This window comes from Castor canadensis, chromosome 8 (genome assembly GCF_047511655.1).
Source record: "Castor canadensis chromosome 8, mCasCan1.hap1v2, whole genome shotgun sequence".
NCBI classification, from domain to species: domain Eukaryota; kingdom Metazoa; phylum Chordata; class Mammalia; order Rodentia; family Castoridae; genus Castor; species Castor canadensis.
The window spans coordinates 19,683,270-19,743,336 of record NC_133393.1 but is presented as its reverse complement, the minus strand read 5'-3'; the positions used below and the strand labels follow the sequence as shown (position 1 = coordinate 19,743,336).

General features: G+C 48.0%; 1 protein-coding gene across 1 annotated transcript; it reads left to right on the top strand.

The window, feature by feature from the left end:
* The first annotated feature begins 23,027 nt into the window (after positions 1-23,027).
* Positions 23,028-30,023, top strand: Mapk13 (mitogen-activated protein kinase 13). Its single transcript, XM_020168933.2, has 12 exons — positions 23,028-23,232; positions 23,921-24,050; positions 25,196-25,254; positions 27,115-27,223; positions 27,387-27,416; positions 27,865-27,912; positions 28,014-28,128; positions 28,214-28,285; positions 28,901-28,980; positions 29,168-29,246; positions 29,329-29,505; positions 29,701-30,023. Exons 1-12 carry the CDS (start codon positions 23,114-23,116, stop codon positions 29,781-29,783), a joined length of 1,101 nt encoding a protein of 366 aa, XP_020024522.1. The 5' UTR covers positions 23,028-23,113; the 3' UTR covers positions 29,784-30,023.
* The last annotated feature ends 30,044 nt before the right edge of the window (positions 30,024-60,067 follow it).

Below are 60,067 nucleotides of genomic sequence, written 5' to 3'. Positions count from 1 at the left end.
TTGATTGAGTAACAAGGCCACCTGCACAGAGCAGCGAGGCGTGCAGGGTTGAATGTGTGAGGTACATGAGGAGGGATGGTAAGTGGCAATCAGTAGTTTATGCTCACCCTGTTTTCATTGATAGATAATACAGGTATACCTTACCTGGAATGCTCGGGTCAGAATCTTTCAGCTTTCAGAGTGTGTTGATTTTAGTCTTTACTGGTTGACAATCCCTATTTAGAAAGTTTGAAATCTGCAACGCTTTGAGTGCTGACGGGAGCCCTGATATGATGAAGCATTTCAGGTTTTTGGATTAGGAAGAACCTAAGGGACACACGAAACTGTTACCAGCTATCTCTGTCAAGTAGGATTGTGGGCTGTGGTGTTTTGTGCTGCTTCTAGAATGTTTAACTTTCTTATTTTAATACTGAATATTGTCTCGTTTCGTTTTTGGCTGTACTGGTTTTTGAACTCAGGACATTGCTTTTGGAAGACAGGTGCTTTTCCACTTGAGCTACTCCCCTGGTTTTGGTTTGTTTTTGTTTTTTTCTTTTTTCCTTTTTTGTAATCAGAAAAAACTTTTTATAATGGGAAAGATTTTTAAAATCTGTGATCTGGTGAACCATTCCCCAACTTTGGTTTTGCTTGGGCTAGAGCCAAGCTTTTCAAGACAGGAAAACACTTCCTGGTGATGGATCTCTCCCGGCTCTCTCTCGGGCTTTTGGCAGGCCGAGCTTTACCACCGCTGTGGCTGTGTCACCGATCTCTCCCAGCAGGAGGGTTGGCGATTTCTTCCCCACTACAGTGTGCATTTTTAAGGATCTGAAGCAGGGATTCTCAACTCTAGCACCGTTGATATCTTGGGCCAGATAATCCTTCACGTGGGGTCTACTCTGAACATTGCTCTACTTGGCAACAGCACTTGTGCCCCTTCCCCAATTGTAACAGCTGTGGATGTCTCCTGAGTTGCCAAGTGTCCCACAGATGGCAAAATTCTCCCCTGCAGAAGACCACTAAAGTTTCTCCCTCTCTGTCTTTTTTGGCAGCACTGGGGTTTGAACTCAGGGCCTCCTACTTACTAGGCAGCTCTTTTACTGTTTGAGCCACTCCACCAACCCTTTTTTGTAATGGGTTTTTTGAGATAGGGTCTCATAAACTGTTTGCCCAGGGCTGACTTCAAACCTCGATCCTCCTAATCTCTGCCTCCCAAGTAGCTAGGATTATAGGCATGAGCCACTGGTGCCTCTTTTCTTGAAATATAATTAAAGGTCAGCACCTACCAACCTGTTGTACCTTAAAGAAGTGGCTCAGTGTCTCAGAAGGAAAGCACAAATTTTAAAGGCTCAAGTATATCTTGAGGAAGAGAGGAAGATGTTAGGCATTTCAGAAGAAAGAACATTTAGTACCATGAAGACCATTTTATTTCTCAAAATACATAAAATGGTGGTGGACGTGATGTGAGCTAAGTTGTCCTTTGTTCAGATGCTCTTTGGCCATTATCCACAACAGAAAATCTAGTACTTAAATCAGAGAGTAACTATAGGTCTTCTTAGTGAGGCGGGTAGAGGAGGAGAGTATCTACTGGGTTTTGAAGTCCCAGATCTGCGTTCAAAGTTCAGCTCGACCTCTGGTCAGGTCCATGACCTTGGGATAAATTGGTAGCTCTCAGGTGGTTAGAAAGATGAAATGACATGAGTCTCAGTGTGTCTGGTCTGGTGTGGACACTTGGGGTGCTGGTTGGTTTGCTTCTCTCTTGAGTTGACACTGGCTTGGGGCCATCCTATTGGCCTAAGTCTGGAGTGCTTTGCAGCTGGGGACCAGGAGCCTCTGAACCCGACTGGGAGGAGGTTTTCTGGCACCTAGATGGGGCAGAGGCAACTTCTGGAAGCCAGAGGCTGTGGTCTGAGGAGTCTCTGGCCAGCAGGACTCTGTTGTGTTGTAAACCCACTTGCAGTTTCTAGGAGTTAAATGAGGAAATAACCTGAACCCCAATTTTGCAACTGAAACATAAAATGATGCCACCACCTTAAGTGTCAGTTGTGGCAAAAGATAAAAGATGTAATACCACCGACCCAACCTAGCTCCTTGACAAAGACCAGCTCTCAACTCTCATCAGCTCCGGCACCCTATGCATCATTAGTATTTCATAGCACCGCCATGATCCTAAAGTGAAGGTCGTAGACGTTTCACACGCATAATTTCCAAGAAAACATAGTGCCTAATATAAATGATGAATACAGGAAGAACAAACGCATCTCGATATGTAAATGCTCAACCACGATGGCGTAAAAGGCACTGTGACGCACTCAGATTCTTGCGCCTGTCCATCAACTCGCCTTGATTGCGGCAGCTGTAAATGCCGAGAGATGTGGTTGTGTCCCCTTGGCCACTTAATGACCATTGCAGACTGCTGTCCGTCATCTGATTTTCGGCAGTCGGTGAACAACTGTTGGTGAAATTGTAAACAATTAAAATGTTTGATTTGCTCAGCTGTGAGCCTGGAAACTTTTAAGCATATTAATGGGCAAGAAAAAGATTTTGTTTTGTATGTGCGGTCAAGTTACAGTATGGGCTTGGATAATCATAAGTAAGTTTTCCACCTACTTGGACATCCAGCCGGATGTTTCTGACATGAAGCAATTCTTGTTGAAACTGACTCTGCACAGTGGCCTCTGCGTATTAATTATCAGTAAGACCCCTGATCATTGTCACAACCAAAACTGATCCCAAGGTGCACCCATTGATGTGAGGAAGTCTTTTCTATCAAAGTGTGTCGCCATCCTAGCAGCTTGCAGTTCTTGTTAACTGAGCTCCCTTTTCGTGCTAAATTACTACCTACCCCACCCCCAAATTCCAAGTGTAGCATTAGCCAATCACGAGCAGACTGTGCACCCGAACTGGACCAATCGGAGTAAAGGGGGCGGGGCCCCATTGCACCATAAACGCGGACCTACGGACTGCCCTGTGCTTGCCTGCCCGTGTGCCTGCGCACCCTCCTGCGGAAGTAAATTTTGCCTTGCTGACATTCTCCATTCCTGTGTCTTCACTGTGACTCTGGTGGTCCTCGAGGGGCTTATTTCTAACAATCTGGGGGCTTCTCTAGGATAATTCCACCCAGGAAAGGTGCTCGGAAGCCCCTTCTCCTGAGGGAGATGCGTCCCTCCGCCTCATTGCAGTTGCCCCAGGTATCAGGAGACCAGCGCTGTTGGACTGGAAATTCATTCCAGGCCTGAATTAGCTCAGCAAGGCAGGAAGAAAGGGCCTTAGTAAGCACCACAGCGAGCAAGCAGTTCTGTGCACAGACCAAGGAAGGTAAGAAACGCCACTGACTGGCAAAGTACTCCTTGGTGGTTGGGGAGGATCTCGGAGGTTGTGTGACAGTGAATGAAACATGTCTGAGACACAGAGCCGCAGTGCCACAGATAGCCAGGCGACTACATAGGCTTAACGACAGTCCTTGTGGACCTAATTGGGGGCTTATACCGACCTGCTTATTGCTAAGTAGTGCCATCAACAGGATATTTTCCTGCGAGGGAACCGTTAGAGACAGACAAAGCACGTGGGGTACTGTGCAAGGCACCTCCAGGAAGTTAGGGACGTTGAGAATCTACCTGGCATTCTCACCAACCAGGTAGATCGGGACAGGAATACCGCAAACAAAAAGAGCTCTAAAAAAGATGAAACTAAAAGTAAAATTCCATCAGACAGTCTTCTAGGACAGATGTTAAAATAGTGACTCAATAACCGTCGGACCAAAGGCAAAATGAAGCAGTAAATGATCCAAAAAGGGTTTTTTGGTTTTTTTGTTTTTTGCATTACTGGGGCTTGAACTCAGGGCCTTCACCTTGAGCCACTCCACCAGCCCTTTTTTTGTGATGGGTTTTTATGAGATAGTGCTTCGTGAACCATTTGCCTGGGCTGGCTTTGTACCTGGATCCTCCTGATCTCTGCCTCCTGAGTAGCTAGGATTACAGGCGTGAGCCACCGGTGCCCAGCTTAAATGATTAAATATTGCTGCTTTTTCTGGACACAGGGATGCATTCTTAAACCGGCCACGTTCTCGCCGAAACCTGGATCAGATGAGGACTGGGTCTGCCCATTACTTACTGGATAAGTTAATGACAAGTGTCCGGGGAGTTGGGAAGAAATTGAGTATGCTGTTTTGTTGGAGACAGGGATCTGTGATTCTCTTTCCCTTAAAATTAGAAAAGGGAGACAAAACGGAGTCAAAGGAAACCTCCAAGTGGGACCCTCTTTCTTGTTTACCTCCCGCTTATAATCCGGAGGCTTCAGCTTTTCAGGCAGAATCCCAAGATCAGGATGGAGACTCCAGTCAGGAGTTTCCTGAGGCCCAGCCAGAGCTCCATTCTGAGCCCCCAAGTAACTACTCATCAGCTTCAGTCTCAACTTCAGGTCATGCTTTGTCATTTTCGGGATTCAGAAGGGAATTCTAACAATGTCAGAGGGATATTCAGAATCTCCCCTTTCCCCCATCAACCAAAATGTAGTCACAGAACTTTTATCCACTCAGAGAGGTCCCAACTGGAGGTGAGAACTGGTTTTGTTGATGCCCTGCTGACTAGCACAGAAGTCTAAAATTTAAAGATATAATTAAAGCCCCTTTTAGAAGACCCACATGGAGTTGCGGATCAACTTGACCGGTTCCTAGACCTGTGAATTTACACCTGGGTGGAACTCATGTCTATTTTGGGGACTTTATTTTCCGGGGAGGAGACAGCTATGATCAGGAGGGCTGTCATGGCTGCATGGGAAAGAAAGCACCCACCAAGCCCCAAGGTTTAGCTCACAGACAGGAAATTTCCCCTCAAGGACCCTTGTTAGAATAATAATGACCCAGAAGGGATATGGGGATTTGAAAAGTATCATTAATGGAATCAGAGAATGCATCCCCTGTTCCCAAAATCTAGCCAAAGGCTTTGATGTACAACAAGAAAGGATGAGGGACCTGCTGACTTTCTTCACAGGCTAAAGACCAAATGAGAAAATATTCAGGTTTAAATTTAGATGACCCCCTGGGACAGGGAATGCTAAAACTTCACTTTATGACCAACAGTTGTACAGACATTGCAAAGAAATTACAAAAGGTATGAAAACTGGAAGGAGAAAAGCTTGGAGGAATTATTAAGAGAGGCCCAAAAGGTTTATGTGAGATGAGATGAGGAAAAAGAAAAACAAAAATCTAAGATCATATTGTCTATAATCGGGCAGATTACTCAGGAGAAACATACTTTTCAGAGACTTGGGCCGAGACCTGCTCAGAAACCCCAGAAGGGAAGGCCAAACTCACAGGCTTCAGGGGGAAAGAAAGAGGACAGGTGCTACCGGTGTGGGAACTCAGGACATTTCAAATGAGAATGTCCTGAGGGAAGGAAGAGAAGATGGTTCCCCTTATGGCCTTAGAGGAAGAATGGGGGGTCAGGGGCTCTTTTATGTGGATGGATCCTACCAGGAGCCCTTGATAAATTTAAAGGTAGGACCCAAAGAAAAAGAAATCACCTTTTTGGTTGGCTCTGGAGCAGCCAGGTCATTTCCTACAATGCACCGCCCCCCCCACGCCTGTCCCTCTCCTCAGGGCGGCTCCCAGTTTCTGGAGTAAAGGGAGAGGAATTTCATGCCCCTCTCTTGGAACACACCCGGTGAAATTCCAAGATCGGGTTGCATGGGTTAATCTCCTTTTCGTACCTGAGGCTGGGATCAACCTTCTAAGAAGAGACTTAATGTCTGATATAAGTTGTGGGGGGAAAAAAATTAAGATTTCATTAAATTTGATGACAGCACAAATTGAGGACCAAATTCTCCAAAGTCTGGACCAGGGATTTGAACAGGGGAGAGCTACAATACATATTGACCCCTGAGAGACAATACAAAGGAAGCAATGCCCCATACCCCTGGAAGGGAGGCTGGGCCTGACACCTATAATCGAGGGGCCATTAAAAGATGGCCTTTTGAAACCCTGCACGTCCCCTTTTAATACCCTGATCCTGCCAGTCAGGAAGTCAGATGGATCTTATCACCTGGTACAGGATCTCCGGGCCCTTAACTAGGTGGTTCAAGGCAAACACCCCGTCATCCTAAACCCCTATACTGTCCTCAGTTAAATACCTCCAGATCATCAATGGTTTAGCGTTGTAGATTGAAAGGATGCATCTGGGCCTGCCCCAGTGGAGGATAGCAGGGACATCTTTGCCTTTGAATGGGAGGACCCTCAGACAGGGAGAAAGCAACAATACAGATGGACAGACCTTCCACAAGGTTTCACCGACACCCCTAACCTATTCGTCCAGGTCTTAGAACAAGGGCTGGAGGAATCTGCCCTTCCCCCCAGATGAACTTACTACAATATGTGGACGATCTTCTGTTACCTGGACTTACCAAGAAAGAGGTGACAGATACTACAATCAGTCTCCTAAACTTCTTAGGCTGCCAAGGATTAAGAGGGTCAAAAACTAAGTTACAACTTGCTGAAGAAGAGGTCAAGTATTTGGGACATTTGATTGGCAAGGGAAAATGCAGATTAGGTCCTGAGAGAAGAGAGGGGATTACTGGTATGCCTCTACCAGAGACCAAGAGAGAAGTTTGAGAATTTCTGCGTTTCATTGCATATTGCAGACGGTGGGTAGAACCCTATGCACTCAGGACTAAAAGCCTTTATTCCAAACTTTTGGAAGAGGAACCTGATCCTTTATGTTGGGAGCCAGAGAAAGTCCAGATAATAGAAAACCTTAAACAGTCCTTAACCAACAGTCTCTGCATTGGCTCTACCTTCCCTAGAGAAGCCTTTCCGTTTATTTGTTGCTGTAGATAGGGGAACAGTCCTTGGAGTCCTCACTCAGGGGCAAGGGGAAAGAAACAACCTGTGGCCTATTTATCCAAACTCCTTGACCCTGTAACTGGAGGATGACCAGAACATATTCAAGCAGTTGCCACTATGGCCCTATTGACTGAAGAAAGTTGAAAATTAACTTTTAGAGGGTCCCTGATAGCACACCCCACCAGGTCAGAACTATTCTTCAGTGAAAGGTAGGAAGGTGGCTGGCTGACTCCAGAATATTAAAATATGAAGCCATCCTACTGGAAAGGGATGACTTGGACCTCGCCACCAGAAACTATTTAAGCCCAGCAGAAATTCTGGGAAAGCCCAGGACCATATGGGACACTGCTGTCTGGATCTTATCGAATACCAGACTAAAATCAGACCCCATCTCAGGGAAACTCCCTTCCTGGATGGATTAGGCTGTGTGTGGATGGTTCCTCTAGAGTTATTCAAGGAAAAAGACATAATGGATATTCGATTATAGATGAAGTCAAATTAAAAGTGATTAAATCAGGGAGGTTACCCAATAATTGGTCTGCTCAGACCTGTGAACTATTCGCACTCAATCAAGCACTAAAATTCTTAAAAAACAAAGGAACGATCTATACTGACTCTAAGTACGCATTCAGGATGGCACATACTTTTGGAAAAATATGGGCTGAAAGAGAATTGATTAATAGTAAAGGAAAGGAGCTAATTATCAGATTGTTGGAGAATCTTGTGTTTCCTGAAGAGATTGCAATAGTCCCTGTCCCAAGACAGGGCCAACAAGGCGTTGAGGCTGATGAAGCTGCAAAGGAGGTTGCCATCCGCCCAGAGACACCACTGCTGCACCTCACTGCTGTTGTCCAGACCCTGTCCCTAACCCCTGTTTTCACTCCCAAGGAGAGAGCTCAACTCGGGAAGCTGGTTACCTTCCAGACCTTGGAAGGGAAATGGCTCCTCTCAAATGGGAGGGAAGTACTCTCCAGACCCATCTGAGGGAGATATTAACCCAATTACACCAAGGAAGTCATTGAGGGGTCCAGGCTATGTGTGATGTCATCCTCAGAGTTTCTTTGTGTCCAGAAATCTATACTCTAGCAAAACAGATCACTGAAGGCTATCTAACCTGTAGGAAGGTTAACAAACAGGCCTTAAGGGGGCAATCTTTAGGGGGAAGAAATACAGGCGTGACACCTTTTCAAAGTGCTCAGGTGGACTACACTGAATTACCTGAGTGGGCAGTCTAAAGTATTTACTAGTTATGGTGGACCATCTAACTACTTGGGTCAAGCCTTTGCCTCTATCTAGTGCCACCGCCAATGGAGTAGTTAAAATTCTTTTAGACAATATAATTCCTCGGTTTGGATTTACTGAAGATATAGATTCACATCGTGGGAGTCACTTTACAGCTAATGTAATCAGAGAATTGGTCAGGGCATTAGCTATCAGCTGGGAATGGGAATGTCATACTCCATGGCACCCATCCTCCTCAGGAAGAGTTGAAAGAATGAATCAGACTTTAAAAAGGCAGCTGACTAAGCCTGTTCTTGAGACCAGACTACCCTGAGCCAAATGCCTACCTCCAGCCTTCCTCAGGATTAGGACATCCCCCCAGGAGGATATAGGAATCTCTCCTTATGAAATGTAATATGGGTTACCCTATTTGGGCCAGACCTCTGGCCTCCCCTCCTTTGAAACCAAAGATCAGTTTCTCCAAAATTATGTGCTCGGTCTTTCTTCAGCTCTATCATCCCTTAGGCAACAGAGTCTGCTGGCCCAGACTCTGTTGCTCGAATTTCCGGTGCACCCACACTGATCCGTCCTGATCTGGACTTGGAGTGGAGAGAAGCTTGGGTCATCCTGGGAGGGATCTTATCAGGTGCTACTCACTAGGGAGACGGCAGTACATACCGCTGAGAAAGGATGGGCACCCTAAACCCAAACAAAACAAGCTCCCAAGAGGGAACAATGAACCATGTCTTCATGTCCTGGCGACACAAAAGTCCCTTAAAGAGACTGCAACAGGGCTGTTATTCTTTTCCATTTGGGAAACTGTCTGACTACTATTGGCATCACTCAGACCTCTTCCCCTCTATCTATTGAATTTGATGCATGCGTTGTAATACCCTGTGGGGATCTTCAGAATCAGTGTTATATCTAGACGAGGGCTAAGACTATATGTGTGCAGACACCACCAGCCCCGGTTACAAAAAGTGTAGTTATGCAGGTGGTTACCATCCATGTCATGCATAGGTCATGACAGGATGGATGACTACACCTGGGAAATGTATCTCACCAGTCCATTACTACCCCCCGAGAATGGAGAAAGGATAATTGGGGAAAGAAATCAAGGAACAAAATCCAACTTAAGAAAGTTACTCCGCCTCCCAGTTGACAGCCCCTCCAATACAACCCCTGTAGTCTGATCATAAATGATCCCTGTTCTGTGACCACGGAGCCATCTGTTTTAAGGCGCTATGGGTTAGGAGCTAATCTTATTGGGACACTGATATAGGTTCGTCTCTCTTAGAATTACTCAAAGAACCTTATACCACAGTGCCCCCTAGTGCCCTGTCCCCAACACTGCTCCCCCAGCTCTGTCATAATCAGACTGGGAATAACTGTAGTGGAGGTCAAAGACCTAAGACAGGCTATAGCTATTAAAACTGGTTATGGGAAAACGAATGCCTAGCTGGAATGGATTAAATATTCTGTTCACACTTTAAATAAGATTGATTGCTACACATATGCAACAGGAAGACCAGAACCACAGGTTGTCTCCATCCCCTTGGGATGAGCCACTGAGCCTGCTGGTATGGCATGCATGGTTGCCCTCTCCAGGAAAGGACAGCCTGGGGTAATGGGTCTTGCAGGACCTTGCCACTACTGTTTCCCATGATAAATGACCGTGAGAGGCTAAAGACGCCTTGGTCAGTCAGACTCTAACCTTGCCTCTTGCCTTTCTAGGTGTGTGTGGGGATGGGCTAGTTTCTGTGAAATGCATCCGGGTGCAGTGAAGGCTGATCTTTTGAAGAGATGAACAATAAGTTTGCTCTAACTGTAGCCAGAACAGATGTCTGGTGGTATTGCAGCGGAACTTTACATGAGACTCTTCTGGTCAGATGGAGTGGGACTTGCACTCTAGTCCAATTGGCTGTCCCTTTCATCCTGGCATTTCAGAAACCTAACCCTTCCCTAACCAAGGAAAGACAAAAACGAGATTTGTTTCCCCTGGAGGGTCGTCTGACTCCCATGTCTGCATGGATGCCATTGGGGTCCCATGAAAAGTCCCTGATGACTTCAAAGCAAGGAACCAGATAGCAGCAGGATTTGAATCAGCACTATTCTGGTATCCACTATTAATAAAAATATGGACTGGATTAACTATATGTATTATAACCTGCAGAGATTTGTCAACCATACTACAAATGCAGTGAGGGGAACTGCAGAACAACTAGGCCCGCCAGTAAGACGGCATGGGAAAGCTGAACAGCTCTAGACATGATTCTGGCAGAAAGCGGGGGGGGCATGTGTCCTGATTGGGGGCGAATGCTGTACGTTCATCTCCAACAACACAGCTCCAGATGGGACCATTACCAAGGCTCCCCAAGGCCTGAGAGCCCTGTCAAATGAACTGGCTAAGAACTCGGGGATAAATGACACCCTTACTAACTGGCTAGAGCAATGGTTTGGGAAATGGAAGGCAGCGATGACCTCACTCTTGTTGTATTTGTTGTAGTATTTGGGGCAATGGCTTTAATTGGGTGTTGTGTTATACCCTGTATACAGGGACCAATTCTTAGACTCATAGAAACTGCACTAACTAGACAAACTCCCATATCATACCAATTATTGTTGAGTACAGCTGAAATAGAGTCAAATAATGTTAAATGAGTTTGAAGAAAAGAATGGAAAATAAAAAGAGGGGGAAACTGCGAGGAAAACAGTCTTGTCTATCAAAATGTGTCACCATCCTAGCTGTTTGCAGCTCTGGGTTCTTGTTCACTGAGCTCCCTTTTCGTGCTAAATTACTACCTACCCCACCCCCAAATTCCAAGTGTAGCATTAGCCAATCACGAGCAGACTGTGCACCCGAACTGGACCAATCGGAGTAAAGGGGGCGGGGCCCCATTGCACCATAAACGCGGACCTACGGACTGCCCTGTGCTTGCCTGCCCGTGTGCCTGCGCACCCTCCTGCGGAAGTAAATTTTGCCTTGCTGACATTCTCCATTCCTGTGTCTTCACTGTGACTCTGGTGGTCCTCGGGGGGCTTATTTCTAACGTTGGGAAGTGACAATTGGCCAAAGGACTGCAGGATATACGTGTAGAGCCCTAAGAAGTGACCCCACATGGAAGGGCAGCCCTGACTTGCTATCCTGCGCTTTCTCTTTCCCTTCCCTCACCAGGGTAGTTTGTGCCGGGCTCCTGCTTCGTGTTAGCTAGTTTTGTCCTTGTAACATCGCTTTGTTTCTTCTCATCCAGAGTCACATCACAGCTGGGCCGGGGTAACAGACCATCCTGGTGTCCGTGCTGACAGTCTAAGTTCTGAGATCTTGACAGCGCTCACATCAGCCATGCCTCTCGGGTTTTAAAGGACAATCTTCCCCCAGCAGCATCTCCTAAGGACTTGCCGGCCACTGCTGGCCCCAGGAGGAGGAGTCCATGGCAGCCACAGCTGGGCACTCTGTTGGCGCCATGTCTCATCCAGCACACACTGGGCCTCTCTCCCAGCCAGTCCCAGCCCGGTCTCCCTTGCTTCCTTACTCCTTAGAGAAGCCACCGTTCCATCCTTCCAGCCAAAAGGCAAAAGCCAGCACTCCCCTCACCCCAAAACACAAGCGAGCTTCTCTCTCCAGCTTCATATCACTTTTCTCCTCTGTGGCCACCACATCGTCCAGCCTGCTCTCCTGGCCTTTGCGCGTGACCTAGAGCCCCCTTCCCTCTCCCGTCCTCTGGCCTCCCTTACCTGTTCTTGCGCTCAGCTCTGGATACGGTGTGCCTTCCGTGTCCTTCCATACTCTTCTGGATGGATGTGTGGTGGCTCTGGTCACACCTGTGACTGCCTGCTGCTTGCACCAGTTACTCAAATGGAAAAAGCAGGTTCCTGTTAAGAGCACAGGCTGTGGAACCAGCCTGCCTGAGTTCAAATCCCAGCCACTTGGCACAATCTTTGGGTGAGTTGCTTCGTCTTGGGGCCTGCCTTATCGGGGTGCTGTGAGGACTAAGAGTTAGGGCACGTGAAGCCCTTGGCATACAGGAAGGGGTGAATAAATACGAGCTCAAGGCTGTGCGTCCTCAGAGCATGCATTGTGTCTGGTTCACCGCTGCGTCCCTTTCCCTCCATGGTGCTGGGCACACGGGAGCCATTCGCTCTTTATTGACGAGTGGGTAGATGACTGTCATCTTTCAATAATCCCATCTCCTGCTTCCTGTTTTCTTTTCCTTTCCAGGGCTGGGGAGCAAGCCCAGGATGAGCACTCTACCACTGAGCTACATCCAGCCCCTATTTCCTGTTTTCCCACTAAAAATTTTTAGAAGTCAATCCATCTAAAGAAAAATTCAGCCAGGCGCTGGTGCCTCATGCCTGTAATCCTAGCCACAATGGGGCAGAGATCAGGAGGCTCGAAGTTTAAAGCCAGCCTGGGCAAATAGTTCTGCGAGACCCTAGCTTGAAAAACCCTTCACAAAAAATAGGGCTGGTGGAGTGATTCAAGGTGAAGGTCCCGAGTTCAAGCCCCAGTACTGCAAAAAAAAAAAAAAAAGAAGAAGAAAAATTCCAATACATAGGGATATCAGTCCTGCCCAAGAAATAGTGCTGATTGACAGAAGAGGTGACAATGAGGCGTGAACTTGAATATACCTTGCTCCAGTTGAATGGGGGGCCATTTGGTGAATTAGCACGAGAATCAAAAGACTGTTGAGGGGACCTGATAGCCACGATCCAGAAAACTCCTACTGTTTTCCCATCGTACAGCATTGTGAAAGGAAACTTATCAAGGGGACAGTTGGAGGTCACGATGGCATATAGTAACCCTCGGTGAACCATCCTACAAATACCTGTTAGATGCCTTCCATGTGTCAGACACGGGAGATACAGGGGGAAAAAAAAGTCAACTCCCCACCCTCACGGAGTTGACCTTAAATGGGGCAAGAAAGGCATGACCAATGACTGGACCACCTCCTGGAGCCTGTTTCTGGCCTTTGGTCACCGCCCTGGCTCTCAGCTGACGGGCAGTGGGTGAGGCCTGTGTTTCTTCTTGGGTGTTACCAAGACCTGATCGACTGGCTCTACCATCTGTTTCCAGTGTGAGGTATGAGGTCATCAGCCACCACCATGAGAAGTGGTGTCCCTGGGCCATTGTTCAAGCGTGACAGAGCTGATTGTCATGCATGGAAAACGGCCACCCACAGCTCTGCCCAGTGTGATAAAAGCAGTGACTATCTGATAATGACTGCTGCCCAAGTGCTGTGGGAGTGTCCCCGTCTGCCTCATGCTGCCCCTGCCCATCCTGTCCCCAGCCTCTGCTCCAGCCCGTTTCCGGTGCATCTGTGACTGACTGTGACTACTGTGACAGCACACACACACGTGGCTTTTCCTAACAACCATTCCTTCAGGACACACTAAGACATGTACTCACTGGAGCTAAGTAGCAGCCGTTATCTCTCTACCTGGAAATAGTAACTGTGGACAGCCTGGAGTAACTCCGGGAAAATAGTCAAAGTATGTACAAAGCGTTATTCAGTGATTTGTGTCAATAAATGGTTTACAACAACTGGATGGCTCTCTCCCACATTACCCACAGTCATTTCACATGGAGGAAGATTTAAGTGGAGAACAGACTTTGAAGCACGTCACAAAACCCAGAATTCGTAAAGAAAAGCCGGGTGGATTTGACAACACTAACTGTAAAGCTGTCACACACTGGAAGCAGTTTACAGGATTTGTGAGGTCAGAGGCTGCGTGTAGTGTATGACCTCATAGTTCTACTTCTAGGCCATTGTCCTGGAGAGAGCTTTCTCATAGGTTCGCAAGAAGCAGAGCACAGACTTTCCACTCGGCACCATTTGTAACAGCAGGGAAAAATAGGGGCGCAAACCTCAAAGTCCACCAAAAGGAATTCATATACTGCATTCATATAGTGAAGTACTACACAGCACAGAAAAATGAATTGGAATTTTTTTTTTTTTTCTCCCTCACCCCCTTTTGTCTGTGTTACCAGGAAACAGTTTTTGGTTGTCACACTTGGGGGAGCTGTGAGCAACTGTCATTTAGTAGGTAAAGGCCAGGGCTATTGTTCAACATCCAGCAGCACACAGGATGGCGCCTCACAACAAGGAACCGTCTGGGCTGAAAAGTCAGTGCTGCGGGGCTGAGGAGCCTGAGCTGGGTAACTCTCCTAGGGCAGAGCTTGTGGAACGATGGAAGCTGTGACTTCCTCATGCATCTGTGTACAGCACATCTGAAAAGCCGCTATGGGAACACTGCACACCAGCTGGAGGGCAGGGGCCAGCTGGGGAGGTGAGCCGGGAGCTGGGAGGGGCACAAAAAAGCTTCAGTGGCCAAAAGCAGATGGTGCAGGTTCTAATCCCAGGTCTACCACTTAACTGCTGTGCAACCTTGGCAAGTTGCTTAATCATTCTGGGCCTCAATTACATCTGTAAAGTGGCTTTTTTTTCCCAGTGCTGGGACTGGAACCCAGGGCCTCACGTGTGCTCAGCAAGCACTCTATATTCACCGTAATTAGAGGATTGAGTGAGTTCACAGACGTGGAGCAAGTTGAAGTCTGTGGCTCACAGTGAGGACACACACAATTTTGCTGCGCTATCATAGTGATTATCAGCACCCATGATGTTTTATTTATTTATTTATTGAGGCAGCACTGGGGTTTGAACTCAGGGCCTCACATGTGCTAGGCAGGCGCTCTACCACTTGAGCCACACCTCCAGCCATTTTTGTTTTGTCTTAGTTAATTTTCAGACAGGGTCTTGTGCTTTTTGCCTGGACCAGCCTCAGACCTCAATCTTCCTACCTCTGCTTCCCACATGACTGAGATTACAGGTGTGAGCTACCAAGCCCGGCTACAATGTTTTATATTTTAAATGGCAGAAGTGAATACAGTGCCTCACAGAGGACCTTCAGTCCTCCTGCCCCCGGCGTCAGCCAAGGGACCGCAACGCTTATTGTATAAGTGTGTCTAAGGCCAGCCCAAACACCCTCCGAGTGTGGGACACCCCCTTCCATTTAGTTCATTAAATTCACGGCCACGGAATTACCAAGATAAATGAGGCGCCCACTTTCCCACCTTGGTGACATGGCTCACAGGTTCTGTAGGCCTGCACCAGTTTACACCTCCACCTGCCGGTGACAGTGTTATTTTCCACTTCCCTTTGCCTCCCTCTCCCTTTGTTGAGGGACAAAGTGACAGGAGCAAACAGCCACGCCAAGGCATGGCAACAGAGCTGATTAAGGCCAGAGAGGGCTGGAATATCAGATCCTCCTCGCAGGCAAGGCAGTGCCCAGGTGGGGGCAGGCCTGTCCAATAGGCTAGGTTAGGACTTTGTCCTGGAAGTACCGGGAGCTGCAGGATGGGGAGTGACAGGAGGACAGGCCGCCCCAATCAGGAAGACCGATGATGTTGGCCACACCTGAGCTATGCAGCTTCCAACTGCCCCCGCTGGTGTCCCCTTCTTCCAGGGAACCCAGAGGAGGTGTTAGGAAGGGTGGCCTCTGGCTGTGTGGGGGAGCGAGGTTGGGTAGGGCAAGGGAGGCGTGCTCACAGGGCACCCCAGTCATCCTCTGTCCCTGTTGCCACACCTCGGCTTGGCTGACAGTCGTGTTGCTCGTTGTGACTCGAGTTGGGTGTTTTTGTTGTTTTTTGAGTCAGGGTCTTGCTGTGTGGCCCAGGCTGACCTCAAACTCGTGATCCTTCCACCTCAGCCGCCCGAGTGCTGGGATTACAGGTGTGCACCACCACACCTGGCTTTGAGCTGCACTTTTGTGTGTCTCTTCTCAGCTGTGTGTCCAGTGACATCAGGTGTGACATTGGCCATGGTGGGGTATTTACACCAGGGTCATTGACAAACACTGTGCCTCAGTGCTCCCCATCCCAGGGCCCTCTGGCTGTTTCCTTTAGGGAAGAAGGGACATTCAGTCTTTAGATGTGAAGAGGGGGAGAAAGGGACATTCTTGCTTGGGAAAACCTGATGGGATCTTCAGGAAAGTGAGTACAGCCGAATAATGGGGATTGATCTGACTGACTAGGCTGTCTCAGCTCGATTCCCAGTCTTTGCACTTCCTCCTGTGTAGCCTTGGGCTGGTCACTTTGGTATCTCTGAGCCTCCTGCTATTCATGCCTCTCGTAGGACTCTTAGCAGGGCTGAATGAATTACTTATACATAAAGCTCTTAGAACAACTTTTGGCAAGTGATTAGTGCTCTGTCAATGTTTGTAAATCCATAGGATCGAAAGCTTACGTATCCAGAGAGGCAGTCTGACTTACCTAGGGCCACACAGCAAAATGAGCAAGGAGTGGAGCTAGACTCAGAGGACAGCCTGTGAGATGGCAGGTAAACCTGCTTGTCCTGTTTGGTTTCTTTGACCCTGACAACGGTCCACAAGGCTGCTGGGGATGATTCTTGTGTCCTGGCATAGATATTTACATAGAAGGTGTGGGACAGCCAGACAGTGGCCTCAGCCCTGGAAATGAGGTGACCTGCATGGGCATGGCAGACTCCAGGCAGGATGGTGACCCCATTACCACAGTTTGGCAGGTCACTGATCTGGGACAGCCCCAGGCACGAAGATGGATTGGGCCTTCAGACCAGCTGTGGACAGGACAAGTGCACGGTGGGACCCCCTGCTCAGAAAGCTCTTACCATGATGCCATCAAGCAGTCCCTATGTGCCAGCACCAGGCTGGGTCTTGGAACTTGGCAATGAACAAAATAGACGGCGCCTGTACCCTCCTTTCTAGCAGAGGGGGACAGATGACCAAGTGCATCTGAAGAGAGAGAAGGAGCAGGGTGCCGGTGGCTCATGCCTGTAATCCTAGCTACTTGGGAGACAGAGATTAGGATCGTGGTTTGAAAGCCAGCCCGAGCAAACAGTTCACAAGAACCTGTCTTGAAAAAACCCAACACAAAAGAGGGCTGGCAGAGTAGCTCAAGTGCTAGAGCGCCTGCCTAGCAAATATGAGGCCCTGAGTTCAAACCCCAGTGCTGCATCATGAGCTTCAGGTGTAAGTGGTGGCATGAAACTCAGCTCAGTCTCCCAGGCCTCAGCTACCTCTGTGCTGGCCCACAAAGGTACAAACACACACAGCCCCCCCCCTCCCCCGGGTACGAACAGGGCATTGAGCTGAAGTTCACTCTAGGACACCTCATGGAAGAGGTGAATTTAGTGTTGAACTTGGAAGAAGGGAGGGAGTGGAGGAAAGTAGGCAAGCTCAAAGTGACAGGATCTGCTTTGTCCAGATCTTCACGAGGAGCCGCCTTGGGCAGAGAGAGGTCCACTTTGGAGGGAAAGTTTGGTGTGAATTCCCGCTGAGAACATCGGTCCCCAAATTCAGGTTGGAGACCTGGTTCTTTTATTACCACACACTGATCAAGGCCTTGCCTCAGGAAGCAAAAGAAGAACAGAGCAAAGCCCCCCCCCCAAAAAAAATCCCAGAACAGACTATACCAACCACACAGTGATCACATCCCAGACAGCCCTCAAACGGATTGGATCCTGTACTGATCCTCCTCGAATCCACCATTTGGTCTCCCTCACTCCTTTTTTTTGGTGATACCAGGGGTTGAACTCAGGGCTTTACACTTGCTAGGCAGGTGCTCTACCACTGGAGCCAGCCCTTTTTCATATTGGATATTTTTGAGGTAAGGTCTTGCTTTTTTGCCCAGGCTGACCTCAAACTGTGACCCTCCTGATCTCTGCCTCCTGAGTAACTAGGATTACAGGCGTGAGCCACTGGTGCCTGCTCATTCACAGGGTATTTACTGAGCAGCCACTGTGGCCAGGCAGTGTTCTGGGGGTCAACAGTGACTATGGAATGGTGGAGACGGAGAGGGAACAATACAGATTAACCAAGATGAGGTCACAGTTAGGGCAGAGATCAAATAGGGCAGAAGGCCCCATCCCAGGAATGCCTCACCAGACCTGCCAGCCATGTCTTCACTGGACCAGGCAGAGGCTGTCCTGTGGGCTGGGTGCGGGGAGATGCGTATGCCAGGGGGAGTGGACCAAGGTACAGCAGGGTTAGTCTGACAAGAGAGGTCCCTACCTCTCAGCAGAGCTGTCTCTACCCCCATCATCCACCAGGAGGCGCCATAAGCAAGGGCGGGAGAGGAGGCCGCAGAGAGGCTAGGAAGCTCCTACGGATGCAGGCTCCTGTGAGGAGGGGGAGGCTGCAGTTTTGTTCTTGAGATCAGTGCTGTGCTCGGCCCTCAGCAAGCTGACTAGCCCTAACCCCCAAGAAGAGGATGCTGGGGTGCAGCTTGGGGCAGGGTACCTCCTCCAGTTTCCAGAGGCCAGTAAGGCATCCCAGGGTGGTGCTGGGACACCCTGAGGGACTTCCCAGAGGCTGCTGCAGAAGGGATGAGGGTGCCGAGGGGTGCAGCTGGAGGCCTGGCAGGAGGTAGGGCACATCTGCAGGGTCGAGTGCAGAGAGCAGAAAAACTGTGAGTGGGCTGTGGATTCCTCCCCATCCTTTGGAAGGTGGTCACCTGCTCTTTCCCCAGACATCCCCACTGCTTGTCCCTCATGCATTTGGGGTTGTTCAGATGTCACCTCAGAGAGACCTCCCTGGCCACCCCATTTTAAAATTTGTATTATTATTTGGGAGGAGGCAGTACTGGGGTTTGAACTCAGGGCCTCATGCTTGCTAGGCAGGTGCTCTACCATTTAAATCACTCTGCCAGCCCTTTTTTGGTTTGGGTATTTTTGAGACAGGCTCTTGCAAACTATTTGCCCAGCTAGGGTTGGCCAGAGAGAGCACTGGGTGGAACCGGGCCTACTGATAGTCCCCTGGAGAAGGAGCGTCTATCCAGTGCCTACTGTGTGTCAGGCACTGAATACAGCACTTGTCACATCATCCCTTCTAGTCTTGTTTTTTTGCTTTTGTTTTTTTTTTAATTGTTTTTACATTTCCTTACATGTGTATGCATTATTTGGGCCACCTCCCCCCTTCCCCCCACTAAGGCAGAACCTGTTCTGCCCTCTTAGTCTCCGATTTTGTTGAAGAAAAAACATGTAATCTTCTAGTCTTGTCATACCCTGTGAAGCGGTGCTGTAACCCACTCCCACTTTCCAGATGAGGAGACTGAGCTTGGAGGAGCTGACTGTCTGAGGGCACACAGACTGACAAGTCGCAAAGCAGCCACACATGTACTCTTTCTTCTGCATTGCCCTGCCTTCTGCAAATTTACATGTTTTGGCACTTTGAAGGCCCCAAAGGCATACAGGACTCCCCCAGAGCTGGGGCTAGAGTTCCCAGACTCTATGTCTATTGCACCCTCATGGGACCCTGGCGTGTCATGGTTTCCCTTTGGGGAGTTCTCATGGTGGATGTGGTGAGGATGTGCTCCCATTGGGACAGAGGCAGCAGGGCGACTGAGTTGCTGCTGTGTACCTGGGGCAGATGGGGTCTGTGGACTTTTTGTCTCTAGAAACTTCCTTCAGTGCCAAATCATGCCCTGCCTTGCATGGGTTCTCAGCCAGATGAGGAGACAGCACCAAAATGACAGCCACTTCCCTGGACTTTGGTGGCACCAGGAAGTCCTGCTGGTGGTTAAATGACTTGGAGCCAGACACCAGGTCTGACAAACATGTCCACCACCGTCTCAGGCACGTGTGACCTGGTGCAAAGTACTTAAGCTCTCTGGAGCTTGGTCCCTGTGCACTAGGGGAACAGCATTGGCACACATTAAAGCAGCCCTGACACATGAGTGCTGCCGGGTCCTCTCAGCCAGCTGTGTGGCCCAGAGCTGGCCTGGCACGGCACAGGGCTGGTGTGTTTCTGTTGAACACAGACATCAACGGAAGACAAGGCCATCTGTCACCAGGATGGATTGAGACAAAACCCAGACTGCTCCATAATCATATCTGAACTCACAAAACTTATCGTCCAAACACAAAAATGACCAAACACCGGTCTTCATGGCTAAACTGAGCAAAGGCGGCTTCGTTACCAGTTACAGCTTCTGCCTGGTCCCAGGCTGCCTTCCTTCCTGACACCATTAAGGTATCCAGGCACAGAATCACCTCCTCCTCCTGGCAGCATTCAATCCAGGACAAAGCCGGCTTCCTTAAACTGTCCCCCGAATTACCCCGCACAACCCAAAGCTTAGCAGAAGTCCTTCTGACGCACTCGCTCCGAGAGCCCCATGGCACGCGCGCTCATCACAGCAAGGAGCAAGGAACTCAACTTCTTCCGTGGGTGATTCAGGTCATGTGTGGCTGGAGGCATCGAACATCGCTGCCCGACTGGTTGTGTGAAGGACACGCTCACGCTGGGCTTGGGCTGATGCTTTCCTAAGACTGACTACACAGATGGCTCCTCCTGACGAGGGTTCAACTTAGGATTTTTCTACTTTATTATGAGGCAAAAGTGATTCATACTCAGAATTTTGATCTTTTCCCAGGCTAGATGTAGTCCGATCCTCTCTCTTGATGCTGGACAGTGACAGTGGCCGCCTCTCCCAGTCAGCCCCCAGGTCATGGAGGGAACAGCCGACACTACAGCCCTGTGCTAAGATTTGACGCTCTGGAGGTTGGGGGTCTCACGTGCCTTATTCACTTATGGTTTTTTCCTCTTAAGACGGTTTGCCTGGATGTAACCCCATCAGAGCGCCTGTACTCGTCATACTTTAACGTCACCCCCATTTTACAAGGACACTGGGAGCTCTGGATGGGAAAGGACCTTGGCCCAAGATTACACAGAGGGAGTGACAGCTGGCATGGAAATTCAGCAGAAACCAACAAGACAGCACTGAGTCAGTTTCTGGGGAGGAGAAGAGAGATGGGGTCTTGGACCTCAAGCAGAAGAGCCGGGGTACTCAGGATATCCTCAGTGACCCCTTCCTCCCCATCCTCTCTCTTCCTCCTCCTTTCCCCCTGCAACTTCCCAGACTGGATCCCAAGGCTGCCCAGGTGCTGAGTAAACACAGCCCCGGCAAGGCCCAAGGTGGCAGTCATGTCAGAGTTTAAGGCCTGAATCACTTCCTGGCCCTTGCTCAAGAGGCATCCAGAGCCACAGCTGGACTGGCCAGCTGTGTGGGAAGATGGCACCCACTTGAGCAGTGAGGGCTTCTCTGGTGTTTCACACCTTCCTGGCCTCACCTCTGCCACACAGACTCCAGCCCCAACCTGAGTCTGCCCAAACCCCACCCCTTTCCCCAGAAAGGGTTTCTTCCTTAATCCAGAAGAAAACCTGAGTCTTGAGGACAGCTCCCTCTGGCCTTCACCCAGCCCTAGGACTTGGCTTTTAGGAACCTGCCCCAATTTCACAATCAGGGTGCTTTGCACTGGTGCCACCAACCCCCAAGGGTTGTATGTGCATATCCCAGGCATGTCACCCCTTTCCTTCTCTTCCCATGGAGTCCCAGGGTCCTCGTGGAGGATACCACAAGGGGAAGGGCGAGGAGTATGTCAAGACACCCAGGGCAGCTTATAGTGATGGGGACGTGGTTCAGCCACGAGACACCTCCTTCTGACGTGGACAAGGCAGATCACTAAACGCTCAGTCCATTTCCTTCAAGGGGCAGTGCCTTTTCGCTCAGACACTGCAAGGCCTAGGAGCCAAGGGCATGGGCTTCGTCCCCCAGCTCCGCCCCTTTCCAGCCATATGACTGTGGCTGGAAGCAAATGACGTCACCCATAGGAACCTCAGGTCCCTCACCTCTGAGTGCAGTGATAGGTCACACTGACTCACAGCTTCTCGCCAGGATTAAGTGAGCTGTATATGTCCAACACTTGCAATAATGACTGGCGCGTGACAAACACAAACATGCAGTCAATGAATATTGTCACTTCAAATGAGCACTCTTCTTCTCTTTCTCCATACACTTCCTGATATCCTACAGTGTTTAAGAGACAAGCAAGACAGATTTCCTGCCCGTAGTACCTGTTAGGCATTTCTGTGGAATCCCAGCACCAGCCCCCAACCTCCAAGTCCACCTGATGCTGTAGACTATGTGGGAGCTGCTGCCCCACAAGGTTTGGGAGCTTCAGACTACCACGGCAGCCCCCCAGCTTGCTGAAGGCCACTAGCAAGTGTCTTTCCTTGTTAAGACACCCTTGCTCTTCTGACACATGAAGCAAGTGGTCCTCCACCCCTTTCACAGGCCCATCTTCAGGCCAAAGAGCGTTGGACAGGTCCACTGAGCATCTAAAGCACTTGTGGCCGTTTTCTGCCCCTCACTCTGTTCCTCTGGAAGCAGAATCTCCTTGGGGCCACACGAGCCACCAATCACAGGTGGCAGATGGCCCTGGCTTGTCATTTGCCTTTCTAGGGGATTAGGAATCCAGCAAAAACTGTATTCAAAACTGGAACGATGAGCCAGGTATGGTGGTTCACAGTTGTAATCTCAGCACTCAGGAGGCTGAGGTAGGAGGATCTCAAGTTCAAGGTCAGCCTGAGCTATATGGCAGAACCCTGTCTCAACAAACCTAAAAATTTGAACCTTCGTGAACATATGGCATTACAAAACTAGTGCTACTCATTTTAGATGTGGGAATGATGTGATTTTATTAACTCCTTATCTTTAAAGACTCAAAAGGATTTCGGATGAAAATGATTTGATGTCTGGTTTTGTTTCATAGTAACAAGGGAAGAGGAATAAAATTGACTAGAACAGATGCAGTTGCTCAAGCTGGGGAACTGGTTATGGGCTCATTAGCGGTGGGGTTTTGGTTCTGGAATTGTCTTCAAAACTCCTGGGGGTCCTTCCTCTAGAGCCTCGGCCGAGAGGGAGCTAGGAGGCCATGCCCTCCGTTCTCCTCCTTAGGTCTCCCCAGCCCCGCCGCCCCTCTTCCTGCAGGGCACCCCGAGTTTGCCTAGGGACCCCTGCAGCTGGTGGCCCGCCTGCCGCGGCCCCAGTGTGGGTGCTGGGTGGGACTGTGGGCGCAGGCGGCGGGGCGGGCCGGGGCGTGGCGGCCCTGCGCACCTGGGCGAGCCGCAGGTGGGACGCGTCGCCGGTGCCCCCGCCCCGGCGCGGGGGAGGAGCGGGCGCGCGGGGCGGGCGACAGTGGCGCTGGGAGCCCGCGGGCAGCGACCGCAGCCGCCGCGCCGGGCCGCCGAGATTGGGTGCCCGGGATGAGCTTCACCCGGAAAAAAGGCTTCTACAAGCAGGACGTCAACAAGACCGTGTGGGAGCTGCCCAAGACCTACGTGTGCCTGACGCACGTCGGCAGCGGAGCGTATGGCGCCGTATGGTGAGACCCCTCCCCGGATCGCGGTCGCTGGGGGGCGCGGGGGGCCTTGGGGGCACTCAGGCACCTCCCAGCAAGCCAGGGCTGGCGTCTGGCACCCCTCTGTCCTCTGCCATCTGTCCCCTGGCCAGCGACACCCTGCCCGAGGACAGGGGCCCAGGAGACAGGGGCCCAGCGCCCTCCCGGGGACTTTTCCTGGGTGACTGGGAGGAGGCAACTGGCCAGACAGGGAAGTAGAGACAGCCTCAGGCAGCTGGCCAGGCGGGCTCCTGCCACCCCAGGTGCAGGCTCACTTTTCTCACTGGGTGGCTGTGCTGGGTCCCTGCAGGCTGACTTAGAACTGGATCTGGTTCTGCAGACTGTAACTCTAAAAGGGACCCCAGCATTGACAAGGCCAATGGCACTATTGCAGATGAGGACAGTGAGGCCCCAACAAGGGGGAAGGAAGTTGCCAAATTGCATAGAGTGTGAGACTCCTGTCCTGCTGTGGATCTGAGGGTGTGAAAATGCTTCTGTCCCTCTCTGGGATTCTGCCATCTTTGCCCCCCTGCTTCCTGCAGGAACACCAAATTCCAGGCGGTGGACATCAGTTCCTTCTAGCCTGGCCTGCTGGCCAAATGGGGGTGCAGGGGTGAGGCTGGCCTGGGAGATGCCCAGGAGGAAAGTGGCTGACCTGCCTGTGCCCCTGCAGCTCTGCGATCGACAAGCGGTCGGGGGAGAAGGTGGCCATCAAGAAACTGAGCCGGCCCTTCCAGTCTGAGATCTTCGCCAAGCGGGCCTGCCGGGAGCTAATGCTGCTGAAACACATGCAGCATGAGAACGTAGGCTGGCCACTGAGGCAGCGGAGTGCTGGGGTCCGGGGGTGGCAGGGTGGTGTCCAGGTGGGTGGCTCCACAGGGGCCTGGCTAGGGCCCCAGAGTGCACAGAGCTCCTGGCATGACCGGGAAAATGGGAATCTTCCTGTTCCACCAATCCAGGCTTCTTGCCTGGCCTCGTTAGTAAAATGGGGGTGGGGGTGTGTGCCAGGACCTGCCCTGCTCACTTCCCAGAAAGGGTGCAAAGGGTATTTTTGGCAGAATAAGTTTTGTGAGATGCAAATGTACAGAGAACTTTGTAATTTATTCTGTGTCTAAGGGCTCCTGCCCAGCTGGAACTAGACTCCTGTGTGACCCTGATAACAACCGAAACTTAGCACTCTTAGAACAATTGAAACAGTGCCAGGTATTAGCTACATAAGTTTAGGTAACCCTGTCCCTAACACATGAAATAAATACGGAGTGCCCCATGTCACTGATGGGGAAACTGAAGCACAGAAAGGCTCCCAGGTTATGTGGTTAGTTAGTGGCAGAGCTGGGGTTTGAATCTAAGTACCCAGGCACCAGGCCAGAGGGTATGACCATTAGACTGTCCTGTCTCATAGAAACAGCCAGAAAAACTAGTGACCCAGCTCTGGGCCTGGCAACAAGTCTTCACTCCAGGATATTTAGATTGGAGGGCATTTAGTGATTTCAAAGTGTTGTGCCCATTTTAAGCCCCCATCACTTTTCAGCAAACCCTCCCCTGTGGCCTCCTCCAGCTAGGGGTGATCTTGCCTCTGGCTGTGTCAGGCAAGGACAGACTGCACCCAAGGTCAAAGGCAGGGAGCCTGCTGGCTGGAACGCCCCCTGGCCCTTCCCTCTTTTTCACCTGTGACCCTCGTGGGTTTTGAGTTGAGGGTGGGTTTGGGCTGCTTGCTCTGCTCACCAGGATTGGAGCAAAGAGCACCTATTCTCCTCCCCAGCAGTTTATTGCTAGCTCCCTCCAGTGAGGGTTTCCTCCCCCGACCCCCTCTACTGCATCCAAGGGCCCTGCCTTCTGCCAGAGGGGGTGTACTGTGAAAGGGTGGGTGGTCCTGTGTGTCTGGAGCCAATGGAGGGTGGGGAAGAGAGCAGTGGCAGTCCAGCCTCACTAGCGACTCCTTCCTCAGGTCATTGGGCTCCTGGATGTCTTTACCCCAGCCTCCTCCCTGCGCAACTTCCATGACTTGTGAGTTGGGCCACCTTGGGTTCTGGGCATTTGCAGGTCTTACTTGGCACTTGGGAATAAGTTGGGGAAGGATCAGCTTCTCTCTTCTAGGTAGGGGGCCTCCCTCCCTAGCAGTTCTGTGCCTCTGGGCTGTCAAGGTGAGAGTCCCATTTGGAGAGGTGCCTCAGCCAGGGGTGGAGAGAAAGGCAAGGCCTGAAGAGGGAGGAGGGACCTTGCTGGGTATCTGCCTAGCAGAGAGCTGTCTGCACAGCTACTTTGGTTCGTCCCCATTTTAGCACCAGGAACACATACTTAAGGGCTCACACCGACTGCCCTTATCCCCTGGGGGCCCACCTGTGGCTTTGGATTTCCAGCATGAAGTGGAGAAGCTTTGGCTACCTGTGGCTTGATGGCGTGTTTGACAGAGTTACACAGAACCAGAAAACTGAGTTGCAAAGTGTCTGGCTTTGTGGTGCAGTGCCTAGATCAGACTGCACTGTTGGGACAATACTGAGTTCAGGATGTGAGTGGAGAGCCCTGGCAGTGGCTGGTTTGGTCAAACTTCATCTCAATCCACAGGCGGCCTCAAGTCAAGGCAAGTGATGCAATCAGGTGGGACAGCAGAGAGAAAGGAGCAGGCAGCACCTGTGGGGAGGAGGGACCCAGACCTTGATCTACAGTGGAGGGGGTGGGATGCCGAGGGCTGAACTGAGATCAGTTGTGAGGCAGGACTGACAGAAGCCACCATAGTCATTGGGATGCAGTGGGTAGGGGTATGCCTTGGTTCCTGCTTGGAATGAAAGATGGAGGAAGAACAGACTTTGGAGGAGAGATGTGAACCTCACCTCGGATACCTCACTTTCATAAAGACTTTGAAATCAGCAATTGCAAATAAATGTGAACCTGGAAAGGAGGGCCGGGCCAGGGATGCAGATGTGGACTGTGGATGACAGCGGAAGGCCAGGAACAGGTCATCGTTAGACATGCTCAGATGTCTAATGCATTCACATATCCACATTAGAGGAAAGACACAGCCCAAGCAGAGGAAAACAAGAGCCTGTCAGAGGGAGAGGAGAGCAGGGAGATTCTGAGGGAGAGCCTGGCACCTGTGGCTCACACCTGTAATCGTAGCTACTCAGGAGGCAGCAATCAGGAGGATCACCGTTCAAGGCCAGCCCAGGCGAATAGTTCCACAAGACCCTATCTCAAAGAACCCATTGCAAAAAAGGGCTGGTGGAATGGCTCAAGGTGTAGGTCCTGAGTTCAAGCCCCAGTACCACACACACACACACACTATGTATATATTATATATATACTGTATATATATTATATACATACATATATACATATTTATATTCCTTTTATCATCTATTATGTGTTGTTCAGGACTTTGTTGTTACTACCTCGAGTAAGAGTTTCATGTTGCTGACCTTGACCTCATTTTTGCAATCCTATAAGAAGGTGTGCAATGTCCAGCCACCTTCTTCTTCCACCCTCCTGAAATTTATTTTTTATTGCTTTCTTCCTGGAAGGACAGACATTTTGTTTGGTAGGGAGCATGACCCCGAGGGGGAGAAACATCTGGATAGAGGCAAAAGGAAGTGCTGGCAAATGCTTCTAGCTCCCAGCTGTGGTTTGCAGAGGGGCATGGAGGAGGGCAGGGAGAGGGCTCCTTTTGGTTTTCCTGAGCACGCTCCAGTGTCAATGTTTACCCTGAGCTCTGCCAACGTACCTGGCAACCTGGGATGGGGTCAGAAGCCAGGAGTGCCAGGCCCAGGTGGGGCTGGTTCTTCTTACACCTTCTTGCCCGAGGTCATCTCTAAGGCCCCTGTTCTGAACTCACACTTGGGCCTGGGTGGGGCTGGGGACTGTGCCTTCCAGCTACCTGGTGATGCCCTTCATGCAGACTGATCTGCAGAAGATCATGGGCGTGGAGTTCAGTGAGGAGAAAATCCAGTACCTGGTGTACCAGATGCTCAAAGGTCTTAAGGTGAGGGGGAGCAGAGGCGCCTTGGGGTGGAGACCTAGGTTTAGGGGAGGCGAGGGTGGAGGGAACCCATCATGATGGGGTGGAGGAGGTTTCTGCCAGCCTGTGATGCTCAGTGTGGCATCCTGGGCACTGAGTCACCTGTCTCTTTCTCTCTCCCGCTCAGTACATCCACTCAGCTGGCATCGTGCACAGGGTGAGTGCTTTCTCTGTCATGGTCCTCAGGGGCCCCTGACCCTCCCCAGAGGCAGTGGCTGGATCCTTCAGCAGCCAGGGAGTTTGGAAAGTGACAAAGGAACAATTCTCAGAGCTGGGAATGTGGATTTTTCAGACCCTGCCTTGGCCATGGAGGCTGTGGAAGGACACATGGAAGAATGGCTGGGTTCTGGGGAGTTTTCTGGGGCCTCAATATTACTAGAGTGATCCTTGAGCTGGCGTTTTATGGTTCAGAGACATGACCATTGTAGAGCTGGATAGGGCCCTAGAGGATACCTACTGTAATTCTCATTGTATATATGGGGAAACTAAGGCCCAGAGAGGGGAAAAGGCCTGACTGAGGTCACAGAGCTGGATGGTGGTATAGCCAGGCTGAGCTCCTGTCTCTGCCTCTCAGCCCAGTGCTCACTGTCTGTCCTCCCTCCCAGGACCTGAAGCCAGGCAACCTGGCAGTGAATGAGGACTGTGAACTGAAGGTGAGTGGGTCGTGGGCAAGCCTTCCGGGAGGGGTGGGTCCCTTACCACAGGAGCCCCTCCCCTCAGTGAGGTCCTTCTCCCTGTGTCCCTCGAGCCGTAGATCCTGGATTTTGGGCTGGCACGGCACGCAGATGCTGAGATGACCGGCTACGTGGTGACTCGCTGGTACCGGGCCCCTGAGGTGATCCTCAGCTGGATGCACTATAACCAGACAGGTCAGTGCCTGGCTGCCCAGGGAGGCCATGTGACTGAGCATCTGTTGCTCAGATGGTTCAGATGGCACCCCTCCTCTCTCTGCAGTGGATATCTGGTCAGTGGGCTGCATCATGGCTGAGATGCTCACCGGGAAGACCCTGTTCAAGGGGAAAGATTGTATCCTGTGCTGGAAACACCAGCTCCGTCCGGGCACCCATTCCTTCAGCCTTCCACACACTTTATCTAAATAGCTCTCTTTCCCTTTTCCCATTTTTTTTTTGGCAGTACTGGGATTTGAACTCAGGACCTTGCATTTGCCAGGCAGGCACTCTACCACTTGAGCCACGCCCACAGCCCTAAGTAACTCTTTTTCTTAGTTTGACAGTAACACATGCTCCCCGTAGGTCAGTTTTTAAAGGCAGATAAACAAAACAATGAAAACGAGCCCCTTGTAATTCCAGCACCACGTAGGGGGCCCTCACACTTTCACACCACACGCACTGTTGGGGGTACCTGCGTGTGTATGCAGGTGTTTGGGTCACCCTACCCAGCTCACAGTGCAAGGATGGAGGAGAAGAAGAGGAAACAGACAGAGGGGCGGGGTGGGAGGACGGGGACATCCTTCTGGGCAGTGTTTGTCAGACAGGCCCCTTCCTTCCTGGGACCTGACCCTCTCTCCTGAGGCTAGGCGGTCAGGAGGCTGGAGTGTGGGTGGAGGTGCTGTGGGGCTGTGGGAAGGACAGCCTCAGATGCCCCAGCTGAGGGCAAGGCTGCACCTTAACTGACGCCCAGACCTGGACCAACTGATGCAGATCCTGAAAGTGACCGGGGTGCCGGGTGCAGAGTTTGTGCAGAAGCTGAATGACAAAGCGGTGAGCTGATGTGGGCCAGGTGGGCTGGGGCCTTCGGGGAGGAGGGTCTACCTGTGCTTTCCCACGGGGTCCCTCTGCCCTGGCAGAGGCTCTTGATACAGTCCCACCTTGAACTTGGACCAGCTTTCAGCCCTGCTGTATACACCCAGGCACGACCTAAAGGGTTCAATGCTTTTCTGTCTTCCAGGCCAAATCCTATATCCAGTCTCTGCCCCAGACACCCAAGAAAGATTTCACCCAGCTCTTCCCCCGTGCCAGTCCCCAGGGTGAGTCTTGACCCCACACCCTGGCGCCTCCCATCTATTCCGTGGGGCCTGGGTGGCCAGGCTGATGGCCATCTTCCTGCAGCCACAGACCTGCTGGAGAAGATGCTGGAACTGGACGTGGACAAACGCCTGACCGCCTCGCAGGCCCTCGCCCACCCCTTCTTCGAGCCCTTCCGGGATCCTGAGGAGGAGACGGAGGCTCAGCAGCCCTTCGATGACTCCTTAGAGCATGAGAAACTCACCGTGGACGAATGGAAGCGTAAGTGCTGCACAGCCTCCTTCCTGTCCTGCCAGGCCCCAGGCGACCCACCTGTCCCCAGACTACTGCCCCAATGCCAGGGTATTATCTCCCGCACTTTTTCCTTTTCCTTGAACTGATTTCCCGCTCCATGCTCTGTCTGTCTCCTGCCCCTGGCACCCCACGACCCTACCTTAAGCACCCCACTTTCCCTAGAGCATATCTACAAGGAGATCGTGAACTTCAGCCCCATCTCCCGGAAGGACTCCCGCCGCCGAAGTGGCATGAAGCTCCAGTGACATGCCAGCCCGACCCCCAGCTGAGCCCAGGGACTGCCACCTGGCACCGCCGGCCAGGCACTGTCCAGGACCATGTTAATATGTCGCAGCTGTTCTTGGAACACGCCTCCCACGCAGAGGACAGAAGTGCCTTCGTCCCCTGCTACAGGAATCGGGCCTGGCAGGTGCAGAATTCATAGATGCTGGCAAAGAAACAGCTCTGGTTGTAACAGTCTCCATTAAATACCCATCTAGGAATCACCAGAGCTTGCGCCCCTTTTCTTCCTGGCCACGGTGGGGCTGAGGCTTGTGGCAGCGATGATGTGGCTGTTAACTAGGGCAGCCGTAACGAATGACCACGCGCCGGGTGGCTGGAATACAACAGAAGTCATTCCCTCACAGTTCTGCAGGCTCAAACCCCAAGATCGATGTGTGCAGGCTGCCCTCGGCCGGTTCTAGACAAGAATCTTTCCTAGTCTCTTAGCTCTGGTTAGCTCTGGGTCATCCTCGGCATTTCTTGGCCTATAGTTGTGTCACTCCAGCCTCTGCATGTGTGTTTTCACATGGCCTTCTTCCCTGCGTGCGTCTCTGTCCTCTCATCTCTGTGAAAAGACCAGTCATTGAGCCAGGTGTGGTGGTGCCTGCCTGTAAACCCAGCACTTAGAAGGCTAAGGCAGAAGAATTGCAAGTCCTAGGCCAGCCTGAGCTACTTAGTGAGACCCTGTCCAAAACCAAAAACCTACAAGAAAGCCAGGCACCGTGGCTCATGCCTGTAATCCTAGCTATTTCGGAGGTTGAGATTGGGAGCATCACAGTTCGAGACCAGCCTGGAAAAATAGTTCAAAAGACCCTATCTTCAAAATAAGCGGGAAGCGTGGCTCAAGAGGTAGAGTGCCTGCTTTGCAAGCATGAAGCCCTGAGTTCAAACCCCATCCCACGAAAATAAAAAAGGGGGAAGAGCACTAGTCATTGGATTTAGGGCCTTTCAGTAGGATGTCAGCTAGAGCCTTACTAATCACATCTGCAAATAAAGCCACAGTCTGAGGTTCCAGGGAGCTGTGGACTTTTGGGGCGTGGACACTTCAGCTACACAGATGAGCATGAGGGAGGCCCCTCCTGGGCCCAGGACTCCGGCCTGGGCTCTGTTCTGCAGGCAGGTTCTCTGGGGACGCCACAGCAGGCTGGTCTGCTGGGAGCTGAGGATGTAGCTTTCCTCTTGGCTTTGTGGCAGAGAGCTCTGCTGCTTCCTCCTCCCGGGAGAGGGCGCAGCCTCCAGGGCTGCAGCCTGGCTGTGACCGAGTCTTCTGTGGCTTGAATAGAACAAACCACACTTGCACGGTCAGCAGCCTGGCCTGGAGTTCCTGCCCTGAGCACAGAGGGTCTCACGCATTCCCATCCACGCCGCCAGGGGACCTGGTCAGAATGCAGATCGCTGGGCCTGCACATTCTGACTCAGCAGGTCTGTAGTTGCCACCCTCACCCTGGCCCAAGCCTGGGAACTGAGTCAGAGAAGCATTTAGCTGACATCAATGCATTTAGTTTTGTCAGGAGACCTGAATTAGAAACTTACAGTTTGGCCAGTGGCTCACACCTATAATCTTACCTACTTGGGAGGCTGAGATCGGGAGGATCAGGGTTCAAGGCCAGTCAGGGCAAAAAAGAAAGAAGAAGAATTTGTGAGACCTCCATCTCAAAGGGCGAGAAGCTGGACGGGGTGGTGTGCCTGCCATACCAGTTATAGTGGGAAGTATAAAATAGGAAGATTGCAGTCCAGGCTGGCCTGGGCAAAAAGTGAGACCCTATCTCCAAAATAACTAGAGCAAAAAGGGCTGGAGGCGTGGCCCAAGCACCTGCCTCGAAAGCATGAAGCCCTGAGTTCAAACACTGGCACTGCCAAAACCCAACAAACAAATCAACAAACAAATCCTACAGTTTGGACCAAGGGCTTCAGAGAGTGTCAGTCCTATAGACCTTAAACCCGAGGCCCAGGTGGGGCACTTTTTAGGGCAGTGAAGTCTATGTGACATGGTAAAGGTAGATACGTGACTTTGTGCACTTGTTAAAATCCCTAAAACTGCAGCACAACCCCCCCCCAGGGGAAACTGTGGACTTTAGGCCATTGACACCCTCAATGTAGCCATGTTGGGCCCTCAGTGGTGACAAACACCCCACGCCACGTGCAGGATGGGAATTCCAGGGGAGCCTGGTTCATGGGAAACCCAAGACTCTCTAAAAATAAAGTCTTTTGAAAATAACAAAAGCCCTGAGGCCCTGAACAGATGGAGTCAGATGCTCTCAACTAGGAAGTATGGGAGGCAGGATTTGAACCTGTGCCTCTTGGTACAGGGTACAGGGTACAAAGGCCCTCAAACCAGCCCGGAGCCTGGGTTGCCCCGGGGTCAGCTTGACCCCTCCCATCAGTCCCTCTGAGTCCCTTCACGGCTGGCTGTGTGCAGGGACTGTTCCCACCGCAGGGCAGCCCCGCTGTCAAGTCGGGAGGCACCGATGACTGGGACTGGCCTCGTCCTCATCTTGCTGGTTGCAAAGCCCTTGTCTTCTGTGAAGAGCTCCAGCCTCTGACCCCCATCAACCCCACTGCTTCCCCTATCCCTTCAGCCCGTGTGGCCTGCCATGGAACTAGTGGTGGGAGCCACCACGAGGCTTACCTTGCACATGAACAGGTTCAAGGCTCTGACATATTCTGCAGAAAAGAGCTTCCCAGTGTACTTAAGCACAGGTCCCCTTGATGCCTCTCCCCAGCCCTCTCCACTCAGGGCAATCCTTCTTCCCCTTCAACACTGCCTCAGGGGTAACCAGTGATGGAAGAGGCTGAGGCAGGAGTATGGAGTGTTAAGACCAGCCTGGGAGCCAAGGGTCACTCCAGGAAGAGCAGTGGAAGTGTGTGCGCGGCGTGCTTCTACTCTGAAGAAAGTCATCTTCAGACCCAAACCTTAAAGAGAAGCAGGATTTAAACATGTTTGACATTAGCCTTGAAAAGAATCATTTGGGAGAAAATCCCCAAATTCTCAGTATTAACTAAAGGGACTTGCCGGAGACAGTGAAAGTTAAAAGCAAAATAACTGCAGCTGAGCCAGGTGTGGTGCACATGCCTGTAATCCCAGCACTTGGCAGGCTGCAGCAGGAAGATTGGCAGTTCATGGCCAGTCTGGGCCACACAGAGAGACCCTGTCTCCTAGAAAAACAGGGACGTGGTCCCATAACAGGCTACCCGTGAAGTAACAAACGGCAACACACTTGCGGTGCCTTAATCAGTGCTTGTTTTGTTCCTTTTGTTCTGCTTCATTATTGATGAAGTATCCTGATCTCAGCTGCCCAAGTAGCTAGGATTACAGGCATGAGCCACCGCACTGGCTATTTTCTATTGTTTTTAAATTGGATGCTTAGCTTGTTAATTTTCAGTTTTTCTCCTTTGGAAGTGCAGCTCATGGTTAGAGCACTAGTCTAGCCTAGCGTGTGCAAGGACTTGGGCTCCATCTCAGCGTCAGGAGCGGGGGAGGGGAGACAAGCCTGCCTGAGGCTCCCCTCAGAGAACAGCTGGCTTCCTCCCTCTGCCCTGGCCCTGGGAGGGCAGCATTTGGTGTGTGTGGTTTGGCCTCTCCTCCCCGTTGTCTACTGTGGACCCCGGTTGGGAACAAATGTCTGTGGGTGAGAGTGAGTGAATGAATGAAGGACGTCCCAAGGTCCTATGGTCACTGATCTGTTTAACCAGATTATCACGGTATTGAAGGCAGCAGAAAGCAAAGCTGGAAGCAGAAGTGGGTGGCCCGGGCCCACTCCTCAGAGGAAATCTCTCCCAGACCCCCAGGCGCCTCCCCCTTCCCTTCAGCATCCCTCCGGAATTAAGCTTCAGCCCTCCCTGCACAGAACTCCTGCCCTCTGGCTGGCTGGGCCTCATCAGGGCAGGTCTTGTGTCCCGGACCCGGGTGGAGGAGTTTTGCCTTTGTTCTGGACCAAGGGGGTGACTCAGAGGCCTGGCCGAGATAAGAAAGCCAGACTTAGCCGGGAGCAGGTCTGTAGCAGCAACTGTGCCCTTGTCCCCTCTCTGCATGATGTCATAGCCATGGGTGAGAGCAGCGTGGCTGAGCTGGGGTGTCCTGGGTCAGGGCTTGCCCGGCATGCGTGGGGACACCCAGCAGAACTGTCCTGCTCACCCCCCAGCTGGGGTGCACAGAGCCTGTGGCTGAGGCTGGGTTGGCAGGGGAGGTGCCCCTGTCTCACCTGGCTCCAGAGTGGCTTTAGCTCTTCACCAGGAAGCGGAAAGCAGCACTGCAACTGCAGCTGCCTTCTTCCCCCCTCTCTGCCTTGGTGTCCTGGCACTCAGTGGGAACAATCCCTGGGGACCCCTCCTGTCCCTTCCTCTGCTCTCTCACTACATCCCACTGTGATGAGGAAGGAGGCCGAGGAGTTCCATCTTTTCCAGTGGGCAGTGGAGGCCCAAGGCCATCCAATAGAGCTGACTATCTGGGGAGTTGTCATGGCCATGGTCATGGTCCCTGGCTTCGACAAATCCCCTGGGGGAAGTCCCGGAGACCAGGTGAGCAGCTGCCCCCACTCTGGGCCGGCCACGCCTGAGTGTCAACAGGGCCTCTTGACTGGGGCTCTGGACCTTTCTTTATTCTCTTTCTCAAACAGTACTTTTAAATTCATAGGCTTACAGAGGAAGTTAGTTATACTGCTACACACGGTTGTCAAGTTTCTAAAAATCTTATTTTTATTTTTTGCAGCACTGGGATTTGAACTCAGCGTGCTCTACTCCTTGAGCCACTCCACTAGTTATTTTTGTTGTGGCTGGCTTTGAACCTCAATCCTCCTGATCTCTGCCTCCTGAGTAGCTAGGATTAGCCACCAGCGCCTCACTTCCTTCCTCCTCTTTGTGGTGACAGCAGCAAGGGAGGCTAAAAGCCCACACACCAAGAAGTAGAAAGGAAGAAGGAAAGACCCACCCTCTGGGGCCCACTGTCTCTAGCTTTGTTAATAGCCTATAGCCTAAGCTAGTGTTAGCTAGGTTCTCCTACACATGGCACCTCAGGCCTTTGGGGTACAGACTGACGAGCACAGGGGCCTTTCCTGGATGGGGCATCCACAGTTCCACCCTGTTCCTGCCCTTCATGGTGACCTGCAGAGCTGAGGGCTGCTGGACGGTGCTGCTCTGCCACTGACCAGCCCTTGATCCCTGTCCTCAGCTTTCCTTTCTGTAAAATGGGGATGATAGATAATACTAAAGAAATTAAGGTAAGAAAAGCACTCAGAACAGCGTACAGCTTGTAGGAAGTGCTTGCCAGAGTGTTAATTACTATTTTATTTTATTTTCTGTACCACATCCTCTTCCCCTCTGTGACTCCATCTTCCTATATCTCTACCTCCCCCTCAACAGCAGTTCTTTTCCACTCACCTGGTTCCACTCACCATTCATTACCATCTGGTCTGAGCCAGAGTGGTAGACCACCTATTTGCATGAAATTAAGAAAGCTAAACATAGTAATTATCACCACAGCCAGCATAGCTTTCCTTTCAATGCTTGTTTTCTGGATGTTCTCTTCTGGGGACTTTTTTGTTGTTTTGGTGGGACTGGGGTTTGAACTCAGGGCTTCACACTTGCAAAGCAGGCGCTCTATTGCTTGAGCCACACTACCAGTCCATTTTGCTCTGGTTATTTTGGAGCTAGGGTCTCAGGAACTATTTGCCTGAGCTGGCCTTGAACCACAGTCCTCCTCATTTCAGCTTTCCAAGTAGCTAGGACGACAGACACGAGGCACAGGCACCTGGCTTCTGAGTACTTTAATATATCACTTCTAATGTCACACTAACAATAAAGCAATTGTTATCCCAAGTTTACAGATATGGAAAGTGAGCCCCTGAGAGCAGAAGAAGTTTTCTCCAGGTTTTCCTCCCACTACTCACCTTTGTCCTCAGGGTCCCCACAGCTCCTCGTGTCATCCATGTCCTCGAGTTGGAGTGGCCTGATGCCGAACCCTTTGTTCCCTTTGTCCCTCCTCTCACGGGGCTCTCTTCTCTCCTCCATGTTGATGAGAACCCAATGTGTGTGTCTACCTGGACCTCCCCATCAAAGTGCTGATAAATCGACATCTGCACGAGAGTGTTTAAAAAGCCAGAGGTTCTGCTTCCAGTACAAGTGGAAAGCTGTCATCCTATTATAATAGCAAATGAAAAGGCGAGGATTTGAGGGCACTTGAGAGGCTGGAACAGGCCGAGGGGAGTCAACACTGAGAGAAAGAGGCACAGTGAGTTGATCTGTAAGTGTAAGGCTTTTATTGGATTGAAATCCATCCTGAAATGCCTCACATACTGGAATCAGCAGAGTTCTGAGAATATATAACAGATATGGTCAAAGATTTAAAGAAAATACAGTCAATATGAATGAGCAGATGGGCAATTTCAATAGAGAACTAGAAAGTTAAAAAAAACAATCAAGTCAGGTGCTGGTGTCTCACACCTGTAATCCTAGTTACTAGAGAAACTGAGATCAGAAAGATCACAGTTCAAAGCCAGCCTTGGCAAATACTTTTCAAGACCCCCACCTCCAAAATAACTAAAGCAAAATAGACTGTATGTGTGCTCAAATGATAGAGCACCTGCTTTGCAAGTGCAAAGACCTGAGTTCAAACCCCAGTCCCATCCCCCCAAAAAAAGAATTAAATGACAATTCTAGAATTAAAAAGCACAATATCAAAAGTGAACAATTCACTGGATAGGATTAATAGAATATTGAAGATGAAAGAGAAAAGAATGAACTTGAATAAAAATAAATTTTATAATAATCTGTAAAGCAGTGAGATAAAGTATTTGAAAAAAAAGCAAAACTTTGTCAAATCATCTCATATACATGTAATTCAATTCCTAAAAAGAGAAGACATAGACAATGGGACAGAAAAACTATTTGAAGAAATAATGGCCAATGGTGAAGTTTTGGTTTTTTTTCCCCTGTGGCACTGGGGTTTGAACTCAGAGCCTACACCTGGAGCCACTCCATAAGGCCTTTGTTCTTGTGATAGGTTTTTTTTGAGATAGGGTCTCTTGAACTATTTGCCCATGCTAGTTTTGAATCACGATTCTCCTGATCTCAGCTGCCCAAGTAGCTAGGATTACAGGTGTGAGCCACCAGCGACGACTATGTTCTATTGTTCTTAAATTGGATGCTTAGCTTGTTAATTTTCAGTTTTTCTCCTTTTCTAGCACAGTTAGCCATCCATATCCAGGGATTCAACCAACTGCTGATCAAATACATTCAGAAGAAAATCTGCATGTTTGCAGGCTTTTTCTTATCATTATTCCCAAAGAATAAACTGTGTGACCTCTACTTACCCAGCACTTCCATTGCATGGGGATGATAGGTACACAGCGGCGTGCAGGGATTATAAGTAGATGTCACCATTGCATATACAAGACTTTGCATCTGAGGGGTTGATGGACTTGGGGGTCTTGGAACCAATCCCAGTTGGACCCTAAAGAGTCACTCTGCATTTAAGGCCATTCACTTTTAAGCTGCAGTCATACATGGATATGTGAATTATTATTATTCAGTATTAAACATTTTTTCCAAATCCTTATTTTGATTTCTTTTGGAGCCTATAAATTATTTATAATCATTTTATAAATTTCCAAACATTCCAGATTTAAAATTTACCCCTTTGTTATTTAAAATTCAATTGCACCTGGTCAGAGAGCATGACATGTAGCTAAGGATTTTAAAAATAGACCATGTTTTTAGAGTGCTTCTAGGTTTAAAGGAAGGCCAAGCCGGAAGGACAGGGGGTGCCCATATTGTCCCCTCCCCGGCCCCCCACACTTCCCTGTCCCTGTCATTAACACCTCGCCTGGGTGGGGCATACCTGTTGCAATACACAGACCTACAGTGACGCATTTTCAACCAAGGCCCCTCACTCACATGAGAACTCGCTCTGTGTTGCACAGACCCATGGGGGCTGACAGAGGCGTGGTGCCATGTGGTTGTCATTGCAGGGTCATTTCCCCATCCTAAAAATCTCCTGCCCTCTACCTCTGCTCCTTCTCTCCAACCTCTGCCAACCACAAGGTCACAGAGTTGTAAACACACCGTGTGTAGCCTTTTCAGACATTTTTATTCCCACGAAGCAGTAAGATTTGATGTTCCTGGGTGTCTTTTTGAGGCTTGGTGCCTCATTTCTTTTAGCACCAAATCCATTTTGTTTGCTCACCTCCTGAAGGACATCTGGGGTGCTCTCATTGGGGGGGAGGCAATTATGAATAAATATGCTATAAACATTTGTGTTTTTTGTTTTGTTTTGTTTTGTTTTGAGACAAGGTCTTACTATGTGGCCAGCTGGCCTGGGATTACAATCATGCACCACCATGCCCAGTATTGTGTGTGTCATTTGTGTAAGTGCCTAGGAATAACCTTGCTGGATTGTATGACAAGCCTATGTTTAGACAAACTGTCTTCCATCCCCACCAGCAAGGTAGCTCCTGCCACCCCATGCCTTCTCAGCATTTGGTGTTTTTAGGAGTTCAGATTTTAGCCAATTTAATAGGTGTAGAGTGATATTTTGTTTTAATTTGCAATTTTGCAATGACATATCCTGTGAGATCTGTATGTCTTTCTTGGTGAGGTATCTATTCAGAGCTATTGCCTATTTTTAATTGGGTTGTTTGTTTACTTATTGCTGAGGACATGGATACATGTCTTTCACGAGATATACCTTTGCAAATATTTTCTCCACACACACCTGTGACTTGCCTTTTCAGTCTCTCTCTCTCTCTCTCTCTCTCTCTGTCTCTCTCTCTCTCCCAGGATCTTGAGGTTGCTAGGAAGGCACTCACTCTACCACTTGAGCAATAACTTCATTCTCTCTCTTTTTTTGGTGGCACTGGGGTTTGAACCCAGGGCCTCGTGCTTGTTGGGCAGGTGCTCTCCACTTGAGCTACTCCACCAGTCCTTTTTTTGTGATGGATTTTTTTTCAAGATAGGGTCTTGTGAGCTATTTGCCTGGGGCTGGCCTTGAACGACGATCCCCCGCAATCTCTGCTGCCTGGGTAGCTAGGATTCCAGGCTTGAGTCACCGGGCACCTGGCTCCTTTCATTCTCTTAACATTATCTTTCACAGAGCACAAGTTTTCAATTTCAATGAACTCCAACTTATCTCGCTTTTCTTTTTTTTGGATTGTGCTTTTGATGTTAGATCTAAATTTTACTGCTAACCCCAAGGTCACCTAGATTTCTTTCTATGTGATACCCTCATGTGAGTTGAAAAGTTAGGCTTTTCCATTCTTCTCCACGGTATAACCGACCTCTTTTAATTTTAGTTGGGAAATGTATGGGCCAGTCATCTTAGAGTTCTGCCTTTCAGCAGTCACATTATTACCGAATTCCCTGGCCCTTTTTAGTTTTGTAGTCTCTGGTTTCAAAGCTGTGCTCTCTGATTTGGGACAGGCATCACTTCATTGTCTAAACCTTTTCTGATGTTACTGGGGTTTTTAACTGGGGGCCTGTGCTTGCGATGGAAGTTCTCTAGCACTAGAGCCGTGACTCCTGTCTACCACATGTCTAAAGGAAGGAACACAGATGACATGAAAGTAGCAGTCGCTTGTTTCCTGAACAGACCCATGAGTTAAAAAAGCAAACACGTTAGTTAAGAGCTGCTCTGCTGGTTTTCCTTGTGACCTTCGCAAGGAAATTTTGACGACAAATGGTTTCTACTACTGGATTTGTACTGGCAACACCTCTCATATCAGAAAGGAAAATTTAACTGCTTTCTTCCCATTTGTCTTTTCTTTCTGTAACGATTTGAGTTCTAATTGTTCCAACAATCACACTTTATATCATCTGAACATAATTAAGAAGAGACGTGTTCGATGGGCTTCGTAGGCAATCAGTTGTGTAAATGACTACTGGCTCTGATGAAGGAGCGTGCTTACAAAGGTAACCCGCTAGGTCACTCCTACAACTACCATCTAGCCTGTTTCATGGTTACCATGAACTGGGTGGCTTGTCACAATAGAAATTTCCCCTCCCTGTTTTGGAGTCAGAATTCTAAAACCAGGCATTGGCAGTGCCCCCTCACCACCACCCAGGATGGAAGCGGGGAGGAGCCTGGTCTCCCTAGCTTAGGGTGATCGCTGGCAATTCTTGGCGGTCCTCGGTTTATAGCTGGACCACTCCAATTCCTGCCTGTCTTCAGAGGGCCACCTTCCTTCTGGAGCCTGTCACCTGGTCTCCTGTGTAAAAAAGCACCAGGCACTGGATGGAGGGCCCAACCTATGCCAGGAGAACTTCATCTTAGCTTGGTTACATCTCAGGGACCCCATTTCCAGACACAGTTACAGTGGCAGTTATTCGGGCTCAAGGCTGCAATGTACCTTTGGTGGGGGACGATAAATGCACCACAATGTTTTCAAAAAACACCAAATGCACAATCCATGAAAGAGATGACAGGTGAGTGGACTCCATTATAGCAGAGTGAAGCTGTAGGCCGAGGAGTGAGAGGAAGTTCAGAGAAGAGACGCCAGAGAGGGACACACAGCACGCAGTATGCTCCAGGAACAGCGGAAGTGTGTGCGCGGCGTGCTTCTACTCTGAAGAAAGTCATCTTCAGACCCAAACCTTAAAGAGAAGCAGGATTTAAACATGTTTGACATTAGCCTTGAAAAGAATCATTTGGGAGAAAATCCCCAAATTCTCAGTATTAACTAAAGGGACTTGCCGGAGACAGTGAAAGTTAAAGGCAAAATAACTGCAGCTGAGCCGGGTGTGGTGCACATGCCTGTAATCCCAGCACTTGGCAGGCTGCAGCAGGAAGATTGGCAGTTCATGGCCAGTCTGGGCCACACAGAGAGACACCGTCTCCTAGAAAAACAGGGACGTGGTCCCATAACAGGCTACCCGTGAAGTAATAAACGGCAACACACTTGCGTTGCCTTAATCAGTGCTTGTTTTGTTCCTTTGGTTCTGCTTCCATATTGATGAAGTATCTGAGAATATTTCTCATCTTATTGATTGGTATTTCCCTCAGCATTTGCTGGAGTCTCAGAATTCCTAGAAGTGCCACCAAGCCACACAAGACACCTGGGATTGTGCTGGACACTGAAATTGGGCCCAGCCCTCCAGGCAGGAGGTGACCAGAGGGTGCCCAGGCTGAGGGGTCCCAGCCCCAGGGCTTCCCTGACCTGTGACCCACGGCGTACTGGCTCTGTCATCCTTCAGGACTGCGGTGACTGGGGCCATCAGAGTCTCCCTGGGCACAGTGCTGCCCTCTCTGTTCTGCAGCCTTTCTGAAAACTGCTGTTGTCATCTTGGGTCTGATGATGGATGACAGAGAAGCCGACGCTGAAACCCGCTGGTCTTCATTGTCTCGATTCTCGTAAGCATTGGGGATTACAAGAGTGGTTTTAAATGTCACATGTTATTAATTAATTAAGCATAACACATAAAATAAAATAAAAAACAGCTGTACAAACACACAAAGGTAAAAAAAAAACACATATAGCATATCTATCATCTCTTGACCTGACAGAGTTTTTGGATTCATTCGTTAGTAGGGTTTTTTGGTCCCTCTGGACCCCATTTTCACCCACCCACTGTTGTACTGTGAGGATTTCTGAAGAAATCAGAACAAACGTTGTTGTGTGCTTTTTTTCAATTATTTTTTCAGTGCTGAGGGTGGACCCCAGGGCCCCTCACCTGCTTGGCCAACACTTCATCACTGAGCTGAATCCGCCCCGCCACTGTGTTCTTATTTTCCCCTTCATTTCATAAAGTAGAGCGTGTGGCTTATCTAGGGACACTCAGTGCCAACCTGACCTTGGAAGGTGGGTGCCATGTCACATCTTACCATGCCTGGCCCAGTGCATTTCCTTCAACTCCTCCCCAAAATATTGAGCATTATTACTCATGAAAAAAATCAAACACAGGAGACACAAGGACATGTCCCTCTGTTTGTCCAAGTCTTCCCTTCTGTCACCAGACAACTGCTCATTTCTTACTAAACTCATTCCTAGAGATTTTATCTCTTTAATATGTGAACTTCGTCCACTAATCTATTGATTCCTGAGTGTTAATTCTGTGTTCAGACAGCTGGCCAAAATCTCTTCTGGTTTAAGGCAGTTTTAAAATTGGCTTCCTTAGGTTTTCCAGTTGTACAACTCTGTCATTTACAAATAGCAGTCATCTTTCCTCTTCCGATTTTGTCTCTCTGAGTGACAGCAACAGGTGCAGCAGGAGAGCCACTGGTCACTTGGGAGGTTGAGATCAGGAGGATTGCTTTTTGAGGCCAGCCAGGGCAAATAGTTCACAAGACCCCAACTCCAAAATAACCACAGCAAATGGACTGGAGGAGTGGCTCAAGTGGTGGAGTGCCTGCTTTGCAAATGTGTTTGCCTGAGTTCAAACGCCAGTCCCACCAAAAAAAAAGAACGGGGTCAGGGCTATAGTAATTTCGTGCTATTGGTCTTGGTTCAAATGAGTTTTTCTAAGTTCATAGTCCTGCTTTCATGTGCTCATATCAACGGACGCTCCATCTCCCCCTCCCCCCAATTGCATCTCACCCCTATATTTCCCTTGATCTGCTCAACCTTGGTTCCACTCGTCCTTGATGTGGAGGTCCTGGGCGTCAGCTCTGCGAGTGTGCAGGGTGGACTTCTCTACCCCAAGACCTGCACCTGCCAGCTACCGAGGCCAGCGGCACTCTGGTTCCCATGCCTGTTCCCAGAACGCCTACTTCATTTTCCAGTCGTGCTCTATTTTTTTTTTAGCTACTTTGAGGTTCTGCAGACACACCATCCTCGCTTGCTTCCTCTCACACGAATGGATGCTGTGCAGGGGTGGGGCCGTTGTTTTGGCCCCACACCTAGTATTTGTGGTTTGTCACCTAAGTTTTGTTACAAGTATCACTTAAGAGGTTTTGGTTTCTCTATCTAGTTACTGTATTTTTACTCAAACACTAGGGGAAATTCATGATGCCAATCTTAAAAGGTCACACATGAAATGGTTCCAGTTAAATAACATTCTGGAAATGACAGAATTAGAGCGATGGGGAACAGATTGGAGGCTGCGGAGGTAAGGGTGTTGGCCAGGGATAGAGGAGACCTTTGTGGCGATGGAGGAGTTCTGTGTCCCCAGCTCAGTGGCGGTGGAACAAATCTGCACAGGATGATGGTGCAGGGGTCGTACCAGTGCCAAAGCCCTGATGAGGCACAGCAATGACGTAAGGTGTCACTGGGGAAACTGAGGACGGGCACGTGGAACCTCTCTGTACTATCCTTGCCACTTCTGTGAATCTAGGATCATTTCTGAATTTAAATTTTTATTTATATTATCATTATTATTTTAATCATCACATTTATTGGTTACAATGGGATCATTTGACATGAGTATTCAATGTACACTTGTCCAACTATAGTGGTCAACACTCTCATCTTCTGACATTATTTTGTGTTTGGAGCCTTTGAGCTCCTCCATCCTAGTTATTGGTAAAATGTGTAACAGGTTACCATGAACGTGGTTGCCTCTCCCTGCTACGGAGCACGATAGCTTACTACTTCTATCTGACGTGGTTTGGTGCCTGTTGTCCAACCTCCATCTACACCCCCCTTTCCAGCTTCTAGAAATGATATCAGAATCTGAATTTTTTACAAAGAGTAATGAATAACTGATACATGCAACAACCTTGAAAACATTAGTGAAAAAAAACAGTCACACAGAGACATGCTGTGTGGTTCAGTTCACAAGAAATGCCTAGAACAGGAGGGTGGGGCTGGAGAGACTGCATGACTGTCAGTGGACATGAGGCTTCTTTTGGGGATGACAATATTCTAAACTTACATGATCATAATGACTGCATAGCTCTGTGAATATCTTGAATTCATAACTGTACACTTTAAATGGATAAATTTAAAGATATATAATTTATACCTCAATAAAGTTCGTTCAAAAATTAAAAAGACTGGCAATTCCAAGTATTAATGAAGACACTGAAAACTTAGAACTCTCATAGCTGTTGGTGGGCAGGTAAAAGGACACCACAACCACTTTGGAAAACTATTTAGCATTTCCTTAAAGCATAAGTATGTTTGATTACTTAAATATAAACCTGCCATATGATCCAGCCATTCCACCCCTAGGAAATTATCCAAGAGAAGCATATATATATAAAGACTTGTTTTTAAATGTTCATAGCTGCATTATTTGAAATGTTAAGATGAAAGCAATCTAAATGTCCATCCACAGGTGAATGCACAAACTGTGGAATAACCGTACAGTGGAATACTACTAAGCAGTGAAAAGGAATGAGCTATCCACACATGTCACAAAATCAATAAATCTCCAGCAGTTATTCTCAGTGAAATAAACCAGACAAAACAGAACATATCATTCCATTTGTAGAGCATTGTGTCTTGGGTGTTTTAGTTACTTTTTTCTAGTTACTTTTTTCATAGCTGTGTCCAAAATACCCTAGAGAGAGAGAGAGAGAGAGAGAGAGACAGAAACTTAAAAGAGGAAAGATTTATTTTGCTTCACAGTTTCACAGGGTTTAGTCCATGATACCTGGGCCCCATGTGTTTGGTGTTTGGGCAGAAGATCGTGGTGGCAGGTGTGTGGCAGAGATGGTTCCTCACCTCATGGTGGACAGCAAACAGAGAGGGAGGGAGAGAGGACAAGTACAAGATAGATCCCCAAGGACACACCAGCCCCAGTGACCTCCTCCCTCCAGCTATGCCTACCTCCTAGCTTCCAAAACCTCCCAAAACAGCACCGCTAGCTGGCAACCAAGAGCTCATTATGTGTGATGACTTGTAATATGTTATTATATGACTTTTATGTAATATAAAAGTTATTACAGGACTTATTTTCATTGAAAAGCTGTGTCTCTGAGAATATGAGTTATTTGGTTTCTATTTGCTCAATTGTTTCAGATTTTTTTTCAGTTTTCTCCTTTGGCTTTCCATCTGTGCTCTATAGGCCTCTCATAACGTCCACTGACCTTCAATTTTCTGTTCACCTCAACAAAACAAAACAAAACCGAAAACACATCTCGCCAAGGGCCATGGGCACAGGAGGTCTGGATTGCTTTAGGGAAGGTGAGGAGGACCTTGCTTTACAAAGAAGTCCTCAGATTCCAGCATGAGGAGGGCTTTACTTGAGGTGCAAGCCACACTTGCTGCCCTAGGTCCCTCTAGACTGTGTTCTGTTTCTAGAGAAATATTCAGTGCTCTTTTTGCTGGAATGTGGGTGGAAGGGACTGTCATTGCCATTCCCTCCTGTGTTTAGCCCTGACATCCATCATTTTCACTATTTGCTAGCCCTTGTCTGATGACACGATCACCAGAGAAAGCCAATCCTCCCAGCATGCACTGGGAGATAAATTTCAAGTCAAACTGAGAAGACAGCTAACACACAAAAATAGAGGTTTTGCTAAGTTATAGCTGAACTGAACTCTGTGTCTGCCCACCAAATGAGGAGGAATGTAATTTTTCAATTTGGAACTAAATTTACTGAAGTGGTGCCCTTACAGTTTTGAACTCACTAGCTAGCAGCTGGGAGTAGTTCTAGCAATACGCTCAGATGCTAACCAAAACTCAGACCCACCCTGCCTCACACTTAATAACGGATCAGACCAAGTTCCTCGAAGAGTTGCAGAAGAAGTTTCAAGGCTTGGGAAGACAAGACCATTGCAAGGATTTACCCTGTGCGACTCCCTCACCTGCAACCCATGCTTATCATTACCTGCCCACCAAGAGCCTAGAACACACTCCCTGCAGGACGCCTTAGGACATCTTTGGGAGGAGAGCGGCTGTCTTTAAAAAGCACTTTAATGGCTCTTTTCTGGAGGCCGCTGATCTGCTGGAATGAGGGAGAGAGACGGAATGTTGAATTTGATGGGATTGGGAGCCCAGGGTGGCAGAGGCTGTATGGGAGTACGAAGGGGAGGGGTTACCCAGGCAGTCAGCAGAGATCTTAGAGATGTTTAGGTTGTGTCTACAGTGGTCAGGCTGGCTCACCTGCCAACATCTCTCCCACCAGGAATGATTAGTACCCAAGCCAGCCAAGGTGCTTCTATAATACTGCAGCTTTTCATGTCATTAAGATAATTTGAGTTGAGATTTTTCTCACAGCCAAAGCATTCTGATGAGTCTCTGGGATGGAAGAAGGTGGGCCATGCGTCAAGTCACATTTGTGAAACACACAGAGGGCTTTCACTTAGTCACCTGGCCTTGACAACCCTGTGTCCAGAGGCTGGCAGCTATTGAGACTGATGTGGAACCTGTGGAAGGCCTTGGTATGAGTCACAGATCATAGCAGAGGCCCCTAGGGTTACAGAGCAAAGCCATGGCCTCACAGGCAAGTGATTATTGCCACTTGAGAAATGCTCTAGCCTTGCTCCTACGTCCTGGAGAAGCCCAGATGCTGGTGGATGAGTTGTCTGAACCACCCGGCTCTGAAGCTGGCCATCCCAGGCAACACAGTCACCAGCTGTGAGTGCCAAAAACATAGGACCAAGCTCCTTGCATTCCTAAAGACACAGTAAGCTGCATGATTGACTTACTCACACTGCCACCAGGCCTAGTCCGGAAGCTGGCCCGGCAGCATTGAAGAGCCAGATGTGGCTCCACTGGGACACCTCATGAGGCTCGAGTGCTGAAATGCAGGACACATGCCATGCTCTGAATCATGAACCAGTGCACGCATACATGTTGCTTCTTTTGTAATTAGAATGTCCAGGTAGGAAAACACACCTATATGATTCAGCCTAATGACTTACTCACCAAATTACTGCTTCTCGTCTCCACAGCTGGAGCTTTGCTGACTTTGGACTTAGGGATCCAACAGAATGCTACTTCTATAAAAAACAAAATGGTGTTTCCCTGCTGGTCACTTTGGGCTCTGCTACACGCGTGATTAGAAAAAAGAGGATCAGTGTTGATGGGGATTGCTGGTCCTGAACGACCCTATCATCAAGGGGAAAGAGGGCTGTAGCGAAGTGGGAACGGGGGACTCTTAGAATTAGTTCTGTTGTTCGGAAGCAGGTCTTATCTCACTGCATCCATTGGAAAGAGTTAATTCTGAAAGGACAGAACTGCCAACGGCCCAGATACCTCACAATGTAAGTTTGGCATGAAACTCCACTCGCTGAGCTCCTGCGTGAAGGTGAGGGGAGCGTGGCACAGGTTTCAGGGTGCAGCCTCGTAAGCCATCATGGAGCAGGGACCCGCCTGTGCTTTCTTTGTTCTGTTCTACATTTATGGATCTTAAGTGAATTTGCTTTCTCCCCTTCCCTACTTCCGCTATGTGTGTTTGATGTGTAATAATGGTTATCGATACACTTTCTTTCTTCCTAAAAAATATTAGGTTTATTGAGATATAATTTAGTAGAATACAACTCATCCTTTTTAGGTGGACAGCTCAATACATTTTGACAAAACTTTAGTTATAGACATGTAATTTACCACAGTCAAAATACCGACAATTGGTATTGGAATGTGGCTAGTGGTGAGTGCTGGCCTAGAATATGCAAAGGCCTGGGTTTGATCCCCAGTACCACCCCCCCAAAAAAAACCCCAGCAATTTCCTTTGTTTTCAACATTTTCTAATGTCCTGTGTCTGTGTGTGTTATTGGGGTTTTGTACTCAGGGCCTTGCTTTTGCGAGGCAGGCATTTCTACCACTTGAGCCATGCTCCCTAGCCTTTTTTGCTTTAGTTATTTTGCGAGTAGAGTTTGTGTTTTTGCCCAGGCTGGACTGAATTGCAGTCATCCTATTTACTCCTCCTATAGCTGGGAGGACAGGCCCACCCTACAAAGTACAGCTTATTGGTTGGCATGCGGTCTTGCTAATTTTTTGCTGAGACTTGCCTTAAACCATAATCCTCCTGCTGTCTGCCTCCTGAGTAGCTAGGATTACAGGTATGAGCCACAGCACTTAGATCCCAATGTCCCTTTGAAGTCAGTCTCCTCCCCCTGTTTCTAGCCCTGGTAACCACTTGTCTGATTTTTGACCCTGTCCTTTAGCCTTTTACAAAATGCTGTGTGAGTGGAATTAGACACTATATACCCCTTTGTTTCTGGAATCACTCACTTTTCATAGGATATACTTAATGTCTGAAATTACTAAGGACATAAAAGTGAAATCACAATATGAGTTAACAACAATGGACCCCAAATGAAGCATAGAGAGATAAGAAACTGAAGAACCCTGAGAGTTTAAGGGGATGAGAGGGGCTAATGTATATCTAATGGGTCCCAGAAGAAGAGACTAAAGAGACCAGAGAGAAGTTGTGTTTGCAAAAGTGATTCCAACTTTCCAGATGAAAGATATAAAGCCTCAGATCCAGGATGCGAAGTGTATACCAAGCCAGATAAACAGTGAGTAAAGTGAGTCAGAGCACAAAGAGAGAAGCTTTTAAAAGTAGCTGATAAGGGAGACCCTCTATAAGGAGCAGTGCACTGACCAATAGCAGCTTCTCAATACATCACTGCATCCCAGAATGGTACCTCTGTACCACGATGCTCAAAGTGCCAAGAGAAAACGGACCGACGTAAAACTGTACACCACAAAGTTGTCTTTCAAGAAAAATGGTAACTTCAAGTTATTTTCAGATAGACAAAAATCCACAGACCTATGAAAGAATTTCTAAAGGGTATATTACAGGGAAAACAATGCATTAAAAGGCCGGAGATATACGAAAGAATGATGGTTTCCAAAGTTGTAAAAACACAGGCAAATCTGAATAAATATTTGGTAAAATGATAATGAAAATGTCTAATATATGGGATTAGGTGGGGGTCAAGGCTTGTGGAAGGAAAGGATTGGTGAAAGCAAGTTCTCGCTCCTTGAAGATGTCTTATAAAACCTGCAGGGTATCGTGGGTGTGGCTGTGAAAATCAGCAAGACTGGGTGACATAGACTCTAAACGCAAACTGCCCACTGCTGCCAGAGCACCACTGATGCCACTGCATGGGGTCCAAGGGCCGTGGAGACCACAGGGCCTGAGGGAACAGAGAGAGGCCAGAGGTGGCACAACACAGAAAACATTAATAAAAAGGCATTTCCTGTGAGCAAAGAGCTCACCCCGAAGTGAACAACCTACATCCTTTCCACACCACAAGAGCTGAGAAAGATGGAAATTACCAGACAGAAAGTGACTGGTCAGAAACTGTGTGGGCACAAGGATCATAATAACAAGAGGAGAATGGAAACATGGCCCTGGGGTGGCAGAGCTCAGAAAATGCCCACCGAGTGCACTCAGTGAAGGAGCCTCTTGCAAATGGCTGGGCCAGAAAATTACAACTCGTTGCATAAAAAGTAGCAAAAAATGAATTTGGAGGACTGGTAGAGTGGCTCAAGAGGTAAGAGTGCCTGCCAATCAAGCACTAAGTTCAAACCCCAGTGCCACAAAAAAAAAAAAAGAATTGGCACACCATTATTATAGAGATATATGAGAAAAAAAGATGGAAAGGAACAAAAAAGGTTTGCAGAAAAACAGCCAGACAAGAGCCAAATGAAAATTCTGACAGAAGAAAAAAAAAATGAAAGAAAGAGAGGTTCAAATAACTGGCCGTGAAGCATGTGAAATGTGGCTAGCATGGCACATTTAACCTTCACTAACGTACATGTGGACATTGACTATCATATTGCACAGTACAAGATTAGAGAAAGCTGGGCACTGGTGGCTCACACTGTAATCCTAGCTATTTGGGAAGCTGAGATCAGAAGGATAACAGTCCAAGGACAGCCCAGGGAAATAATTTGTAAGACCCCCATCTCCAAACAAACCAGAGCAAAATAGACTGGAGGTGTGGCTCAAGCAGTAGAGTGCCTGCTTGGCAAGGGCAAAGCCCTGAGTTCAAACCCCAGTTCCACCAAAAAAAAAAAAAAAAAAAACTGGTTTGGGAGAAAATGATAAATGTAGAAGAGAAGCAAAGGTGATCCAGTTCTACAAATATTATTTCATTTAATTTTTTACTTTAGATTAAGATGTATTTCAAGGTTACAAATTTTAAAATCTTTCCTGAAGTAAAAAAAGAGTTGAATCATCTTTTCAGTCAAAGTCAATCAAGAGCCAGGGGAAACTGATTTCTGATTTCAACTTATCCTAGCCGAACTATTATACTATAAAGAATTGGTTAAGAAGACAGAGACTTCTTCCCACAAAAATAAGGCATCTTGTAAAAGAAAAACTAAGACTATCTTTAGGCTTTTGCCCAGCAACACCCAGTGCCAGAAGAACGTGGAGCAATACCTGACAGGTACTCAAGAAAAAACATGTGATCAAGGATTATTCTCCAGTATGTTGATGACCTCCTGCTGGCTGGACCAACTCAGGAGGATGGTATGGAAGGTACTCACTTCCTTCTTTCTTTTTTATGGGAGGCAGGATACAATGTCTCTTGGGAAAAGGCCCAGATTTGCCAAAACACCATCAAATACCTCAGCTTTCACCTGTTGCAAGGACAGCGCAGGCTCGGCCCCAAGAGGAAACAAGCTATCTGTTCCATCCCAGCCCCTAAGACTCACCGGCAAGTCAGGGAGTTTCTGAGAGCCACAGGTTTCTGCCAAATCTGGATCCCTAACTACTCCCTCTTGCCCAAACCCCTCTATAAGCCACAAAGTGGGGAGAATAGGACCCCTTAATATGGGGAGAGGAACAGGAAAAAGCTTTTAGAGGAATCAAGAGAACACTCAAAAATGCCCCTGCTCTAGGCCTGCCAGACGTGATGAAGCCCTTTTTCCTGTATGTCCATGAGCAAAGGTTCTTGGGGTCCTGACTCAGCTACTAGGCTCCTGGCATCAACTGGTGGCTTACTTGTCCAAACAGCTCGATGTCCTTTCCTGAGACTGGCTCCCTTGCCTGTGTACCCTAGCAGCCACCACTGTTTTGGTGGCAGAAGCAGACAAATTTACCCTAAGGCAAGAACTCACTGTCTGGGTTCCCCACGCTGTCCTGACTCTCATGGAGTACAAGGGAAATTATTGGCTGACCAACTCTCAGATGGTCAAATACCAGAGTATGCTATGTGAAAACCCACGCATCCAGCTGGAGGTTGTTAAGACTCTAAACCTGGCCACCCTATTGCCGATTAACTCTGGCCCCCAGAGCATGACTGCCTAGAGGTCATGGATGAGGTTTTCTTGAGCCGGCCAGATCTAACCGATCAGGCAATCAGCAATCTGTACATTGAATATTTCACAGATGGCAGCAGCTTTGTTCAGGACAGCATGTGCTTTGCCGAGTATGTGTGGTGACTCTGGACTCAAGTCATTGAAGCCCGCCCGTTGCTGGTTGGAACTTCTGGGCAAAAGGCTGAACTTGTCACCCTCACACGGGCACTCCAGCTCGCTGCAGGAGTACGGGTAAACATCTATACTGACTCTAAATATGCCTTCACAACTATTCACACACATGGGGACTTTTATAAAGAGAGGGGACTCATTAACTCGGGAGGAAAAAGTGTCAAGTATGGGCAGGAAATCCTCGAACTGCTAGACACTGTGTGGGCCTCTAGACAGGTGGCAGTTATACACCACTGGGGACACCAAAAAGGAGATGCAACAATTACTTGGCAAAACCAGAGAGCTGCAAGCAAACACTCCTCACGAGGGGACTGACCCTAACTGCCCTGACTGCTGTCTTGTTCCCATGCCCCTTAGATGAATGGAACCCATGGTACACACCACAAGAACAGGCTTGGTCCAAGACTGAGAAGGAAAACTTTCTACCAGACAGATGGTGGAAGTTTGCTGATAGCCGCATTGCCATCTCTGAGTCACTGGCTTCCACATTTGTCAAGTAGTTCCACAAAGGGTGAGCAGCCCTCAAGACCACCCTGGCCCAGCGCTTCCATGTCCCCAAGCTCTCCAGCATAAGCAAGGCAGTATGTGAAAGATGTAGCCAAAAACAATCCCTGGCAGGGACCAAGAGCGCCACCGCACATTGGTGGAACTCCACTTGAAAACCTGATCATGGACTTCACTAAAACGCCACAAGCCTGAGGATGCAAATATCTGTTAGAGTTGCTCTGCACCTTCTCAGGATGGGTGGAAGCCTTCCCCATGCAGACTGAAAAAGCCCAGGAGGTGGCCAGTGTATGCTAAAGGAAATCATCCCTCGGTTTGGAATACCTGTGTCTATTGGATCAAATAAAGGGCCAATCTTTGTGGCTGAGGTGGTACAGGTGATGGCTAAGGGCTTAGGAATCACCTGAAAGTTACACAAAGGCCTACCACCCGCAGAGTTCAGGAAAAGTGAAACACATAAATAAAACCCTAAAATTATAGTTGGGAAAACTATGTCAGGAAACCCATCTGCAGTGGGATCAATTACTACCCATTGCATTACTGAGGATTAGGTCTAGCCCCACGAAGCAGACAGGACTTTCACCCTTTGAAGCCCTTTATGGATGCCCACCCCCTCCCTAATCAAGGGTATATGAGGGGACCTCAAAGAAATAGGTGACTTCACCTTGAGACAAAAGATGCAGGCCCTCGGGGCGACTCTCTCAAAAATCAATGACTGGGTCTGGGAGAAACTTCCCATTAGCCTGACAACTCCCACACACCCTTACAGGCCAGGGGATGCTGTCTGGGTAAAGGAAAGGAGTGCCCAACTGCTAAAACCTCATTGGAGAGGCTGTTTTGTTGTTATTTTGTCTACCCCCACCACAGTTAAAGTAGCAGAGATTGCTCCTTGGATCCACCACAGCTAAGTAAAACCAGCCTCTCTTGAGTGGGAATGCATCCCTGACCCAGCTTCACCATGCAAGATCACCATCTGGAATGCCCACACCCTAACCCAGCAGGAGTCTGCTCCCTAGGAGACAACAGGGGAGCACAAACAACAGGACAACAGTACTGCTCTACACACTCTGGAAGCTGATTAGTCTACGAATGGCAGAAGGTTGAGGAGTCATCTTCTTCCCCCTCCAGGGATGGGTCTTTTCCATGTTTTCCTTTTGTTAAATTTAATTATCCCCTTGCTCAGGAATCCCCAGATCTCATCCTGTGACCTATGCATGCTATCACCTGGGCAGGAAGTGCTGTCACCAGGACTCTGCTTTTCCATACTTGCTATTCCTGTGCAGGCTCTGTCATCAGGGCATGTACCCACAACTGTACCACATATTTGGCACTCTCCCATGGTGATCAGCATATCTGCTTCAACTCCACCTACTGCCCTTGGGAGCAATGGTTAGAGGTCTGGAGCATCCACGACCCTGGGAACCTCGTCAGCTGCACCCAGGTGTTTAACCCTGATGAACCAGTGTCAGTGTTCTTTGATGCACGTGTGGCCATAGACCAAGGTGGATGTGGAGGCACAGGCTGTCTGGCTTGGGAGAGAGACTATACGTCAAAAGATAAGCACATGTGCCGGGGAGACAACTCTTGGCCGTGTGATGATGTGGCTCCTATTACTGCCCCACTGGGGTTGTGTGTCATGGCTACACCGCAAAGGGCAGAACACACAGCCCTCCTTTGCAAGGGACAGCTGCCCCTGACCGTACCCTGGCACCTGAAACCCTGTAAATTTTATTATACTTAGGCTTTCTGATTGGAAACAGGGACATAGAGTTAGTATAAGGATAGATGGAAAGGGCCTTGACCCGGGACTCTGATGCACCTCAAATTAATAACTCTTGTCTGGGCAAGCTCCTCATACCAAATTTATCACTCCTTTTATGAGGAAATGAGGAGTGAATTTTCTATCTCTACCAAGGCCAGAAACCTGTAACTCTCACTAGCCAAGTCCAACATCACCTCATGCTGTTTGTAGGGGAACCAACCTGGAAGACCATTGGCCATGGGAAGCTACAGGCTAAATCCACGGGAGCCCTTTACTGAGACTGCCTTCCCCAGCCACAGGAAAAGCATCTGGCTCCAAAAAACTTCCATCATAGGACATTACTGTATTTCCCGCCCAAAAGACCAGTTCTCCACCCCAGTGGGGGATCTAACTTGTTTAGGACAAAAATTTTACAATGATACTACCCAGAAGACCTAATGGTGGGGAACTTTAAACCACATGGAACCCAGCCTCCACCCATTGGCCAACTTCTCTGGTCTCCAGGCAGCTTGGGACCATCCTACTGTGAACATAAACTTGCAGGTGCCCAGGGGGCTATATTGGATCTGTGGGTAACTAACTTATACAATGCTACCCAGAAGTTGGTTCGGGTCTCGCATACTGGGCACGATTAGGCCACTTTTCCTTGCTTCTCCTCCACAAGGTGAAAAATTGGGAGTCCCCAGAGTGAAGAAAAAGCAAGTAGAAAGAAACGAGGTGCCCTACAAATTGGCAATTGGAAAGATGATGACTGGCCTCCCGAAAGAATCATTCAGTATTATGGTCCTGCCACTTGGATCCTGGGGCTATCACACCCCGATTTATATGCTCAGGTCTCCAAGTGGTAGTTGAAATGATAACTAATGAAACTGCAAGGGCCCTTGATGTACTGGCCAAACCGCACACAAAGGAGCACAGTGCAATACACCCAAACCGCCTGGCCTTGGACTATTTATTTGCCTCCAAGGAAGGTGTATGTGGAAAGGTCAATCTAAGTAACTGCTGTCTACAAATTCCTGATGAAGAGAAGGTCACAGAGGAGATCACAGACAGGATGAGAAAGCTCGCCCATGTCCCCATCCAGACTTGGAGAGGATGGGATTCCATCCTCATGGAGGATGGTTCTCTGCCCAGGATTCAAGACCCTGATAGGGGCGGTAATTCTTGTCTTGGAACATATTTAGGAGTGCCCTGATTGGTTGCCTTGGTATTGTGGTCAGTCAAGACCATTATGGAGGCCACTATAGAAAGGAAAACAGCCACCCACGTAATGATGCTATGGAAATACAAACCCCTGAATCAGGATGATGCTCTTTGACCCTAGGTGGGTCCAAGCATCACAGGGGGGCATAATGCAGCAGGAAAGAGGGGACAGCATAGCAGGGAGATAAAACCTGAAGAATCTGAATGTGAGGAAGGTCATGTAGCACTGAGGGTGAAGCAGTCAACAGAGATGTATACAACTACATGGGTTAAACTTTGCTTTTTGCTTCTGTAACGTGCTTGCGGGGGTATATAAGGCAAGGCCCCTTGTTCTCAGGGCTCAGCCTTTGGATCGGAATCTGCTGATAAATACTGCTTCCTGAAAAGCCTTGGTGTCCCATTTCCCTGCTTGAATATCCCACAAAAAAAGTAAGAAAGTGATTTCCTGTGGGGGAGAACTAGCAGATGGGGAAACCATGGGTGACTTTTTCTATGTACCCACTTCATAGTTCTGACTGTATTGCTTATTTAACTTCAAAGGTACAGGTATAGAACACTGGCCAACTATAGGATGTGCTCAGAGGTCTGGGGAATTGGAGTAACAGACCAAAATTCTTTGTGTTATGCAGGAGACGACTTACGAGTATTGGTTAGCTCGAGGCTTCACTGAGTATGCATGGTAAAATTTCACTGCTAACTGCAAAAGGATTAAATGAAAACACATAATTTCCAAAACAGCAGAGAGTGGATACATGGAAAAAATAAAAAATGATGTGAGAAGCGTGCGTGCGTGTGCAAAAATAATAAGGCAAAAAGCAAGACAGGAAGCACAAAGCAAGAGGGTAGAGGAAGGTCAAATACATGATAATTACAATAAAATAATGAGATAAAAGTGCCATTTAGGACAGAAATACTTAAATTTTATTATTTATTTATTTAGCGATATGGGGTTTGAACTCAGGGCCTTGTGCTTGGTAGGCAGGCGCTCTACCACTTGAGCCATTCCACCAGCCCAAAGAAATAGTTATATTTAAGATAAATCAAAATCTAATAATGTACTGCTCAAAACTGGTTCACCAAAAGCAAAAGGTCACAGAGAGGTTAAGGTACAGGAGAGAAGAGTCTCAGACTACAGACACGAGAAGCTGAGGTCATTATTTTAACATCAGACAGAAAATGGGTTTTAAGTCAAAGCATTATTATGGAGGAAGTAATTCACTACATAATTACAAATATATCAGGGAGTTTAAGTACATAAAAAAATCAGCAAAATATAGAGGTTTGAAGCATACAATTAATAGTTGTTATACAACAGAACATAATAAGCCCTGAACCTAAAAATTAGGGAATTTGCATTATTTCCAAATACATGTGGGACATTATAAAATTAATACACATTACTCCATGAAGCAAGTCTCAGCAAATTTCAAAGAACTGCCATAATATTGATGACATTCTCTGACTACGGTGGACTTAAGTTAGATGTTAATAACAAAGAGATAAAGAAAAAAAACTCCCCATGTATTCAGAAATTGAATTTAAAAACACTACTAAAAAGATCAATTCTTAGCCAGGTGCCAGTGGCTCACGCCTGTAATCCTAGCTACTCAGGAGGCAGAGATCAGGAGGATCAAGGTTCAAAGTTAGCCTGGGCAAAATAGTTCTCGAGACCCTATCTCAAAAAAACCCAACACAAAAAAATGGGGTTGGTGGAGTGGCTCAAGTTGTAGTCCCTGAGTTCAAACCCCAGTACCTCAAAAAAAAAAAGTTGTCAATTCTCCCCAAATTGGTATACAGGTTTAATGCAATTCCTACTAAAATCCCAATAAGGTTTTAAATAGAATTAACAAAAATTATTCTAAAAGCTATATGCTAGGCAAAGATGTTAGAACAGTCCAAATATATTTAAAAAAAAAAGAGGATAAAGTGGGAGGACCAGTGTACCCAATTTCAAGACTTTTCATAGAGCTACGCTCATCATGATTGTGTGGGACTGGCAGAGGATGGACCCACAGATCAATGGAACAGGATGGTGAACTCAGAAATAGATCTACACAAAGATGCCCAAGTGATTTTTGACAAAAGTACAAGAGTCATTCAGTGAAGGAAAGAGAGCCTTTTCAACAAATGGTGCTGGAATAATTGGATATCAACAGGCAAAAAAACCCCACTGAACTATGACATAAGTCTTATACTTTATAGGAAAATTAATCCAAAATAGATCACAGACTTAAATATAAAGCATAAAACTAAAAACACTTTTAGAAAAAATAGAAAGTATTTGAAATCTAGCATAAGGCAAAAATTTCTTTGACTTGATACCAAAAACAAGATCTATAAAAGGAAAATGTGATAAATTGGAGTCTATCAAAATAATATTTTAAAAAAACCCTTTTGCTCTGGCAAAAAAAACATCATAGCCAAAGCTGAGCACAGTGGTACATGTCTGCAATCCTAACACTAAGAAGGCTGAGGCAGGAAGACTGCAAATTCGAAGCCAGCTACCTAGAGAGACCCTGTCTCAAAAAACAAAAACAAGGAACAACAACAAAAAACCCTGTTAACCGAATGAAAAGAATGGCTACAACCGGAAGAAAATATTTGCAAACCACATATCCAATGAAGGACCAGTCTCTAGAACACATGGAGAACTCTCAGAACTCAATAGTGTAAAACAAACGAGCAAATAATCCCATTAAAAAATGAACACAGGTATTAACAGACATTTTATGGAGAAGGATCTGTACAAAGATGTCTAATATCATTAGCCATTAGGGAAATGCAAATTAAACCCATAATAAAATACTAATGCACACCTATTATAGTAGCTAAAGTAAAAGTTGTGACATCAAATGGCAGCAAGGAGGCAGGGAAACTGGACAACGGGAGTGTAAGATAGGACATCCAGTAGGGAAAACAGATTGACAGTTTCTTAAAACAACGAAACTAAACATGCAAATACCACATGATTCAACGATTGCACTCCTGGGCTGTGTCCCAGAGAAACAAGGGATCGTGTTCCCACAATAACCTGCACACAGATATTCACACAGCTTTAGCCATGAAGTCTCCATGTGAAAACAACTCAGACGTGCTTCAACGGGGAACCTGTGAGCCAGTGAGCCCATTACTGATAAAAGTGACAAACTAGATGAGTCTCTGGAGAATTATGCCGAGGGAAAAAAGATAATCTCATGAAAACAAAAAACTTTTTAAAATTTTAAAAAGTAAAACAATATATGGTTCCATTCATGCAGCATTCTTGAGATAACAACATTATAGAAACAGAGAACAGATTAGTGGTTGCCAGGGTTTAAGAGGGTTGTGGGAAGGAACAAAGTGCTATTTTGGAAGCAGGTCTGGGCCCTCACCAGACACCAAGTATGCTGGTGCTTGATCCTGACCTACTAGCCTCCGGAACTGTGAGAAAACACATTTCTGGTTTTTTGGTTGTTTTTTTTTTTTTTGTGACACTGGGGGTTTGAACTCAGGGCGTACAACTTGAGCCACTCCACCAGCTCTTTTTTGTGATGGTTCTTTTTTGCGATAGGGTCTCACAGAACTGTTTGCCCGGGCTGACTTTGAACCACGATCCACCTGATCTCTGCCTCCTGAATAGCTAGGATTACAGGTGTGAGCCACTGGTGCCCGGCCACATTTCTGCTCTTTATAAATCTCTTACTTCAGCTCTGTTGTTAGAGCAGCAAAAATGGAAAATTGAGTTCTGCCAACTTTTCAAATCACAGTTAATTCTAATCTTATATAGACTCTTCTACAAAAGAGAAAAAGAGGACCTATTCAAGCTGGAGGTGTGGCTCAAGTGATAGAGCACTTGCCTAGCAAGCTCAAGGCCCTGAGTTCAAACCCAAGCACTGCCAAAACAAAACAAACAAACAAAAAAATAAATATTCCTCACTCATTCTGAGATCAACAAAACTTGATTTCCCAAATTAAAGATGATCTCACCTAACAGTCTGTATATTTAAAATAGCAGTAAACCAAAAAAAAGACAATAAATCATAATAAAATCAACCTAATTCTAGGGATGGGAGAATGGTTTTATTTTAGATAAGTAATTCCCCATATTAATAGGCTAAAGGAATGTTCGATATGTGGGAACTAACCTGTTTTTCCTGCTACACTGTCACCACACAGAATACTTTTGTGCCCCCCAATGTATAGGGATTTGTATTAGCCTATTTTCATTACTATAATGTACTACCTGAGGGTAGGTAATGTTGTAAATTCCAGAGGTTGAAGGGCAGAGCTGGCTTTAGCTCAGACGCTGTTTCTTTCTCTCATTCTCTTTATTCTTGTGGATTTTTTTTTCTGTCCTTTACCAATATATTAGTGAAGTTTGGAGATGGAGTGGGAGTAAATGCATGTGCTCAAACTATAAATTCTAGCCATGTTTTACTAAATGATCCAGAAATGCCCCACTCATTATAGAGTACTCTTTTCACAGTGTAGAAAGTAGATCACAAATTGAGTTTAAATCTGCTGTCATTTCTATGCTTTGTATGCCTTCCACCTTTGCTACATTCTCTCCTTGTCTTCCTTTGGTTTGGTTAAAGGTTTTTGTTGTTGCCATTGCTGTGGCTTTTGTTTTTAAGTGATTCTTTTTTCCTTCTCTACCAGTTTGTGAGTTATAGTCTCACTTTTTCATTCTTTTAATGATTAGACTAAAAATTGTAACTGGTGTTCTTTATTAATTGTAGTAGAAATGTATTAAAATAAGAAAAAGTGGACTGGAGGCATGGCTCAAGTGGTAGAGCACTTGCCTAACAAACTTGAGGCCCTGAGCTCAAACCCAGTACAGTGAAACAAGAAAAAAAAAAAAGCTATTCTGCAGTTTGATGAGTTTTGACAAATGTGTATTCTCTGAACTGCAATCAACTTACAACATGCCTCCATCACTCCCAAAAGGTCCCCATGCCACTTTTAGAGCTCCCTCCACCTCTAGACAACCACCAAAAGTCTACTTTTGCCTTTAGAGATTTATTTGCATTTTCAAGAATTTCATGTAAGTGGGAACACAGATTTTGTTATAACACACAATCTTGACTAATCAAAAGCTAGCTTCCATCCTTTAGCGGTACCCTTTTCTCAGACCGTGCCAGGACCTTACAATGAAAACGCTCTTCTCCTGGATCCTCCCGCGTATTCCAGTGCAGTGCTTCTAAACTGTAAAATCACCAGGAGCCACCTGTGGAGACCCTGTTAAAATGCGGGCTCTGTTTGGTAGATGCTGGTATTTTTCTCTCCTTTTAGTAAAATTGTACAAAGAAGATGGCTACTTAGGGTTGGTTCTTTTGCTAAGTTAAGGTATATTTCATAGTCCTGGCTTCATTCACAGTTAAGAGCTTAGGACCTAATAGAAATCCGAATTAGCAGTTGAAATACGACATTCATCAGGCTGAATGATTCATCCTTGCACGCACTGTATGCTTTCAAGCTTGTAGTCAGCATTCTACTGAGTAGATGCTAAGAGTTCTAGCTAGATTCGTATCCAAAGAGGATAATGCAAGCCATACTG

What these genes read in the sequence shown, in the direction of transcription:
- Mapk13 (XM_020168933.2), top strand. Translation starts at nt 23,114, where the DNA reads ATGAGCTTCACCCGGAAAAAAGGCTTCTACAAGCAGGACGTCAACAAG. An exon ending in GGAGCGTATGGCGCCGTATG is followed by an intron (nt 23,233 to 23,920) that starts GTGAGACCCCTC and finishes GTGCCCCTGCAG; the next exon opens with CTCTGCGATCGACAAGCGGT. An exon ending in CTGCGCAACTTCCATGACTT is followed by an intron (nt 25,255 to 27,114) that starts GTGAGTTGGGCC and finishes TGTGCCTTCCAG; the next exon opens with CTACCTGGTGATGCCCTTCA.